This window comes from Rhinoderma darwinii, chromosome 7 (assembly GCF_050947455.1).
Source record: "Rhinoderma darwinii isolate aRhiDar2 chromosome 7, aRhiDar2.hap1, whole genome shotgun sequence".
Taxonomy (NCBI): domain Eukaryota; kingdom Metazoa; phylum Chordata; class Amphibia; order Anura; family Rhinodermatidae; genus Rhinoderma; species Rhinoderma darwinii.
In genome coordinates this window covers 78027750-78099838 of record NC_134693.1, presented here as the reverse complement: position 1 = coordinate 78099838, position 72089 = coordinate 78027750, and the positions used below count along the sequence as shown (strand labels likewise).

General features: G+C 41.6%; 1 protein-coding gene across 2 annotated transcripts; it reads left to right on the top strand.

Moving 5' to 3' along the window:
* The first annotated feature begins 28053 nt into the window (after nucleotides 1–28053).
* On the top strand, nucleotides 28054–64598 carry TOB2 (transducer of ERBB2, 2). 2 transcript variants are annotated; one of them, XM_075833587.1, is made up of 2 exons: nucleotides 28054–28192; nucleotides 54851–64598. In XM_075833587.1, exons 1-2 carry the CDS (start codon nucleotides 28144–28146, stop codon nucleotides 55750–55752), a joined length of 951 nt encoding a protein of 316 aa, XP_075689702.1. In that variant the 5' UTR covers nucleotides 28054–28143; the 3' UTR covers nucleotides 55753–64598. The 2 variants fall into 2 exon arrangements, with proteins under 2 accessions (XP_075689702.1, XP_075689703.1); XM_075833588.1 differs by lacking the exon at nucleotides 28054–28192 and adding an exon at nucleotides 42638–42844.
* Nucleotides 64599–72089: the final 7491 nt, after the last annotated feature.

Sequence of the window (72089 nt, the reverse complement as noted above, 5' to 3'; positions counted from 1 at the left end):
GAAGAGCACAGTTTTTTCAATGAAGATAACATTAAATTAATCAGAAATACACTCTATACATTGTTAATGTGCTAAATTACTATTCTAGCTGCAAACGTCTGGTTTTTAATGCAATATCTACATAGGTGTATAGAGGCCCATTTCCAGCAACCATCACTCCAGTGTTCTAATGGTACATTGTGTTTGCTAACTGTGTTAGAAGGCTAATGGATGATTAGAAAACACTTGAAAACCCTTGTGCAATTATGTTAGCACCGCTGTAAACAGTTTTGCTGTTTAGATGAGAGGTTAGGCGCTTCTGATTTGGTCGAGTTTATTTTAAAATGAGAGAATGTCTTGAAGCATTCAAATATATCAGACAGTATTGGGAAGGATTCGTCAGAGTTCGTGGTAATTATTAACAGATCATCCCAAAGGCAGCAGTTTGGAAGTCACAATTCCTGATGCTAACACCTCTGATCTGTGGGTGTTGTCTGTGTTTGTAACGTCTGTGGTCGCTGACCACGAACTCCTTCCATCCGGTCTACGCCCTTCTCTCCAGAGATGTCTGCACATGTGGCCGTCCTCTTCAACAGTGACCAAAAGTGTGCGCTCGCGAGCTCAGTCAGCCTTGGAGCGCACAATGGTGTGAGATTGAGCTGATTGCTTCCAGAGCACCCTGGACTATAACAATGTTTGGCTATTGAATCCTGAGGAGGTGGGTACAGAATTGAAAATATTAAGCATATGAGGAAGGAGGAGATCCCTAAAGGATTTGTAATAGACCGCTAGCAAGCCGCCCAGTCCCGGACTCTTCCCCATCGGTAAATCTAGTAACGCCTTCTCTAGCTCTAGTATGGAGAATGGTTGAGACAAAGACTCATTCTGACTGCTATTGAGAGAAGGCAAATGCTTTTAGTTGTCTTTTACACAACTTATTCTTTTATTTATAATTATTTAATGCCTCATCACTACCATCTTGCTTTAGTAGTTTGAACGCTTTGTTTTTATCATTTATTGCTCCCCTTACTGTTTTATTTAACCACATCAGTTTAACTCTATTTCTAGCTTGTTTATTCCCATAAGGTATTTATTTAAGAGGCTTTTAAACATGTCCCATTTGGTTTCTGTATTTTTAAGGAAATTGCCCTTAAGGTCATCCCTTAGCCCATGAAATTTGGCCTTTCTGAAGTTTGGTGTTTTTGCAGATACATCTTTTTAAAGGCTACAAGAAAGTGTATTATATTGTGGTCACTATTACCTAGGTGACCCCCAACCTGTACTTTTGATATCCTGTCCGGCCTATTGGTTAAAATTAGGTCTAGAAGTGGACCCCCCCCCCTCTTGTTGGATCTTGCACGAGTTGTGAAAGGTAATAGTCCTTAATTATTTTGAAAAAGCTGTTTCATTTGTCGGAACTGCATGTTTCTGCCGCCCAGTTTATATCAGGGTAGTTAAATTCCCCCATAATAATGACTTCATTATGAAGTGTATGCAAACCATACAACCTGTTATGAATGCAGTTCAGTCACACTATCTCTCAGCCTGGGGAGAGGAGCTTGTGAGAGCAAACCGACTGCATTCATAACAGGTTGTATGGTCTGCATGGTTTATGGTGCCAGGCAGTAGGCCTGCACTGTGTTAGTTAGGATACCTGACTGTATAGTTAGTGCCAGACAGACATAGAGTTTTCTTTTTGTTTGTTTTCTTTTTATTCATGTACAACCTTTTCATGGCGGCGCTTTGGCATAAGATAGCGCACCCGGGAGGCGCTTAAACTCCGTGGACTCACGGAGGTAGCTGAGTCCTCGGAGCACAGACCGAGGACCGTTTTGTCCGTTTTGTCCGGTCCCCAGTCACCTGATCGCCGTTATTTAACTAATAACGGCGATCACTGTAAAAACAGCGGCGGTTCGTTCTCTCTTCTCTCAAAGAATATATTCTGTGAGAGAAGAGAGAAATGGTCTAAGTAAGGGCCAGCAACCCCTATTACACCCCCGATTAACCCCCCCAGTCTGCCCCCCCTTACCTGATCCGGATCTTCAAGATGGCGCGTGACTGACTGTCCCGTACGTTCACTACCGGTCAAAATTTTAGGGTCACTTAGAAATTTCCTTATTTTTGAAAGAAGAGCACAGTTTTTTTCAATGAAGATAACATTAAATTAATCAGAAATACACTCTAACCATTGTTAATGTGCTAAATGACTATTCTAGCTGCAAACGTCTGGTTTTTAATGCAATATCTACATAGGTGTATACAGGCCCATTTCCAGCAACCATCACTCCAGTGTTCTAATGGTACATTGTGTTTGCTAACTGTGTTAGAAGGCTAATGGATGATTAGAAAACACTTGAAAACCCTTGTGCAATTATGTTAGCACCGCTGTAAACAGTTTTGCTGTTTAGAGGAGCTATAAAACTGACCTTCATTTGAGCTACTTGAGAATCTGGAGCATTACATTTGTGGGTTCGATTAAACTCGACAGTCTATTCCATGCAAGAAATTGCCAAGAAACTGAAGATTTTCTACAACGGTGTGTACTACTCCCTTCAGAGGACAGCACCAACAGGCTCTAACCAGAGTAGAAAGAGAAGTGGGAGGCCCCGCTGCACAACTGAGCAACAAGACAAGTACATTAGAGTCTCTAGTTTGAGAAATAGACGCCTCACAGGTCCTCAACTGGCAGCTTCATTAAATAGTACTCGCAAAACGCCTGTGTCAACGTCTACAGTGAAGAGGTGACTCCGTGATGCTGGCCTTCAGGGCAGAGTGACAAAGAAAAAGCCATATCTGAGACTGGCTAATAAAAGGAAAAGATTAATATGGGCAAAAGCACACAGACATTGGACAGAGGAAGATTGGAAAAAAGTGTTATGGACAGACGAATCGAGGTTTGAGGTGTTTGGATCACACAGAAGAACATTTGTGAGACGCAGAACAAATGAAAAGATGCTGGAAGAGTGCCTGACGCCATCTGTCAAGCATGGTGGAGGTAATGTGATGGTCTGGGGTTGCTTTGGTGCTGGTAAAGTGGGAGATTTGTACAAGGTAAAAGAGATTTTGAATAAGGAAGGCTATCACTCCATTTTGCAACGCCATGCCATACCCTGTGGACAGCGCTTGATTGGAGCCAATTTCATCCTACAACAGGACAATGACCCAAAGCACACCTCCAAATTATGCAAGAACTATTTAGGGAAGAAGCAGGCAGCTGGTATTCTATCTGTAATGGAGTGGCCAGCGCAGTCACCAGATCTCAACCCCATAGAGCTGTTGTGGGAGCAGCTTGACCGTATTGTACGCAAGAAGTGCCCATCAAGCCAATCCAACTTGTGGGAGGGGCTTCTGGAAGCATGGGCTGAAATTTCTCCCGATTACCTCAGCAAATTAACAGCTAGAATGCCAAAGGTCTGCAATGCTGTAATTGCTGCAAATGAAGCATTCTTTGACGAAAGCAAAGTTTGAAGGAGAAAATTATTATTTCAAATAAAAATCATTATTTCTAACCTTGTCAATGTCTTGACTATATTTTCTAGTCATTTTGCAACTCATTTGATAAATATAAGTGTGAGTTTTCATGGAACACAAAATTGTCTGGGTGACCCCAAACATTTGAACGGTAGTGTAGGTAGTGTTACGTGTTCTTGCAGCAATCAGAGCTGCAAGTCTAAATGTCCCCTAGTGGGACAAGTAAAAACAGTAAAAAAAAGATAATAAAAATGTTTTAAAAAAAAGTGTAAAAATAAAAGTTCTAAGTTACATAAACAAAAAATGCTTTTTTTCCTATAAGTCTTTTATTATAGGAAAAAAATGAACACGTTAAAAAAGTACACATATTTGGTATCACCGCGTTCATAACGAACCCAACTATAAAACTATAATATTATTTTTCCCGCAAGATGAACACCGCAAAAAAAAAGGAAGAAAACAATGCTAGAATCACTATTTTTTGGTCACCACCCCTCCCAAAATATACACTAAAAAGTGATCAAAAAGTCGCATGAACGCCAAAATAGTACCAATAAAACTACAACACAGCTGTTTTGACTAAAAAATAAAAAAGTTATGACTCTCAGAATATGGTGACACAAAAAAGAAAAAATTATTTTATAAATAAGTGATTTTATTATGCAAACGCTACAAAACATAAAAAAAAAACTATATACATATGGTATCGCCGTAATCGTACCGACCCACAGAATAAAGTAAAACGGTAATTTATAGCCTAGGGTGAACGCCGTAAAAAAAATAATAATAAAAACCATTGTCAGAATTTATGGTTTTTGGTCACCTTGCTTGTCAAAAAATGGAATAAAAAGTGATCAAAAAAAAAACGCATGTACCCCAAAATGGTACCAATGAAAAGTACCGATTGTCTCGCAACAAATAAGCCCTCACACAGCTCCGGTGGAGAAAAAATATAAAAGTTCTGGCTCTCAGAATATGGCGATGCAAAATGTGCAGTGTTCCAAAAGCAGATAAGATTGGGCACCATTTATCAGTGCGACACTGGCCACATATCTGCGGATTATTATTTATTTACCCCATTATTATACCCTCTTATTTTGCCCTGATGTTCTCCACACAGATTACATATGCCCCCACATTATAAACTGAAATAGCAGCAAAACGCCAAACAGAACTACCACCAAGCGAAATCTGCGCTCCAAAAGCCAAATGCCATTCCCTCCCTTCTGAGCCCTACAGCGTGCCCAAAAAGGAGTTTACGTCCACAGATATGGCATCGCCATACCCGGGAGAACCCGGTTAATATTTTATGAGGTATTTGTCTTCAGTGGCACAAACTGGGCATAACATATATTGTACTAAATGGCATATCGGCGGAAAATTTTAATTTTTACTCCTCCCCATCCGTTGCGCATTAACATCTTCACACACCACGACTTAATAGCATGTCGTGGTGTGTGGGTGATGTATGGAGCAGGCTCACGCGATGAGCCCGCGCCATACGCTGCAGGTGTCAGCTGTGTATTATAGCTGACACACGGGACTAACGGACAGGAACAGCGATCGCGCTGTTACAGGAGCCTGTAAAAATTACAACATACTGCAATACATTAGTATTGCAGTGTATTGTACCAATGATCTAATGATCGCTGGTTCAAGTCCCCTAGGGGGACTAATAAAATGTGTAAAAACAAAAGTAAATTATTATTAGTGAAAAAAATGAAATAAATAAAGTCCAAAAAAAAACCTTTTCACATTTTTTCTCTAAAGTAATGTAAAAAAATAAAAAAAATACACAAAATTGGTATTGATGCGTCCGTAAAAGTCCAAACTATTACAATATACCATTCTTTAACTCGCATGGTGAACGCCGTGAAAAATAAAGAATTTTAAACTGCAAAATCGCTGTTTTTTTGGTCACCTTGTCTCTACCCAATAATGTAATAAAAAGTGCTCAAAAAGTTGTATGTGCCAAAAAATTGTACCAATAAAAACTACAGCTCCTTCCGCAAAAAATAAGCCCTCACACCACTCTATTGATGGAAAAATAAAAAAGTTATGGCTCTTGGAAAGCGCGGAGGGAAAAATGAAAAAGAAAAATGGATCAGTCTGGAAAGGGTTAATTACTTTCTAATGAAAAAACATTTATGACCACATGTGGGCTATTGCCGTACTCGGGAGAAATTGCTTTACAAATGTTGGGTGGCTTTTTCCTCCTTTATGCTTTGTGAAATTGAAAAAATTCAACATTTTAGTGGAAATAATGTTGATATTCATTTTCACGGCCTAATTCTAATAAATTCTGCAAAAGACCTGTGGGGTCAAACTGCTCACTATACCCCTAGATAGATTCTTTATGTGGTGTAGTTTCCCAAATAGTGTCACTTTTGTGTGGTTTCCACTGTTTTGGTCTCTCAGGGACTTTGCAAATTCTACATGGCACCCGAAAACCATTTCAGCTAAATTTGAGCTCCAAAAGCCAAATAGCACTCCTTCCCTTCTAAGCCCTGCTGTGGGTCCAAACAGCAGTTTATTACCACATATGACATATTTCCGGAATCGGGAGAAATTGTTTTACAAATGTTGGGGTGCTTCTTCTCCTTTATTCCTTGTAAAAATTTAAAATGTCTACATTTTTTCAGAAAAAAAAGTAGATTTTTACCTTTACAGACTAATTCCAATGAATTCAACAAAACAACAAAACAACTGTGGGGTCAAAATGCAAACTACGTCCCTCCAGCAAAATCAGAAATCCAAATGGTACTCCTTCTCTTTTGAGCTCTACTGTGGGTCCAAACAGCAGTTTATTACCAAATATGGGGTATTACTATAATCGGGAGAAATTGCTTTACATATGTTGGGGTGTTTTTTTTCTCCTTTATTCCTTATTTTTCAGAAAAAAAGTAGACTTTCATCTTCACATACTAATTCAAATAAATTTAGCAATAAAACTTTGGGGTCAAAATGCTAACTACACCCCTAGATAAATTCGTTGAGGCGTGTAGTTTGCAAAATGGCGGCACTTTTGGGGGGTTTCCACTGTTTTGGCACCACAAGACCTCTACAAACCTGACATGGTGCCTAAAATATATTCTAAAAAAAAAGAGGCCCTAAAATCCACTAGGTGCTCCTTTGCTTCCGAGGCCTGTGTTTCAGTCCATTACCACTCTAGGGCCACATGTGAGATATTTCTAAAAACGACAGAATCTGGGCAATAAATATTGAGTTACATTTCTCAGGGTAAAACCTTCTGTGGTACAGCGAAAAATGTATTACAAATGAATTTTGTATCTACATTGCTGTAATTCCTATGAAACGCCTAAAGGGTTAAAACACTTTCTGAATGCTGTTTTGAATACTTTGAGGGATGCAGCTTTCAAAATAGGGTCACTTATGGAGACTTTCTAATATATAAGGCCCTCAAAGCCACTTCAGAACTGAAAACTGGTCCCTAAAAAAATAGCCTTTTGAAATTTTGAAACGTCCTAGAAAATAAAAGAATGTTCAAAAAATGATGGAAACATAAAGTAGACATATGGGAAATGTAAACTAGTAACTATTTGTGTGGCATTACAATCTGTTTTACAAGCAGATACATTTAAATTTAGAAAAATGCTAACTTTTGCAAATTTTCTCCAAATCTTGGTGTTTTTTACATATAAATATTAAATTTATCGACCAAATTTTTTCACTAACATAAAGTACAATATGTCACGAGAAAACAATCCCAGAATCGCTTGGATACGTAAAAGCATTCTGAAGTTATTACCACATAAAGTGACACGTCAGATTTGAAAAATCTGCTTAGTCATTAAGGCCAAAACAGGCTCAGTCTTGAAGGGGTTAAATATCAGTATAATTTTTTGACACAGGATCCTAATGTTATCTTGTCCTCCTTTCAAAGGAACTACCAATCCTTGTATAATTTACCAGGTCAATTGGCAGACGTGCCACCAGAAGCTTTACAGGCTAAAGAGCTTGATTACATCCAAAGCCCTACGTGGACTGTCCAGCGAATCAATGGACTCCTTAGAAGCTGAATTCACAGAACAAGAATTAGTATGTTATTAAATTGTTCCCTGAAGGTAAGAGCCCAGGCCCTGACAGGTATTTCCCTAGGTTTTGTTTTTTTTAAACATTACACGATCAACTCCCCCCGATTTTGACCAAGGTCTTCAACTAATTTCTGTCACCTCCCACTTTACTAAACAAGCATTAGACGCCCACATAACAGTCACCCCCAAGCTGGGAAAAGATGCATCCCTTTGTTCTAGCTACCATCCTATTTCTCTCATGAATGTGATGTGATTATACTCTAAACTCCTAGCTAACAGGCCTCTTCTTCCTAATGTTATTCACAATGACCAGGTCGGTTTTGTGCCTGGGACAATACCAATAAAACTACTTTTCTTATCAGGCCAAAAAATTGGCCCACAAAATATAGATGCAGAGAAGGCCTTTGATAGGGTCCACTAGACCTTCATGCGGGCCTACGTTTCTTTAGAAAATGTTGCCCTTATATAATAGGCCTTCTGCACGGGTAAGAGTAAATGGATTCGACCACTTTCAATATCCACAATAGCACTCATCAGGGGTACCCACTCTCACCCCTTTTGTTTGTGGTAGTGATGAGGCACTTGGTGATTGCCATACGACCTAATATAAACATCTCTGGAATTCAGGCTGGTAATAAACACTGTAAAACAGCACTTTACACTGGTGATTTGCTTTTATACGTGGCCCAGTCCCAGATCTCCTTTCCTTCTATCACCTCAGAGTTTGAATTATTTGGTCACCTTAGTAATTTCAAGGTCAATTATTCAAAGACTGAAGCCGTAAACGTTTCCTTACCATCCTATATGCAAGTCAATCTTAGTAGTTCCTACCCATTTATTTGGCAGTGATCATCTCCTGGATTTAAATAGATACCGCCAGGCAAAAATACTGCTGCATATTTTTGACTCTAAATATTATGTTGCCTCTAATTAATGGATGCAGTTTGAAGAAAATATTGTAGGTCAGATTCTTGGTTCTGCTCTGGATTCCTGTACTGCCCGTGACGAGACCATAGGACTATTCATGTAGACCATCAGGCAAAAGATACTTTAACCTCTAAAGGTCACTTGTCCAAGTCTATGTGCCTCTTGACACCTTTATTCTCTAACCTGTCCTTCCCTTCAAGTGTGATGGCTGATATTTTCTTACACTGGCAAGCCTACAATCACACCAGGATTCATCATATCCTTCAGAACTCTGAGATTCCGTCATTCCAGACGTTACTGGCGCATGATCCAAACCTCCCCATCTCCTGACTAGCATATACTCAAGAGCGATTTTATTGTTGCTCATATACCTAGAAACCAATGGAACTCCTATTTTTCCCCTTTAGAAGATCTTTACCTTTCCTCCACGCTGCCCATGAGGATCTTATCCTTACTACATAAGATTCTTGAGGATACCATGTACAAGATTGCTCCCGCCATTTATTTCTTCTTGGGAAAAAGAACTTGGTATTTCAATTAGTGCCGCTGATTGGTCCAAAATATTTGTCTAGCTGTAATGACAGGGTAGGGAGACAGACAGGTGAGCCCTAATCTACCCGCCACTCAGTCCCTGCCTACTTGCAACGACCCGTCCTAAGCGATGGGGTACAACTGGGCGACGGTCCCTACGCTCAGTAAGTGCAAGACAGACAAAACAGACAGGGGTACACAGAAGCAGGGAAACGGGGCAGCTGCCCACGGAGACACCGTGAGCAACAAGAGTGGTGAACGAGCCGAGTCAAACCAGGAGAGAGCGAGGTACAAAACGCTGAGCAGGAGAGTGGTCAGAAAGCCAAGGTCAATAACAAGCAGAGGATCCATAGTACAAGCAGCAGCAGCAAGCCAGGAAACAAGCATAGAAGAATCACAGGCAAAGGAGGAACAGGAAAGGCAGGTATAAATAGACAGTGGGCGAGAACTAGCTCCGTCTGGCCAGGCTGTTATAGGCTCTCCCACTCCTAAGCCTGCCATCCTGAGTGGTGGAAGATGGAGTCAGTCTCACAGACATAGGAGCAGGTGCAGACTGATTGCCCACGGGCGTCGACACAGAACCTGTGTCTGGCAAATCCTTTACAGTACCCCCCCCTTTTATGAGGGGCCACCGGACCCTTTCTAGGTGGACCTGGTTTATTGGGGAAACGAAGGTGGAACCTCCTGAGCAATACCCCAGCGTGAACATCCCGGGCGGGTACCCAAGTCCTCTCCTCAGGCCCGTTTCCTCTCCAATGGACCAGGTACTGGAGGGAGCCTTGGACCATCCTGCTGTCCATAATCTTGGCCACCTCGAATTCTACCCCTCAGGGGTAAGAACAGGGACCGGAGGTTTCCTCGAGGGAGTCAAGGACGGGGAGCAGCGTTTAAGGAGGGAGGCATGAAAGACGTCGTGCACTCGAAAAGACGGGGGCAACTCCAGTCGGAAGGAGACAGGGTTAAGGACTTCAATGACCTTGTACGGCCCTATAAACCGGGGAGCAAATTTCTTAGACGGGACTTTAAGGTGCAAATTTTTAGAAGATAGCCACACCAGATCCCCGACCACAAACAAGGGGTTAGCAGAACGTCTTCTATCTGCCTGAGTCTTTTGTATGCTCTGGGACGCCTCTAGGTTCTTCTGAACCTGGGCCCAGACTGTGCACAGTTCCTGATGAACGACATCTACCTCGGGATTGTTGGAACTACCAGGTGAAACGGAGGAGAACCGTGGATTAAACCCAAAATTACAGAAAAAGGGGGAGACCCCTGACGAGTTACTGACCCGGTTATTAAGGGAAAATTCGGCGAGGGGAATGAATGAGACCCAATCATGTTGACAGTCGGAGATAAAACACCTTAAATATTGTTCTAGAGACTGATTAGTCCTCTCCGTTTGGCCATTAGTTTCAGGATGGAAAGCCGAGGAGAAGGACAGATCAATATCCAACTTTTTACAGAAGGCTCTCCAAAACAATGAAACAAATTGTACCCCTCTGTCAGAAACAATATTGACAGGAACCCCATGGAGACGCAGGATGTGTTTGATAAACAAGGTAGCTAACGTCTTAGCATTGGGTAGTTTCTTGAGGGGCACAAAGTGGCACATCTTACTGAAGCGGTCTACTACAACCCACACCACCGACTTGCCTTGAGATGGAGGCAAATCGGTGATAAAATCCATGGAGATATGGGTCCAAGGTCTCTGGGGAATGGGCAAAGAACATAGTAAGCCCGCTGGTCGGGACCTGGGAGTCTTGGACCTAGCACAAACCTCACAAGCGGCGACGTAGGCCTTAACGTCTTTAAGCAACCCAGGCCACCAGTAGTTTCTGGCAATGAGGTGCTTGGTACCCAGGATGCCTGGATGGCCAGATAGTGCAGAGTCATGATTTTCTCTAAGTACCCTTAGCCGGAGTTGCAGGGGAACAAACAGCTTGTTCTCAGGAAGGTTCCCGGGAGCTGAACCTTGATCAGCCGCAGTTTCGGAGACTAAATCAGAATCAATAGAGGAAATGATTATACTTGGAGGCAAAACACAAGCAGTATCCTCCTCCGAAGGAGGGCTGGCCATGAAGCTACGCGACAGTGCGTCAGCCTTAATATTTTTAGACCCAGCCCTATAGGTGACCAAAAAGTTGAGTCTGGTAAAAAATAACGCCCATCGACCTTGTCTCGGGTTTAGCCTCCGGGCAGATTCTAAGAAAACCAGATTCTTGTGGTCGGTAAGGACCGTTACCTGGTGCCTAGCCCCCTCCAGGAAGTGGCGCCACTCTTCAAATGCCCATTTAATGGCTAAGAGTTTGCGGTTGCCAATATCATAGTTACTCTCAGTGGGCGAAAACTTCCTGGAGAAGTAGGCACAGGGACGGAGATGGGTGAGGGACCTGGTACCCTGGGACAAGACAGCACCCACTCCCACCTCGGAGGCGTCAACCTCCACGATGAATGGCTCCATTTGGTTGGGCTGAACCAGCACTGGGGCCGAGATAAAGCACTTCTTAAGGACCTCAAAAGCCTGGACAGCCTCAGGAGGCCAGTGGAGATCAGCACCTTTGCGAGTGAGATCCGTAAGAGGCTTAGCGATGACCGAGAAGTTAGCAATAAATCTCCTGTAATAATTAGCGAATCCCAGGAAGCACTGTAACGCCTTCAGGGAGGCAGGTTGGACCCATTCCGCCACAGCCTGGACCTTGGCGGGGTCCATGCGGAATTCATGAGGAGTGAGGATTTGACCCAAAAATGGCATCTCTTGCACCCCAAACACACATTTTTCGGTCTTAGCAAACAGTTTGTTTTCCCGAAGGACCTGGAGCACCTTCCTGACATGCTCAATGTGGGAGGACCAGTCCTTGGAAAACACAAGTATGTCATCAAGGTACACTACAAGAAATACCCCCAGATAGTCTCTTAAAATCTCATTTATGAAATTCTGGAAGACCGCGGGAGCATTACACAACCCAAAGGGCATGACGAGGTATTCGAAATGACCTTCGGGCGTGTTAAACGCAGTCTTCCACTCATCCCCCTCTTTAACAAACCGAACAATACCCCAATTGATACTAGTGGTCCTAGTGACTAATTTAAACAAAACCAGAAAAAGAAACAAGTCACGACCAGGTATTTGGAAAAATACAAACAATCTTTATTAACTGGTTCCCGACCGCTGGCTGTATTTTTACGGCCTGCGGTCAGGGTCCTTAAAACCCGAGCCATAGACTTTTTACGGCTCGGGTTTTAACTTGCTGCCCGCGCGATCGGGCAGCTGAATGTCGGGTCTCCGGCTGTCAGTGACTGCCGGGGACCCTGAGGAGAAGATAGAAGCAGCTTTAGCTGCTTCTGTCTTCTCCGATGTCTTTTTACACAGCGCTCAATGAACGCTGTGTATAGGAATAGAGGCAGCGGCCGCGCCGCTGTCTCTATTCCTCCCGGTGATCACGTGACTGGTCACATGATCGCCGGGTGCCGTTACTTACAGACTGCTGCTGGGTCTAACAAGACCCAGCACAGCCCTATTAGTGACAATCGTCACTATGAGAGGGCTGATTTCCCCTGTAACTGGGGCTGCTGTGCAGCTCCAGTTACAGTGGAAAAACATGGTGTAAAAGAAAGAAAAAAAAATATAAAGTTCCCCAAAGGTCTTTTTTGACCTTTGGGGGACAGACCACAGTAATAAAAAAAATAATAAAGTGCAAAAAAAAAATTCAACAATAAATACACATAAAATACCCACCCCAAAAAAAACAGTTCCCCCCCGCCAATCATTGTTGTAACGCTAGCGCTGACCCAATTACTCTAATATAGACATGTAATATATTAACATTTACGGTAGACAATGACGATCACAAATAAAAGGTCTATTTTAGGGTAAAACTATGTTATTACCAAAAAAAATAGCTGAATAGTAAAAAAGCTTATTTTTTTACTATTATTTTCAAACTTTATGAATAAAAATTCTAAAATAGCAAAAAAGGTGTGTAGAAAAATGATAAAAAATGAAACCTGCATTGTCTACGGAAAAAACGTCGCAAAAATCACGTCGTTAGCCCAACAAATAAAAAAGTTATAGCCATTTAACTAACGCGTGCTAAAAAGGGCTAAACGATGTCTGGTCCTGAAGGCGCAAAATAGCCCGGTCCTGAACTGGTTAAAGTCAATTAAACACATAGAGACAACATATAACAATTAAACATAATAAAATGCCATGGACCCTCGAACACAAACGGAATCCGAACGTGAAAGCAGAGTGGCCCCCCCAGATGTAAAAATGGTCTAACAAATCCTATATACGGCTAAAGTGCATAAATACATATTAATGAGCAGGTACTAGGCATGTACGCTTTGCACAGATGAACACATAAATAAGTATAGAGAGTATATATAAAGTGCAATCTTAAAGGGGTTGTCCCAAGTTGATAAATGGAGCTATAAAGCTCCCCCATGTAAAATTAAGAAGAATTCTAATTACCTGTCCGTCGTCCAGCGATGTCGTTTTCTTGATATCGTTGATTGAAGTTGCGGTCGGTCCCTCTTTGTATCCTGCTCGTTGCCTAGGTTCCCGGCCACCGCTATTTACCTTTAGCGGTGGCCGCGCATGCGTAATGACATCCTCTACGCCCTGAGCAGAGGATGTCATTTGCTCGTGAACGCGCATCTCGGCGCTTCTCGGCGCATGCGCAGAAGATGCAGTGGAAGTCACCCGTCGCAAGGAGAAGTCTGCGCTCCGCTAAAGGTAAGTGTGTATATGTTTGTGTGTGTGTGTGTGTGTGTGTGTGTGTGGGTTTGTGTATATGTGTTTGTGTATTTGTGTCTGTGTGTGCGTGTGTGTGTGTGTTTATGTGTGAGTGTATATATGGGTGTATTTGTGTGTATGTGTATATGTTTGTGTATATTTTTGTGTATATGTGTGTGTGTTTGTGTGGGTGTGTTTGTGTATATATGTTTGTGTGTGTGTGTGTGTGTGTTTTTGTATGTGTGGGTTTGTGTATATATGGGTGTGTTTGTGTACATATGTTTGTGTGTATATGTTTGTGTGTATATGTGTGTTTTTGTGTATATATGGGTGTGTTTGTGCATATGTGTATAGGTTTGTGTGTTTTTGTATACGTGTGTGTTTGTGTATATATGGGTGTATTTGTGTATATATGGGCGTGTTTGTGTATATTTGGGTGTGTGTGTATATATGGGTGTGTTTGTGTATATGTTTGTGTGTGTGTTTTTGTATATGTGTGGGTTTGTGTTTGTGTATATATGGGTGTGTTTGTGTACATATGTTTGTGTGTATATGTGTATATGTTTGTGTATATATGGGTGTGTTTGTGCATATGTGTATAGGTTTGTGTGTATGTTTGTGTGTGTTTTTGTATACGTGTTTGTGTATATATGGGCGTGTTTGTGTATATATGGGCGTGTTTGTGTATATATGGGCGTGTTTGTGTATATGTTTGTGTGTGTGTGTGTTTTGTATATGTGTGGGTTTGTGTTTGTGTATATATGGGTGTGTTTGTGTACATATGTTTGTGTGTATATGTGTGTGTTTGTGTATATATGGGTGTGTTTGTGCATATGTGTATAGGTTTGTGTGTATGTTTGTGTGTGTTTTTGTATACGTGTTTGTGTATATATGTGTGTGTTTGTGTATATATGGGCGTGTTTGTGTATATATGGGCGTGTTTGTGTATATGTTTGTGTGTGTGTGTGTTTTTGTATATGTGTGGGTTTGTGTTTGTGTATATATGGGTGTGTTTGTGTACATATGTTTGTGTGTATATGTGTATATGTTTGTGTGTATATGTGTGTGTTTGTGTATATATGGGTGTGTTTGTGCATATGTGTATAGGTTTGTGTGTATGTTTGTGTGTGTTTTTGTATATGTGTGTGTTTGTGTATATGTGTGTGTTTGTGTATATATGTGTGTGTTTGTGTATATATGGGCGTGTTTGTGTATATATGGGCGTGTTTGTGTATATATGGGTGTGTTTGTGTATATGTTTGTGTGTGTGTGTTTGTGTATGTGTGTTTGTGTATATTTGGGTGTGTTTGTGTATGTATGTTTGTGTGTATATGTGTGTGTGTATATGTGTGTGTGTGTGTGTGTGTGTGTGTATATGTGTGTGTATATATGGGTGTGTTTGTGCATATGTGTATATGTTTGTGTGTATGTTTGTGTATTTTTGTATATGTATATTTGTGTTTGTGTACATGTGTTTGTGTATAGGTTTGTGTGTATATGTGTGTTTTTTGGAGTTTATGTGTGTGTGTTTGTGTATATATGGGTGTGTTTGTGCATGTGTATATGTTTGTGTGTTTTTGTATATGTGTGTGTTTGTGTATATGTGTGTGTTTGTGTATATGTGTGTGTTTGTGTATATGTGTTTGTGTATATGTGTGTGTGTTTGTGTATATGTGTGTTTGTGTATATGTTTGTGTGTATGTTTGTGTGTTTGTGTATATATGGGTGTTTGTGTACATGTGTTTGTGTGTATATGTGTGTTTGTGTGTGTTTGTGTATATGTTTGTGTGTATGTGTTTATGTAATATATGGGTGTGTGTTTATATGTGTTTGTGTATATGTTTGTGTGTGGTTGTTTGTGTGTGTGTAGGTGAGTATAAGTATCGGTATTGTTCACATTGATAACTTTTTTTTATGTTGTTGTAGATTTTGATGTACCAATTGGACTACGTCTTCGATTCGTTGGACTACTGCGTAGATCGACGTTTTTTGAAAATTTTAATAAAATGGTTAACGAGGGTTTTGTTGGTGATTTCTTATTTCAAACTTTATTAGTGCCTAGATAATGGCAGTTGGCTGATTGACAGCGTCCATTATAAAGGCGGTACTTAGTGTTAGCCGGTGCAGAGGCTAGCACTAACCACCCATTATTACCCCGGTACCCACCACCACCATGGGTGCCGGGAAGAGCTTGGTACGATCCAGTACCCGACCATCTGTTGTGATGGTCGGGTACTGGGGCGGCCGTAGGCTGGTATTATGAGGCTGGGAAGGGCCAAAAACAGTGGACCTTCCCACCCTTGTAATGCTAGGCTGCTGCTGCTGTGTTGTATCGGGCTGGTTATAAAAATGTGGGGGACACCCACGTCGTTTATTTTTTAAGTTTAACAATAGACGTTGGGTCACCCACATTTTTAATAACCAGCCATATACAAGGCCGCAGCAGCCTGGCATTACACGGGTGGGAGGGGCCACTGGTTTAGTACATTCCCAGGCTAATAACACTGTGTTTGTGGCTGGTTATGATAAATTGGGTGGAACCCCATGTCTTTTTAATAAAAATACTAAATAAATAATTTAAAAAAATTACGTGGGGTCCCCCCCATTTTTATAACCAGCCAGATACAACATAGCAGCAGCAGCAGCCTAGCATTACAAGGGTGGGAAGGTCCACTGTTTTTGGCCCTTCCCAGCCTCATAATACCAGCCTGCGGCCGCCCCAGGGCCCGACCATCACAACAGATGGTCGGGTACTGGATCGTACCAAGCTCCTCCCGGCACCCCTGGTGGTGGTGGGTACCGGGGTAATAATGGTGTTTAGTGTTAGCCTCTGTACCGGCTAACACTAAGCCTCCCCTTAGTAATGGACCTTGTCACTCCGACAGCGGCCATTACTAAAGTGATAGTAATAAAACTTGAAAATAAAACACAAAGATATAGATAAAATATTTTATTGAAATAAAGCACCCCCAACACAACCCTCATTAACCATTTTATTGATGAAAAAAAAAAGCGTCATCTAAGTAGTCCTCGAAACCGACGTAGTCCAAACACCAAACCTGTAAAAAATCAAAAATATATAAAAAAAAATGAAATAAAACATGTCGTAGCCTTAGTTTCACTTTCATGTGTGATACTGACTGTTATACCATGTATAGAAGCCTGCGGCAAAGTTGGCTTAGATACAGGGCGCCAGCAGACAGTATCATACATGGCCATGCAGACATTTATACAAACAAACATACATACATACATGCAAACATACATGCACATAGACATACATACAAGCAAACATACATACAAGCAAACATACATACAAGCAAACATACATACAAGCAAACATACATACATACAAGCAAACATACATACAAGCAAACATACATGCAAGCAAACATACATACATGCAAGCAAACATACATACATGCAAACATACATACATGCAAACATACATGCAAACATACATGCACATATACACATACAAACATGACAACATACATACAAGAAAACATACATACAAGCAAACATACATACATGCAAACATACATAAATGCAAACATACATGCATACATACATGCAAACATACATACATGAAAACATACATACATGCAAACATACATGCACATATACACATACATGCACATATACACATACAAACATGACAACATACATACAAGCAAACATACATACATACAAGCAAACATACATACATACAAGCAAACATACATACATACAAGCAAACATACATACATACAAGCAAACATACATACATACAAGAAAACATACATACATACATACAAGAAAACATACATACATACAAGCAAACATACATACATACAAGAAAACACATACATACAAGCAAACATACATACATGCAAACATACATGCACATATACACACATGCACATATACACATACAAACATGACAACATATATACAAGAAAACATACATACAAACATACATGCAAGCAAACATACATACATGAAAACATACATACATGAAAACATAAATACATGCAAACATACATGCACATATACACATACAAACATGACAACATACATACATGAAAACATACATACATACATACATACAAACATACATGCAAACATACATACATGCAAACATACATACATACATACATACATGCAAACATACATGCAAACATACATGCACATATACACACATATACACATACAAACATGACAACATACATACAAGCAAACATACATACAAGCAAACATACATACATACAAGCAAACATACATACAAGCAAACATACATACACATACAAGAAAACATACATATACATACATGCATACATGCAAATATACACATACATGACAACATACATACAAAAATAAACTCACCTAAGACGTTCCCACGAAGAGCTGAAAGGTCCCGTCACTTTTCTTCTTACTGCTCCCATTCACAATAACATAGCGGTGGGCGCAGATGACGTAATCACGTGGGCCTGATATGATTACGTCATCTGCGCCACAACACACTGTTACTATGAATGCGAGCGGCGCCAAGAAGAAGGAAGATGGCAAGTGACGGGGCCGTTCAGAGCGCCGTTAGAACGTCTTAGGTGAGTTTATTTTTTTTATATATTTTTAGTTGTTCGCCGGGTGCTGATGCAGCACCGATGCGGCGGGTACACAAATTACATGTAGTGACAGGGGGGGAGAGAGAAGTTGTTTGCCGAAACGGGGTGAATGTAGTGTAGTGTAGTGTAGTGTAATGTAGTGTAGTGTAGTGTATTGTAGGGTTGATGACATTCACGGTAAGTTCGTCTCAATCGGGCTTACCATGCCCGCTTGAGACGAACATTCTCCCGATGTTGCTAGAACTACAGTATCTAGCAACATCGGGAGCGCGCACACTGCAGAGCAGAGCGGCTTGATTGACATCGAGCCGCTCATGCCCCTTTTTAGAAAAGATAACCAGCACTTGCTGAGTTATCAAGTGTAAAAAAAAGGCACTTAGGAAATGAATTTTTTAAATTTTTTAACAGCAAATGTTTTAAAATTCATTTCCTGCTTAGAATGTTTAAAAAAAAAAATTTGAGTCAACTTGGGACAACCCCTTTAAGTATAAACAACATGCAAAGTAGTATACCTACACCTACGTATAAGAAGATGAATAGGAGATCAGGATCGGGAGGACAGTGGGCGGGAACTAGCTCCGTCTGGCCAGGCTGTGATAGGCTCTCCCACTCCTAAGCCTGCCATCCTGAGTGGTGGAAGATGGAGTCAGTCTCACAGACATAGGAGCAGGTGCAGACTGATTGCCCACGGGCGTCGACACAGAACCTGTGTCTGGCAAATCCTTTACACTAGCCTCATAAGCTACACACTGCATGCACTGCACAAGAGGAAAATCACAAAATACTCACAGATATCCATCCGATCTTAATGTCATCTTCCTATGGTATATGCTCCATGTTGAAGGGAATGTGGGGAGGTTGGTTGAGGTACTATGCTTCACATCTTGTTCAGCTGTTCCAAACTTAAACCATTTTGAGACAAAATCTTTCAAATCTATCACACAGTCAGTGGAGTATACATCTCTTTTATCTTTAGTCCTTGGATCCATATCTCTTGCTAAACAGGGGATACTTAAAGGGAATGTGTCGCTAGAAAATATTTTTTATTTTTTTTAGTTAAACAGTTAGTGTATAAATGATTAAACATTGTTCTAATTTTTTCACGAGTCAGGAAATATTATAAATTAGATTCTAATTTATAACATTTCCCAGTGCTGGTCACTAGATGGAGCAATTCCCAAAATTGCAGCATTGGCATGTGGTAAAGCAACGACATTGCTTTATGCTGCAAAATTTGGGAAAACACACTCGCTCTAATGAGCTCACACAATCCCCCCTCCCTTATCCTGGCTAGTGCCAGGAGAAAGGAGGGGATTGAACGGTCAAACCTCCTACACTGTGTCGACATTTTTTGAGCGAACACACAGTGTAGTAGGTTTTCATACAGTAGTAATCACACTAAAACACGTACATACACAGACATAACTTACCTGCTCCTGCTGCCGCCGCTCCCTCCGGTCCGTCCGCTCCCTCCACTCCAAGTGCTTGCATTAGAACACAAGTCCGGAAGCCACGACCGGAAGTAGTAATCTTACTGTCCGGCCGCGGCTTCCGGTCCACAAGAAAATGGCGCCGGACGTCGCTCGGCCGAAGACCTTCCATTTGGACTGTGTGGGAGAGGCGCATGCGCCGTTCCCACACAGACGGCGTACAGCATAGTGAATGGAACGGGTCCCGTTCGCATTCACTATGGGGCTGTATGTGCCGTATTCCATGTCTGTATGTGTCGTTAATCGACACATACAGAGATGAAAAATAAAAAGTGAGCCCCCATAGACAAGAAAAAGTTCAAAAATAAGAAAAAGTAAAACACAAACACACAAGTAAATAAAACATTTTTTAATAAAACACTAAAAGCAAATTGATATAAAAAATAAAATTTTCGCGACACCCGTCCTTTAAACACTTCTTAACAGCTGCTCATATGGTCGAAACTAGGCGGCAAATCTGCATGTGTTATATGTGGATTTTGCTTTGGATTTGTTAAGAGTGAAATCAGTGGAAAATCCACTACATGATAGGCATGCTGAAGATTGGAAAATTTGCAGTATGATTTCAGATCTGTAGTGGAAACATCCATGTGAAAGTGGTTTTGAAAATCCCATTCACATGTATTGTACTGAAATAACATGGATGTAAGGGAGCTATGTGCACAGAGCCTGTACAGCAGTGTACAAAGGTCACACAGCTCTACAGTACGGAGCCGCAGTGCCGTTCTGGCTCTGCCATGTGTCACATGTACGGTGGAAACATCCACTAAATGTGAATGTGATTTTAAAAACCCCTTTCACGTGTATTGTATTGAAATAACATGGACCTAAGATAGCCATGTGCAGAGGCCACAAAGCCCCCTAGTAGGGAGCTGTATATGTGGAGATATTCTCCCCTAGAAGCATTGCAATACATCCGTGCCGCGTAGCATGCAACCATTCATTTTCTATGCCGGATTTGTAATGATTTAGACAGCAGGATCCTCAGTATGAAACATGGGTACCTCATTTGACTGTCGTTATGGGCAAGTGGGATTTAAAGAGGCTCTGTCACCACATTATAAGTGCCCTATCTCCTACATAAGGAGATCAGCGCTATAATGTAGGTGACAGCAGTGCTTTTTATTTAGAAAAACTATCTATTTTAAACCACTTTATTAGCGATTTTTAGCTTTATGCTAATGAGTTTCTTAATGCCCAAGTGGGCGTGTTTTTACTTTCGACCAAGTGGGTGTTGTACAATCAGCGTCTTGCACTTCTCTCCATTCATTTACACAGCAGCATCGCGTTCTTACTAGAACACGATGTGCAGCCACATACACAGACATTAACGTTAATCAAGTGTCCTGATAATGAGATTTCCAGCAAGGGAAACGAAATCTCGTTTGCATCGTAATCTCGTTAGAGTGGCTTGCTGGAATCTCACAGAAAAGATTCAGAAGTGTCAGGATTCTGAATACACATGACGTCCAGGCTGGAGGTCATGTATATTCATTATCAGGACACTTGATTAACGTTATAGTCTGTGTATGTGGCTGTACATCGTGTTCTAGTAAGAACGCGATGCTGCTGTGTAAATGAATGGAGAGAAGTGCATGATGCTGATTGGTCAGTGTCATACACTCCTCTGTACAACGCCCACTTGGTCGAAAGTAAAAACACGCCCACTTGGGCATTAAGAAACTCATTAGCATACAGCTAAAAATCGCTCATAAAGTGGTTTAAATTAGATCGTTTTTCTAAATAAAAAGCACTGCTGTCACCTACATTATAGCGGCCATCTCTTTATGTAGGAGATAGGGCACTTATAATGTGGTGACAGAGCTTCTTTAACCCCTTGAGTACCCAGCTCATTTTGGCCTTGAGGACCAGACCCATTTTTTCAAATCTGACATGTGTCACTTTATGTGGTAATAACTCTGGAATGCTTTTACCTATCCAATTGATTCTGAGATTGTTTTCTCGTGACATATTGTACTTTAGTTTAGTGCAAAAATTTGGTCGATAAATTCATTGCTTATTTGTGAAAAACACCAACATTTAGAGAAAATATGAAGAAATTATGATTTTTCCAATTTTAAATGTATCTGCTTGTAAAACAGATGGTAATACCACACAAAATAGTTACTAATTACCATTTCCCATATGTCTACTTTATGTTTGCATCGTTTTTTGAACATCCTTTTATTTTTCTATGACCTCACAAGGCTTAGAACTTTAGCAGCAATTTCTCATATTTTTAAGAAAATTTCAAAAAGCTATTTTTTCAGGGACGAGTTCAGTTCTGAAGTGGTTTTGAGTGCCCTATATATTAGAAACCCCCATAAAACACCCCATTTTGAAAACTGCACCCTCAAAGTATCCAAAACAGCATTCAGAAATTGTTTCAACCCTTTAGGCGTTTTACAGGAATTGAAGGAAAGTAGAGCTGAAATTTTCAAACTTCATTTTTTTTTACAAAATTCATATGTAATACATTTTCTTCTGTACCACAGAAGGTTTTACCTGAGAAACGCAACTCAATATTTATTGCCCAGATTCTGAAGTTTTTAGAAATATCCCACATGTGGCCCTAGTGCGCTAATAGACTGAAACACAGGCCTCAGAAGCAAAGGAGCACCTCTTGGATTTTGGGGCCTCCTTTTTTCAGAATATATTTTAGGCACCATGTCAGGTTTGAAGAGGTCTTGTGGTGCCAAAACAGTGGAAACCCCCAAAAGTGACCCCCATTTTTTAAACTACACCCCTCAGGGAATTTATCTAGGGGTATAGTTAGCATTTTGACCCCACAGGTATTTTGCTATATTTTCTGGAGTTAGTCTGTGAAAATGAAAATCTACTTTTTTTCTGGAAAAACGTAAAAATTTCTAATTTTTGCAAGAAATAAAGGAGAGAAAGCACCCCAACATTTGTAAAGCAATTTCTCGCGATTACGGAAATACCCCATATGTGGTAATAAACTGCTGTTTGGACCCACAGCAGGGCTCAGAAGGGAAGGACCCCCATTTGGATTTTGGAGCTCTAATTTTACTGGAATGGTTTTCAGTGCCGTGTCACGTTTGCAACGCCCTGGAGGGACCTAAACAGTGGAATCCCCCCAAAAGTGACCCCATTTTGGAAACTATACCCCACAAGGAAATTTTCTAGTGATATAGTTAGCATTTTGACCCCACAGGTTTTTTGCTGAATTTATTGGAATTAGTCTGTGAAGATGAAAAGAGACTTTTTTTTTGGAAAAAACACAGAATTTTCTAATTTTTATAAGGAATAAAGGAGAAAAAGCACCTCAACATTTGTAAAGCAATTTCTCCTGATTACGGTAATACCCCATTATGTGGTAATAAACTGCTGTTTGGACCCACGGCAGGGCTCAGAAGGGACAGAGCACCATTTGGATTTTGCAGCTCAGATTTTGCTGAATTGGTTTCTGGGGGCCATGTCGCATTTGCAGAGCCCCTGAAGTACCAGTACAGTAGAAATTCCCCAGATGTGATCCCAATTTGGAGACTATACCACTGAAAGAATTAAATTAGAGGTGTAGTGAGCATTTTGAGCCCTCAGGTGTTTTATAGATTTTATTAGAATTGGTCCGTGAAAATGAAAACATTTTTTTTTTCCAATAACCTGTAGATTTAGCTCAGAATTTTTCATTTCCACAAGGAATACAGGAGAAAAGACACCCCAAAATGTGTTACACAATTTCTCCTGATTATGGAAATACCCCATATGTGGTTGTAAACGGCTATTTGGACATACGGCAAGGGTCTAAACGGAAAAAGTGCAATTTCGTTTTTGGAGTGGAGATTTTACAAAATTAGTTTTTGACGCCATGTTGCATTGCGCTGAGGTACCAGTACAGTGAAAACTCCCGAGAAGTGACCCCATTTAGGAAACTACACCCCTCAAGGAATTTATCTAGAAGTGTAGTGAGCATTTTGACCCCCAAAGGTTTTGCAGAAATTAGTGCACAGTGGATGTTGCAGATTGAAAATTGACATTTTCCACATATATGCTATTTCAGTGCCCAATGCGTTGGGCCCAGCTTGTACCACTGGAGACATACGCCCCATAAATTGTTAAGCGGTTCTCCAAAGTACGGTAATACCCCATATGTAGTCATAAACTGCTGTTTGGGCACACTGCCAGGCCCAGAAGGAGCGCCATTTGGCTTTTGGAGCGCAGATTTTGCTTGGTAGTAGTTTTGTTTAGTGTTTTACTGGTGTTTCAGTTTATAATGTGGGGGCATATGTAAGCTGGGCGGAGTGTATCAGGGTATATGTAAGCTGTGCGGAGTACATCAGGGTATATGTAAACTGGGCGGAGTACATCAGGGTATATTGTAAGCTGGGCGGAGTACATCAGGGCATTTGTAAGCTGGGCGGAGTACATCAGGTTATATGTAAGCTGGGCGGAGTACATCAGGGTATATGTAAGCTGGGCGGAGTTCATCAGGGTATATGTTTGCTGGGCGGAGTGTATCAGGGTATATGTAAACTGTGCGGAGTACATCAGGTTATATGTAAGCTGGGCGGAGTACATCAGGGTATATGTAAGCTGGGCGGAGTTCATCAGGGTATATGTTTGCTGGGCGGAGTGTATCAGGGTATATGTAAACTGTGCGGAGTACATCAGGGTATATGTAAACTGTGCGGAGTACATCAGGGTATATGTAAGCTATGTGGAGTACATCAGGGTATATGTAAGCTGGGCGGAGTACATCAGGGTATATGTAAGCTGGGCGGAGTTCATCAGGGTATATGTAAGCTGGGCGGAGTACAATAGGTCATAATAGGATGATGTAATAATGGGGAGAATGAATAATAAAATTAATTATCCCTGGATAGTGACGTACGCTTTGAACCAATCCTTCATGCACAGGCCGGATTATTGGGTGCAGGAGTCGCACTTCTAAAGGGTGTCTGTGGTGTTGTACAAAATATCTGCACTCCAGCATTGCCTAATCTTTGACTTCTTCACTAGCCCCATATGTAGCACAGACCCCAAAATGTCATGGTTTTCGCTGCATTTACAGGGTCTACCAGCGGGGGCTGCAAATGATGACGTGGGGTTTTAGGTGAAGAACTGCTGCACATATAAATTAGTCTGGGCCGTCGTTTTGCATTATTGCGTTCCAAGAGTCATAACTTTTTATTTTTCTGTTGACGAGCTGTGTGAGTGCTTGATTTTCATGGGACGAGCTGTCGTTTTTATTAGTATCATTTTGGGGTACATGCGATAATTTGATCAGTTTTTATTCCATTTTTTCTGAGGTGAGGAGACCAAAAAACAGAAATTCTTTCACTGTTTTATTTATAATTTTTTACCGGCATTCTCTGTGCAGCATAAACAACATGTTTGCTTTATTCTGCGGTTCGATACGATTATGGTAATACCAAATTTATATAGTTTTTATACTACTTTTACAAAAAAAACAACACTTTTTTCTAAGTAAAATGTTTTAGTGTCACCATGTCCTGAGAGCCATAACTTTTTTATTTTTTTGTCGACGGAGCTTTGTGAGGGCTTGTTTTTTGCGTGACACACTGTCGTTTTTATTGGTACCATGTTTGGCTACGCGCGACTTTTTGATCACTTTTTATTCCATTTTTTGGAAACAACGTGACCAAAAAAGGAAATTCTGCCATTGTTTTTTATGGTATTTTTTTTACGGTGTTCACCGTGCGGGATAAATAATATGATATTTTTTTAGGTCAGGCCAATACGAACGCGGCGATACCTATTATGTCTAGTTTTTGTCTTTTTTTTCATTTTTTTTCTAATTATAAAGGGCTTTATCAGGGAAACAAGGCGATTATTGTTTTTATTACGTAAAACTTTTATTTATTTATCTAAAACTTTTTTTTTTACTTTTTTTCACTTTTTATTTTACACATACTAGGGGACTGGAAGATCTGATATTCTGATCCCCTGCACAATACACTGCACTACTTCTGTATGTACTGATGTAGTGCAGTGTATTGTAACTGTCACTGTACAACTGACAGTTGAGCCTATTACGTCCTGCCTTGGGCAGGACCTAATAGGCTCCCGTACCTGGCAACCAGGAAGCCGTTGCTAGGCTTCCTGGTTGCCATTGCAAGCATCAGAACCCCGCGATTTTTCGCGGAGGGGGGGGCAATGGGGTGCAGAGGGAGAGGACAGTGATCGCTGTAGTTGCAGTGGGATGTCGGCTGTATATTACAGCCGACATCCGATGAAGATGGAGCGAGCACAGCTCCTGTGCCCGCTTCATCCTCAGGGCGTTACTATACGCCCATTTTCGGGAAGGGGTTAATAAAAATAGTGGTTTGTTTTTTTACACCGCTTTCTCTGATCTCCTCACATATCTCACAGAAATGAGGAGATCAGAGAAAATGACAGGAGCTTTCTCCTGCAGACGACGTCACAGACGGCTGTGATTGGTCAGTCTTCAGAGACTGACCAATCACAGCAATCGCCGGCATTGGGGACTGCTAATTGGTCCCCAGGCCGGTAGCAGAGACGGTTAGCTGTCAATGACAGCTGCCGCCGCTGTTATGTCACTATGTGATTTCACATAGTGACAGTTTATTCCTGCTCCGTAATAGTACGTCGAAGGTACGCTGGAATAAGCGGCCAGCGACGTACTATTACGGCGAAGGTACGCAAGGGGTTAAGTGTGTAGCTTATGTATAAAAAACACATTTCCACAGCACACAAGGTGTAACCCTTCTGAAGTTTCCCTGGAAACATCTTGAAATATGATCACAATGCAGCATAGGGTAAGCGAGCCTTATTTCACGAGTCACTGACTTTTGATTAAAAAAAAAGCACTGACACTTTTACCTAATGTTTATTTCATAGAGTTCAAGATTTATAGTATTAGCAACACAAAACAAAACAGACTGAAGCGTATTTATCAATGCAATGATAAACCAGTTTTGTGGTGCACATGCATAGAAAAGAATGACATTCTGGCTGAATTAGTTATTTACTAATCCCAAAAAGGTTTTCCCAAGTCTTTTCCAGAAAATTGTTGGGAAAAGGGGGGGCTAATGGAGACAGCCGTGGACTGCGCTCGGCTGTTTCCGTCATCCCCATAGACACTAAGGTCTCATTCACACCAGCATGACTCTCGTCTGTGTGCTGTGCATTGACACAACGCAGAGCACACGGCCCCATTGATATCAATGGGGCTATTCAGACAAGCGTGAGTTTTCCTGCAGCGAGTGTCCGTTGTGTGAAACTTACTGCATGTCCTATATTGGTGCGTTTTCACGCCATTGATGCGTGAAAACCACGGACAGCACACGGATGCACATCCGTGTGCTGTCCGTGTTTAACGCATCAACTGCATTGCAAAAAAAGGGCTTGCGAGCGCGTGAAAAACGCATGCCACTTGCAAAGCACAGTGATGCATAACGCAATGCACACGGACAGATTTACACGTGTTTTTTCCACGTGTAAATCTGTCCCGCTCCTGTGAATGTAGCCTAAATGTCGCAGCGGGGCACGACATTACTGCGATTGTGCACTGAGGAGGAATCGGGGGTTCAGGGCCCCTTTTCTAGTGACCAGTGGCGCCCCCAGCGATCACACATTTATTACCTATCCTATAGATCAGTGATAAATGTTAATCTTGGGACAACCCCTTTCTAAATACTGCCACTTTCCCCACTCCATAAACCCGTGGTGAGGTGTGATAGGGAAGATAGCGGCACCGTATTCATCAGCATGACATGGCGATGTATACAGCGGACCTGCATAGGAAATGAATACCGGTACACAGTTTGGTGGTGCACTAGTTAGTAATTACACTTCACTATTTCAAGAATTGGATCAAATGCAATAAAAATAATATATTAAAATAAAATCTTTACTTTTTAACCTGCTTATTATCCTAATGTTAATAATAATATTCGCAGGAGATGCAATTACGCGTAGTAGAACTTTACCTGGTTAATCATGTATTATGTAACAAGGGGACCACTAGCGGGGGGGGGGGGGACGTTACTCCCCCTCAAGGTTATAGCTCCGTAATGAGAATTTAATGCACGGGCCTCTTCTTACGCAAGCTAATACTACAAGTCCCGTCAGCCTCTACGTAGTCATTTACGTAGGGCTGACGCATTAGGCAACTCGCGCTACGATTGGATAATTCCCGACCAATACTCTATCAAGTTTGACAGTAGCTTGTCCAATTAGAAAGCTGTTGCTAGCAGCAATTTTATTTTTAGTACTTGCTCTTCTCACCAGAATGGTGTATAAGCGTTTACTACAACCAGCGGTATCAATGCGCTCATTCCATAAAAGGACAAGATAGTCCGTGTGACGTCGACAGTAACGCTTTCATTTCCATGGCCTACAATAATTAAATGCTATCCTGCTTATGTTCTGTGTTGTTCAGTCACATTCATGTTGCAGGTATTTATTAATTTACAATAATTTCTAAGTATTTTATGGAGGAAATAAGGAAGACTGATCCCCAGACGTGCTAAAACCTTTCCTTCTGGTGTAGGATGATCTTTCTGATGGCTCCTGCACACCGACACCTATTGTGGCTCTGTACAGCCTCCTGGTTGTACTGGGTTGTCATTAGTACTTCGCATATGCGCATGGTTGTCTTTAGCCATGTTCAGACGTAGCAGATTTGCCAGAATCTGCACCGCAAATCCATGGCAATGTACAGAACAATACATGTGAATGGTTTTTTCAAAACTCCATTCACACGTAGCAGAAAAAGACAGCACAGCAATATGGGCAAGCTGAGGATATTTAAATCTACAGTAAGATCATTATGTTGTGGAAGAGCAGTGGATGTCAATGCAGAGGTTGAAATCCACAGCAAAATCTGCAGCGTCTGAACATAGCCTTACGGTCTGCGCATGCTCTACCACCATGTGCCTCTGATTTTATACGGAGGCGCACCAAGACTTTGTTTTACAGATTCATACATAATCTGTGAGAGAGAGAAAAAGCTCCATGCACGCTGTATAACGGAGCATAGTTTTTACTATCGTGGCTAAACTGAAAAATAAAAAACATTCAGGAGTCCTGGGCTGGGATGTGAGAGTGCAGTAAGTGCACGACTGGGGCACTTGAGCAGAATTTGAGGTAAACTGTTGTGTCACACATCGCAAATATGGCACTCAGAGAATTTAGGGGGCTCTTACTATACCTCCAAGTGCCCCTGATTGTACACCGTTTGTTCTCTCAGGTCCGTTTAGTGAACCAGTAGAGACACCCGCGCAGCGCTGTAAGGATCTGGGAACACAAAATAGCCAAGGGCATAAGCTCTCTCTCAAGGAACTGAGGGCCGGTAAAAAGTGAAAAGGGCTGTGAAAACGTTGAGCACTGTGGGGCTATAGGCACTCGCTGTGCTGCCATAAGGTAGTTTGATATGGCACCCAACTACGGAGCAATGCTTCTAGCGGGGTGTACGTCTGGAAATCAGCATCAGATGGAGCATGCCATGATTTTTTATGGAATTCTACAAAAAAAAACCTGTATGAAATGGAAAGCAGGTACAGCAGGTCCTCCGACGTGTGCCGTAATACAGCTCCCCACAACTCCGAGGTTGTACCGAGTCATAATACAGTCTTTACGCTGTGACGTACTTTCTGTAAAAAAGCGTTAAACTGAAGCCATGTGTTGGATGTGCTATGAGTAATGTATCAGCGAATTGCAGGACCGGGATTGGCCTATAAACTGTTATTATCGCAGTTTACGTTTTTCGCTTATCCACAAAAATATTTGAGCAAGAGTTAGAATAGGAATTTATGAAATCCAATTGACACGTGACGTTAATGACTTGTGGGCTTCTATTCGGCCGCTTTCAGTCATTCGTAATACAGCTCTGTATGCCAACTGTATCTTTTGTGCCAAGAATTAGATCGGTACCCATCAGAAGAAAGCAGAAAAACTCAATCCCACATGGCACTGTATTATGGCAATCTGAAAGCAGTACTTGTTTTTTTTTTACAATTGTTTTATTTTATTTTTGTAAACCATATTAGCCATACTACAATGTTTTCTCAGTGTGGGGAAAAACAGCACCGTGCGTAAAAAACTGGGAACATTTATTTTAAAAAATAAATATCGTTTACACTATTGCACTAGAAACTGATCTAATATAAGGGTATGTTCACACGGCCTATTTACGGACGTAATTCGGGCGTTTTAACCCCCAAATTACGTCCAAAATTACGGCTTGAAAGCGTTGACAAACATCTGCCCATTGAAATCAATGGGCTGACGTTTGTCTGTTCACACGAGGCGTATATTTACGCGTCGCTGTCAAAAGACGGCGCGTAAATAGACGCCCGCGCCAAAGAAGTGTCATGTCACTTCTTCAGATGTAAATGGAGGCGTTTTTCATGGACTCCATGGAAAACCAGCTCCAGTTACGTCCATAATGGACGCGGCGTTCAAGCGCCTGCACATGCCGTTACGGCTGAAATAACGGGGCTGTTTTCTCCTGAAAACAGCGCCGTAATTTCAGCCGTTACGGACGCTGCCGTGTGAACATACCCTAAGAGTCTATTCACATGGTGTGGTTAAATGGCATTTTGGGGTTTTAATTTGCCACAGGTTTTTGCTTATTTACAGCAAAATGTAGTGTTTTTTGCAACATTCACTGCAATAAAACATCATCTGACCGCTTTGTGTGACTAGACCCTAAGGCTGGATTCACACGAACATGTTCGGTCCGTAAAGGACGGAACGTATTTCGGCCGCAAGTCCCGGACCGAACACACTGCAGGGAGCCGGGCTCCTAGCATTATAGTTATGTACGATGCTAGGAGTCCCTGCCTCTCCGTGCTGTCCCGTACTGAAAACATGATTACAGTACGGGACAGTTGTCCGGCAGCGAGGCAGGGACTCCTAGCATTGTACATAACTATGATGCTAGGAGCCCGGCTCCATGCACTGTGTTCGGTCCGGGACTTGCGGCCGAAATACGTTCCGTCCATTACGGACCAAACATGCTCGTGTGAATCCAGCCTCATGGTGTATTTACATGAGTAGTTTTTGTCATGTTTTTTTTGCACGATTATAAAAATTGCAGGAAGAGAATCGTGACAAACACTACTTGTATAAGTTCACCCAAAGGCCCCCACACTTCAGATTTTGCGCCTGCTGCTTTCAGATGTATAGAACTGATTTTCAGCTATAGAAATATCTGCAACAAAATTTGCAGTGTTTGCAGCAGGCCTAAGGTTACGCTCCGTGAAAGTCGGATACGCTCCGTAAAAGTACACATCGTATCCAACCTAGAACCCGCAGGGAATTCTGGCTGAAAGACCGCACCAAATTGTCATGCAGATTTTCATCTGGAATCGCCACTGCGGAAAGAAGAGCAGGGGAAACAAAGCCAATACTTAAGTTTTCTGGCGTTGTCATAGCGATGCGTCCCTCTAGTCTTCATGCAGTCCAGTCTTCTGTGATGACACTGCAGCCCATGTGATCGCTACAGTCTGTGATTGGCTGCAGCAGTCACATGGGATGAATCATCATCCCAAGAGGCCAGGCTGCACGGAAAACAGCCGGGAGGACAAGGAGCCATCACTATGTGGAAAAAGTGCAACGATTCCGCAGCATAAATTGACATGCTGCGGATTTAAAAAAACGTACCGCAGGTCAATTTATGCATGTTTTCTAACGGAAAATCCGCAGGTAATCGATTCAGTGTGAACAAACCCTTAGGCTGGATTCACACAGGTCGGAAACTTTGCAGATTGTTCGCAGCAAATTCTGCACGTGTTATGTGCGGATTTTACCCCTTCTACATTAAAAAGATTTTCAAATCTGATTTCCGTCCAGGAAATGATCAGCAGCATGTGGATGAGACATGGCTGGTACTGTAATCTGCTGATTTTCCGCACGGAAAACCCGCAGCATTTTTGTCTCGTGTGTGTCCAGCCTAAACATGGATTCACACGCGGCACATTTTGTTGCAGAAATTTGTAAAGACGACCCCATTAAAATGAATAGAATTGATTTTCAGTTGCAGAAATTTCTGCAACAAGATCTGCAGCGTTTAAATCAGGCCGGATTCACACATTGCGTATTTGTTGCCTATTTTGATGCTGGGTTCACACAGAGTTTTTTGCAGGCGGAAAATCTGCCTCAAAATTCTGATTGGAAGTTTGAGGCAGACTTTCCTCTGCCAGCATGCCGATTTTCGCTGCGTTTTTCGCCCGCGGCTATTGAGCGCTGTGAGCATAAAACGCAGCGAAATACGCTTTCTCTGCCTCCCATTGATGTCAATGGGATGTCAGAGGCGTAGTCTCGCGAAGATAGGACATGTCCCTTCTTTCTCCGGCTCGCGGGAGAAAACCGCCCCCGCCTCCCATTGAAATCAATGGGAGGTGTTTTTTGGCGAGTTTTGCGGAGCGATTCCGCACCCAAAAACTCGTCAAGAAACTCTGTGTGAACCCAGCCCAAAGGTTCCTTATATTTCCCATTCCTTTTTAAACCAATTCTAGCTTTGGCTAAAAAGTCTGCATCAAATTCTGCAACGAATATTCAATGTGTGAATCCAGTCTAGGGCTGTATTCACACCGGACAAAAATGGTGTCGATTTTGCTGTGGAATTCACCTTTTCTATATTGAAAAGGGTGAAATTTTCAATGACCATCTACAGTCCTGGCCAAAAGTTTTTCGACTGGCACAAATTTTGGCTTTCACAATGTTTGCTGCTTCCGTTTTTATAGTGGCAATTTGAATTAACTCTAGATTGTTATGGAGAGTGATCAGATGAATTGCAATTAATGTCAAGTTATTCCTTGCCATGACAATTTACTTAACCCCTTCCCTCTTTAGCCACTTTTGACCTTCCTGACAGGGCCTCATTTTTCAAATCTGACATGTTTCACTTTATGTGGTAATAACTCCGGAATGCTTTTACCTATCCAAGCGATTCTGAGATTGTTTTCTCGTGATACTTTGGACTTTATGTTACTGGCAAAATTTGCTCGATACATTCAGTATTTAAATGTGAAAAACACCAAAATTTAGCGAGAAATTGCAAAAATTAGCATTTTTCTCAATTTAAATGTATCTGCTTGTAAGACAGGCAGTTATACCACACAAAATTGTTGCTAATTAACATTCCCCATATGTCTACATTAGATTGGCATCGTTTTTTGAACGTCCTTTTATTTTTCTATGACCTCACAAGGCTTAGAACTTTAGCAGCAATTTCTCACATTTTAAAGAAAATTTCAAAAGGCTATTTTTACAGGGGTCAGTTGTGAAGTGGCTTTGAGGGCCTTATATATTCTAAACCTCCAAAAAGTCACCCCATTTTAAAAACTTCACCCCTCAAAGTATTGAAAACATCATTTAGAAAGTTTCTTAACCCTTTAGACGTTTCACAGGAATTAAACCAAAGTAGAGGTGAAATTTACAAATTTTATTTTTTGTTGTTGCAGAACTTCATTTTTAATCCATTTTTTTTGTAACACAAAGTTTTACCAGAGAAATGCAACTCAATATTTATTGCCCAGGTTCTGCAGTTTTAGGAAATATCCCACATGTGGCTTTAGTGTGCTACTGGACTGAAGCACCGGCCTCAGAAGCAAAGGAGCACCTAGTGGATTTTGGACACTCCTTTCTCTTAGGGTATGTTCACACACACTAATTATGTCCGTAATTCGGGCGTTTTTGCCCCGAATTACGTCCGAAAAATGCGGCTTGAAAGCGTTGACAAACATCTGCCCGCGTCAAATAGACGCCCGCGTCAAAGAAGTGACCTGACACTTCTTGGGGCGTAATTGGAGCCGTTATTCATTGACTCCAATGAAAAGCAGTGCCAATTACGTCCGTAATGGAAGCGGCGTTCAAGCGCCTGCACATGCCGTTACGGCTGAAATTACGGGGATGTTTTCTCCTGAAAACATCCCCGTAATTTCAGCCGTTACGGACGCTGTCGTGTGAACATACCCTTAGAATATATTTTAGGTACCATGTCAGCTTTGAAGAGCTCTTGTGGTACCAAAACAGTGGAAACCCCCAAAAGTGACCCCATTTGGGAAACTAAACTGCTCGAGGAATTTATTTAGGGTTATAGTGAGCATTTTGACCGGACAGTTTTTTTGCAGAAATTTTTGGAAGTAGGCCATGAAAATGAAAATCTACATTCTTTCAAATAAAATGAAGGTTTAGCTAATTTTTTTTAATTTCCAAAAGGACTAAAGGAGAAAAAGCACAGCCACTTTTGTAGAGCAATTTCTCCCGAGTAAAACAATACCCCACATGTGGTCATAAACGGCTGTTTGGACACAGGGCAGGGCTTAGAAGGGAAAGGACGCCATTTGGCTTTTGGAGCTCAAATTTAGCAGGAATGGTTTTCGGAGGCCATGTCGCATTTGCAAAGCCGCTGAGGGACCAAAACAGTAGAAACCCCCCACAAGTGGCCCCATTTTGGAAACTACACCCCTTGAGGAAATTATCTAGGGGTATAGTTAGCATTTTGACGCCGCAGGTTTTTTGCAGAAATTATTGGAAGTAGGCTGTGAAAATGAAAAGCTACATTCTTTCAAAGAAAATGTAGGTTTAGCTAATTTTTTCTCATTTCCACAAGGACTAAAGGAGAAAAAGCACTGTAAAATTTGTAAAGCAATTTCTCCCGAGTAAAACAATACCCCACATGTGGTAATAAACGGCTGTTTTGACACATGGCAGGGCTTAGAAGGGAAAGAGCGCTATTTGGCTTTTGGAGCTCATATTTAGCAGGAATGGTTTGTGGAGGCCATGTCACATTTTCAGAGCCACTGAGGGGACAAAACAATGAAAACACCCAAAAAGTGACCCCATTTAGGTAACTACACCCCTTGAAAAATTAATCTAGGGGTGTAGTGATCAGTTTGACCCCACAGGTGTTTCATAGAATTTATTAGAATTGGGCAGTGAAAATAAAAACAATCCTTTTTCTTCAATAAGACGTAGCTTTAGCTCAAAATTTTTCATTTTCTCATCAAATAAAGGAAAAAAAGAACCCCAACATTTGTAAAGCAACTTCTCTGGAGTACGGAAATACCCCATATGTGGTCATAAACTGCTGTTTGGGCACATGGCAGGGCTCAGAAGAGAAGGAGCGCCATTTGGCTTTTGGAGCACAGATTTTGCTGAGTTGGTTTCTTGACACCATGTCGCTTTTGCAAAGCCCCTAAGGTACCAGTACAGTGGAAACTACCCAAAAGGGACTCCATTTGTGATACTACACCCCTTGAAAAATTCATCTAGGGGTGTAGTGAGCATTTTGACCCCACAGCTGTTTCATAGATTTTATTTGAATTGGGCAGTGAAAATAAAAAATGTTTTTCCAATAAGACGTAGCTTTAGCGAAAATGTTTTCATTTTCTCAAAAAATAAAGCAGAAAAAGAACCCCAACATTTGTTAAGCAATTTCTCCCGAGTATGGCAATACCCAATATGTGGTTACAAACTCATTCTTGGGCACACAGTAAGGCTCAGAAGGGAAGGAGTGCCATTTAGCTTTCGGAGTACAGATTTTGCTGGATTGGTTTTAGCATTTGCAAAACCCCTGTGGGACCAAAAGAGTGGAAACCCCCCAAAAGTGACCCCATTTTGGAAACTACACCCCTCAAGGTATTCACCTAGGGGGTGTAGCGAGCATATTAACCCCGCAGGTGTTTTGCAGAAATTAGCGTGCACTCGATATTGCAGAGTGAAAATTGAATTTTTCAATAGATATGCCAATATGTGGTGCCCAGCTTGTGCCACCATAACAAGACAGTTCTCTAAATATTATGCTGTTTCCCAGTTTTAGAATCACCCTACATGGGGCACTAATCTTTTGCCTGGACATTTGACAGGGCTCAGGAGTGAGAGAATACCATGCGAAATTGAGGCCTAATTTGGCGATTTACACAGAATTGGTTCACAATTGCAGTGGCTCAGATGGGAAATAATAAAAGAACCCCCCCAGAAGTAACCCTATTTTAGAAACTACACCCCTCAAGGCATTTATTAAGGGGTGTAGTGAGCATTTTCACCCCACAGGCCTTTTCCATGAATGATTGCGCTGCGGAAGGTTCAAAGTAAAACTTTAAATTTTTCCCTAGATATGCCATTTTAGTGGGAAATATGTCGTGCCCAGCTTATGCCACTGGAGACACAAACCCCAAAAATTGTTAAAAGGGTTCTCCCGGGTATGGCGGTGCCATATATGTGGAAGTAAACTGCTGTTTGGGCACACTGTAGGGCTCAGATGGGTGGGAGCGCCATTTGGCTTTTGAAGCATAGATTTTGCTTGGTAGTAGTTTTGTTTGAGTATTACTGGTGTTTCCGTTTTTACGGTAGAATAATGGGGTAAACAATAATATAATCCATAGATGTGTGTTACGCTGTGAAGCAATCCTTTCTGCACAGGCCGGTGTCTCACTGATAAATCGCGTCTTTACTTATGCCCCTTTTAGTCCACACTTCGCACCTTTGCAGTTTGGGGAATTTTGCTAGGAAGTGTTGTCCTGGTATAATACGAGTACCCTCGCTTCTAGCAGATATGTTTGGCCCACCCCTTCCTGGTTCCCTGATTTTAGGGCCCCGATAAATCGCCTCTTGAAATAGACGAAATGTTCCCCTCTGATCTGCACAACCGCATATTTTTTATTTCCTGACTTATTGGAGCATTAACTAATTTTATTTTTTGATAGACGTAGTGGTATGAGGGTTGTTTTTATGCGGGATGAGCTGTAGTTATTATTGGTACCATTTTGGGGTACATGCAACTTTTTGATCACTTTTTATCCTATTTTTTGAGAGGCAAGCTGACCAAAAAACTGCAATTCTGCAGTTTTAGTTTTTTTTTATATACAGCGTTCACCATGCGTTATAAATTACATGTTAACTTTATTCTGTGGGTCACTACGATTCCGGCGATACCTAATTTATAGCACTTTTTTATGTTTTACAACTTTTTGCACAATAAAATTACTTTTAGGCCTGATTTACACGAGCGTGTGCGTTTTGCGCATGCAAAAAACGTGGCGTTTTGCGTGCGCAAAAGGCGTTTAACAGCTCCGTGTGTCATCAGCGTATGTTACGCCATCATTATGACACTCCGTTTAGATGTTTGTAAACAGAAAAGCACGTGGTGCTTTTCTGTTTACATTCAGAGTTTGACAGCTGTTGCGCGAATCACGCAGTTCATATTTTTTTTTTCAATAATAAAGGACTTGATAAGGGAAAAAGGGCGAATGTGTTTTGTTTTATCTTATTACTTAAAACTTTTATTATATTTTTTACAACTTTTTTTGACTTTTATTTTTTTCACTTTTTTTTACACTTTACTTTAGTCCCACTATGGGACTTGAAGGTCCAACTGTCAGATTTTTTTTCTAATACATTGCACTACCTACGTAGTGCAATGTATTAGATCTGTCAGTCAATCACTGACAGCAAGCCGATTAGGCTTCGCCTCCGAGCTGGGCCTAATCGGCTTCCGTAATGCCAGACAGGAGGCCATTGTTAGGTCTCCTCGTGTCATAGTAGCAGTCGGCAGTCGTGCGATTCAAGGGCACAGCTGGCAATCTGCTGGCAACCACAAAGATGTAGCGATCGCATCCAATCGCAGCATCTGAGGGGTTAATGGCAGGGATTGGAGCTAGCTCCGGTTCCTGTTGTTACAGGTGGATGTCAGCTGTAACATATAGCTGACATCCACCGCTGATGACGCCAGATCATCTCCTGAGCCGGTGCCATCTTGCTGGCGGCTACGGAAGCCTTTTAGACCTTAGGGGGCTGGAGGTTTTCCGTGCTAGGCACCCTGGGAGGCCAGTATTAGGCATCCGGTTGCCATTGCTGGTGTGTCGATGAGCTGCAAACACCTTAAATGTAGCTATCGCTTTTAAAGGCTGCATTTAAGGGGTTAATGGCGGGGTCTAAGCTAACTTCCGTCCCCGCCATTACAGCAGGATGTCAGCTGTCAGATACAGCTGACAACCGGGGATGATGGCACCGACTCAGCTTCTGAGCCGGTGCCAAGCATTTGGCATAAGTATACGATATTTTGCGGACTCCTAGCGTCGTACATCACTATGATGCTAGGAGCCCGGCCCCCTGCAGTGTGTTCGGTCCGGGTCTTCCGGCCGAAATACGTTCCGTACATTACGGACGTAACATGGTCGTGGGAACCCAGCCTTAGGCTATGTTCACACAGAGTTTTTTGCAGGCGGAATTTCTGCCTCAAAATTCCATTTGGAAGTTTGAGGCAGATCTTCCTCTCCCTGCACGCCAATTTTCGCTGCGTTTTTCACCCGCGGCCCATGAGCGCTGCGGGCATAAAACGCTGTTAAATACGTTTTCTATGCTACCCATTGATGTCAATGGGAGGTCAGAGGCGTAAACGCCCGAAGATAGGGCATGTCCCTTCTTTCTCCCGCGAGATGGTTTTACCGCTCGCGGGAAAAAGACTCCTCCGCCTCCCATTGAAATCAATGGGAGGCATTTTCGGGCCATTTTTAACGAGTTTTGCGGCGCGGTTTCCGCGTCAAAAAACTCACTGCGTTTTTTTACGAGTTTTTTTTATGTGGAATCCGCGTCGGAAAACGTGCCAAAAAACGCCCGAAAATGGCTCCCATTGATTTCAATGGGAGGCGGACACGTATTTCTCCCGCGAGCGGAAAAACCGGATTGCGGGAAAAAGAAGGGACATGCAATATCTTTGGGCGTTTACGCCTCTGACCTCCCATTGACATCAATGGGAAGCAGAAAAAGCATATTTCGCTGCGTTTTTTGCTCGTGGCGCTCAATGGCCGCGAGTGAAAAACGCTGCGAAAATCGGCATGCAGGCATAGCAAAATCTGCCTCAAAATTCAAAATGGAATTTTGAGTCAGATTTTCCTCCTGCAAAAAACTCTGAGTGAACCCGGCCTTAGGCCTTATTTATACGAGCGTATTTCACGTCCGTGAAAATCACGCACGTCGCACGAACCTATGCAAGTCAATGGGGCCATTCAGACATTCCGTATTTTTCACGCGGCGTGTGTCCGCTGCGTGAAACTCACTGCATGTCCTATACTTGAGCGTTTTTTGCGCATCACGCACCGATTGAAGTCAATGTGTGCGTGAAAATCACGGACAGCACACAGACGCACATCAGTGTGCTGTGCGTGATTCGCGCAACAGTTGCTCAAGAAATGATGGGGAAAAGGAAACCACCTCCTTCATTTCATTTTGTAAACGTCAAAACCGTGTGACATAAGGATGCCATACATGCGTAAAAAACGCAGACAGGCACCAAACACTGATGACACACGGAACTGCAACGCGTGCAAAACGGACACGTTCGTGTGAATTAGGCCTTATATTGTAATAGCTCAGACTTTTATGGATGTGGCGATACCAGTTTTAACTTTTATTTTTTCTAACATTACTTTAGCGAAAAAATTAAAAAAGGTGTTTGTTTTTTTAACTTTAAATATATATATATATATATATATATATATATATATATTTATTTATTTTTCACTACTGAAAACCGTTAAACTTTTTATTAGTCCTCCTAGGGGACTTAACCAGCGATCGTCGGATCACTGGTAAAATACACTGCAATACTAATGTATAATGGTATGATCAAATGCCCTATTTACGGACGTAATTCGGGCGTTTTACGCCTCGAATTACGGCCGAAAATTCGGCTCCAAACCGCCGGCAAACATCTGCCCATTGAAATCAATGGGGTTACGATGTTCTGTGCACACAGGTTTTTTTTTACGCGCCGCTGTCAAAAGACAGCGCGTAAAAAGACGGCCGCCACAAAGAAGTGCATGTCACTTCTTGGGACGTAATTGGAGCCTTTTTTCATTGACTCCATTGAAAAACAGCTCCAATTACGTCTGTAATGGACGCCGCGAAAAACGCGAGTACGAGAAATTACGTCTAAAATTCAGGAGCTGTTTTCGCCTGAAAACAGCTCCGTAATTTCAGACGTATATTACGTTTGCGTGTGAACATACCCTAACGGTATGTTCACACAAAGTGTTTTCAGACATTTTTCGAGTCGGAAACGTCCTGAAAAACGGCTGAAAAATCGGAAGCAGAACGCCTTCAAACATTTGCCCATTGATTTCAATGGTGAAAACGGCGGTCTGTTCCGACGGGGCGTTTTTTACACCGCCGTTTTTCAAAACAGCCGCGTAAAATAACGGCTGCGAAAAAGAAGTGCATGTCACTTCTTGGGACCTTTTTGGAGACGTTTTTCATTGACCCTATAGAAAAACAGCGCCAAAAACGGCCATAAAAAAAAGCTGCGAAAATCGCGAGTGGCTTAAAAAACGTCTGAAAATCAGGAGCTGTTTTCTCTTGAAAACAGCTCCGTATTTTGAGACGGTTTTTATTTTGTGTGTGCGCATACCCTAAGGCATCATTTACACGAGCGTAATATACGCGCGTGCGACGCACGTGCTTTTCACGCGTGTCGTACGCACCTATATTAGGCTATGGGGCAGTGCAGACAGTCCGTGAGTTTTGCGCAGCGTGAGTCCGCTGCGTAAAACTCACGACATGTTCTATATTTTGCAGTTTTTCGCGCAGCATGCACCCATTGAAGTCAATGGGTGCGTGAAAACCATGCATGCCGCACGGAAGCACTTCCGTGCGAACTGCGTGGTTCGCCGCAACAGCTGTCAAACTCTGAATGTAAACAGAAAAGCACCATGTGCTTTTCTGTTTACAAACATTCAAACGGAGTGTCATATTGATGGCGGCTGCGCGAAAATCACGCAGCCGCGCATCATACACTGATGACACACGGAGCTGTTAAGTGCCTTTTGCGCACGCAAAACACCGCGTTTTTTGCGTGCGCAAAACGCACACGCTCGTGTAAATCAGGCCTAACAGTATATTGTCAGTTTTAGGGACTTTTGTTAGGCGCCGGGGTGCTATGACAACCATCGGCATCCCGTGGTCGTGGCGAGGCCGATGAGCAGTCGCCTTTTTAACGCCTCAGATGCTGCGGTTGCGATTGACTGCAGCATTTAAGGGGTTAAAAGGTCAGGAACAGTACAATCGCTAAAAAATAACCTATCACAAAAACTGCATGTGTGATTTTTTTAAATAGCGCCATAACCGTGCCATTTTTGTAAAAGTCGTTTTTTTTTCAAGGCTTTCATACCTTTTTTTCCATGTGTTTTATCTAATCCATGGAATTTGGTGCACCATATCGAGTACCTACGACTCCATAATCCAGAATGGTCGGACTCTGCGCCGCCATACAGGCTATGTACACACCGCTTTGTGTGAGGCCTAAGGGGGGATTCAGACGAGCGCGATTTGCGCGCGTGCAGGCCGCGTATTTTCTGCGCATCACGCACAGCACTATAGAAGTCAATGAGGCAGTTCAAACAGTGCGTGATTCTTGCGCAGCGTTTGTTCGCTGCGTACTATACGCGACCGGTTCAAAAACTCTGCGTATTTCACGCATCACGCACCCATTGAAGTCAATGGGTGCGTGAAAATCACGCGCACCACACGGAAGCACTTCCATGGGACGAGCGTGATTCGCGCAACAGCAGTGAAAAGGATGAATGAAAACCGAAAAGCACCACGTGCTTTTCTGTTTCCGAACATCCAAACGGAGTGTCTTTGCGATGAGCGAAGCCGGACAAGCGTACCGAACTTCACCGGGTTCGGCCAAACTCGTTTTGTCCGATCCCGGCAAAAAAATTATCGGTACGCGACGTCAGGAGATAGTCACTGTCCATGGTGCTGAAAGAGTTAAACTGTTTCAGCACCATGGACAGTGACTTGCGATCCCAAAATACATTAACCTGTAAAAAAAAACCGAAGTTCTAACTTACCGATTACTCCTGTCTCCTTCCTGCAGTCCGACCTCCCGGGATGACACTTCAGTTCAAGTGACAGCTCCAGCCAATCACAGGCCAAGCACAGGCTGCAGCCAATCACAGGCTGCAGCGGTCACTTGGACTGCTGCGTCATCCAGGGAGGTGGGGCCCGATGTCAAGAGAGGCGCGTCACCAAGGACGCGTCACCAAGGACGCGTCACCAAGGCAACGGCCGGGAAGTTCTCGGTAAGTAGGAACTTTATCTTTTTTTTTAACAGGTTTTTCGCTGTTGTGTTCGGCATTCACTGTCTAGGGTGCTGAAAGATTTAGCTCTTTCAGCACCTTGGACAGTGACGGGCGTTGACAAGCCTCATCTCTATGATGCCGGCTGCGCGAAAATCACGCAGCCGCGCATCAGACACGCATGACACACGCAGCTGTCAAATGGTTTTTGCGCTCGCAAAACGCTGCGTTGTTTGCGCGCGCAAAAACGCAACGTTCGTGTGAATCTCCCCTTAAACACAGATACTTGTGGTAAATATTACAAAGCTGTTCATAACCTCGACTGACCTAAACATGGAGATGTATTCATGTATCCGGCAGCTGTTGTGAAGGCTTTCCACCACAAACAGTCAGAATTCAGAAAGACGACATGGAACAAGTTCGCGCACAACCTGCGCCATATTCCCCAATAAGCTTGTGTCTAGGGGCATACACTTATAATTCGGGCTAAACCGCTAGTCTTATCGCACTTCCCCCAATGTATTTTGTTTTTTATATTCCCTCAGTAGACAGGGCTATGTTACTGTTCACACAGGGATGATTTATGTCAGAATTTTATGTGTTGAAGAAAAGTCTACAAAAGACAATAATTTAACCTCATCCTGTCTCTGTACTATGAGTACTACTACATTTATTTGAAAAGATATGTAAAATATATTCTCTTGTTAACAAGCAGTAACCGAAACAGTTAAACTTGCAGGGGGAAGCTCCATGATATAGATCCGTCATCTTCTCTTTGCCAAGCCACAGCACGCTGGGTGTGTGAATGTGAGATTCATGCGCCGGGTTGCTAAGGGTGAAACTTTTCCCTGACTCCCTTCACTTTGGGCCAGGAGGAGGGAGGCTGTGGGATCCCGGCGGACTCGGCGAACCCCCTCCCCCTGAAATAACACCCAACATATTACACTAGGGGACCCCGGAAGGCACTTTTTATACCACCACCACCTCCTCCTGCGGATTCTGACATACAACTACCGACCAAGTAAGAATTGTTTATTAAACGAGAGGCATTACAGGGGCTGCATACAAAAAGAGTGGAATGTTACTGCTCAACGTGAGCTCGGTGACACAGCAGGTGCAGCAATGGGTTATTTTCCTGCAACATTCGTGTATGGATTTTTGATATATTTTTTAAACCTATATATATGCATTGGAGTAGAGTCCTGGAGACCCCCCGCACACACTGTCCCTTTAAATGCTGTGTGTTGGTGTCCTGTTGACAGAACCCTGTGGGAGGGCGAGGTGTGGGGCTCGGGCTCTGCATATGAATGCGTTGTAGGAATTCGCATATTCGCTTCATCACTTGTTCAGGTTTCCTTTCTTGTGATCTGATGAATTTCTAGTGGATGATAAAAAAAAAAAAACCTTCGCAATGTTTGTGATAAGAAGACGGAGTGGCAGGGACTGCGTTACTTGTACATATGGTTGTTTTTGAGTAATTCGTGCGTAATCCGTTTTGGCCCTACAAGAAAGTGTTTTGTTTTTTTATACATAGTGACCTCCATACATACCGGACTAGTGATGACATGTACCAGGTCACTTTTTTTTTTTTTTTGTCCTTCCCTTCTAAACAAGTACTTGTGATGATAATTATAGATTATTTATGGAAACACATTACTGTTGTAAGTAATAATCACTAATGTGTACAATTTTGGTTTTCTCCGTTGATCTAATATGGCTGCTAGTCAGGGGGCATCTGGTTAATACTTTGTGAGTAAAGGCCTGGGCTGCTGGCACAATACATTAATACAGGCTTACACTTAGTTTTTTTTCTTCTACATTGGTTAGTGGAATGTAGATCATACTAGTTCTAATAAATATATAATAGTCCTATCCCCTTCCACGTGTATAGCATTTTGAAGAGGAATAATCCATTCTAATCTATCGTTTGCTCCACGAATTAAGTGAGAACATAAACCTCCTTTTAACGCTGCAATGTAGTATTTTTTTTTGAGGCATTCGATTTGTTTTTGAATAGTCCCGTAATCCTTTTAGATGGTTTTTCTCCTTGGTGTCAAGAATTTTGTGTGATGACAGGAAGAGGCAGACATCTTAACAACCCTGAGCAGACATTGCTAAACTCAGTCAGAAGCATTTTTATCTCTCCAGGAATTGTCAGCCTAGAAGATTTGTGTTTTCACTATGGCCAATTTTAACATGACCTGAGCTCGCATTTACAGTCATTCTAGATGTGTTTGTTTTTTATTATCAGCAGACAAAAGGTCTAATCTGAGGTGTGTGCGGTATATACTGAAAAAGATGTGTATGGCATGATCTTTGCTGGTCTCTACACACGTAGCCCAACGAAAGGGGTCTCCAGACCCCGTCCGAGGAATAGGGATCAGAGTACAAGGTTATTGGCCTCCTCCCTCTCACCTTGTGTAATGTGTAAACAGCCCTTTAATGTCAGCTGCGCCAGCCCTTTAACCATGCAGTACAGGGCACCTGTGATTGGCTTCTCACCGCCACACCCAGCCTGCCTGACATGTCCATCTAGAATGTTTTTCTTGTTTTTTTAACTCTTACTGACCAAAGCCTCTTCGTCCGCTTCAAAAAGAGGTCAATGCAGCCATTAAACCAGCTGGAACCTCAAAATGTAGTTGACACCTGACCTTTTAAGTGCAATGTTGGCTTTATACTCTAGCAATTCTCCTGTTCATTGTATTGGATTCACACGCAGCGTTTTTGTTCATGTTTCGGGCCATTTTTTAGTACCGTCAGATGTTAACTTGTAATGTACGTTTTTGAAGTCCTATAAAGAAGCATATGGGAAAAATGCTTGATGAAACGCCATACCAGGAGCATGCTGCGTTTGGAAAACTGACCACAAAATTGCCCCAAAAAACACCCGGAACTAAATCGCGGTGTATATGTAGTGCTTTTTATATTTTGCTATAGGTTAAAGGGTTATTCCTGACAGACCTTTATTACATATCCACATGACATGCCATAAATATCCGATAGATGCGAGTCCTAGCTCTCGAGCCCGCACCTTTATCGAGATAAGATGTCACCCTGGTGCCACAGCTGCAGATCGCAGATTCCAGGCGTGGACTAGTGGAGAGAGAGCGCCATGCGTGGCTCTCTCCATTCTGTTGTATGGGAGTTATGGAAACAACCAAGCGGTGCATGCGCGGCCCTCTCTACGCTAGGCCCCTGCTGCAATTTTATGCCTGGTCTGACCTGAAATACTTCAAAATTTACATTAAACTGCACCTCCACATATCAAAAAAGCCCAACCTAAAGAAACCAAGCAAAAATAGGGGCCACTTACCTTATCTAGCTACATATCTACGCTAAAACGAAAAAATTAAGAGTACATCCAATTTAAAGTTACACACAAGGGGGAACATAAATTATATCAACACCCATACAGAATACAGCAGTTTGGGTACTGTGATCATGTCGCCAGGTAAATGGAAAAACACAAGTCACTTGTATATATTTAAATAAAAAATAAATATATATATATATATATATATATATATATATATAATTTTTTTTAACACACCATGCAGGACTAGGACTCTGTCCACATAACGACAGCCCTACGTTTGGTATATTTATGTAGTTCCCTCCTGGTATGTGTCTACTGTATTGTTTTTGCTGTATGTAATAGTTTAGAACACTGCTATTCCATACAGTGGGCCACTTCAGGAAATCCTCCCAAAGTATACCTCTGACATGATGTGAACAGAGCCTTACAAAGTTGAATGTCTGTTACCTTCCTGCCTAATATGCATTTTATCCTTTGAGGGTATGGTCACACGCTTAACAAAAAACTGCTGTAAAACACGGAGCTGTTCAAGGGAAAACGGCCTCTGATTTACAGCTGTTTTCTTATGCGTCAAGCGGTTTTTGGGGCTGTTTTTCTATTGACCCAATGAAAAAACGGCTCAAGAAGTGACATGCACTTGTTTTATACAGGGCGTTTTTTTTACGCACAGTTTTTAAAAACGTGTCCTAAACGCGTTGTGGGAACAGCACACCGTTTTCCCCATTGAAATCAATGGGCAGATGTTTGGAGGCGGTTAGCCCCCGTATTTTCAGCCGTTTTTCAGGACGTTTGCAGCCCGAAAAACAGCTGAAAATAGACTGTGTGAACATACCCTAAGCCCTACACGTGCTTTCTCCTTTTTCTCCCTTACTGACATGTCATAGTCAATAGGGCGTGGATAGAGTGTGGCGCGGACTCAGCAGATGTCGGCTGTGAGTTCCCGCCAACACTCTATTGTAATGGCTGCGGTCAATAGCGAAGCCAGTGGGAAGAGGGAGGCACCCATCAGTTGTGATGGGATTGCAGGGCCTTGATGGTTGTCATGGCAGCCTGGGGACCTAATAGGGCTTCACAGGAGCAGTAAAAGTTTACAATACACTGCAGTACATAGCTTTTGCAGTGTATTGTACCAACGATCAAACGATGGCTTCAAGTCCCCTAAGGGTAAGTTCACACGTAGCGTAACTACTTCTGGTTTTCCGCAACGGATTTCATTGTGGAAAATCTGCAGCATAAGACCCCATGCACACGAACAGATTTTTGCGTGGTTTCCACGGTCCGTGCATGGCCCAGGACCCTACACTGCAAAAAGAACGGACATGTCTTATTATGGCCGTGTCTTGCGTTTCAGGCTCATAGAAATTAATGCACGCACCCATGAGCACGGCCTGGGATTTGCGGGTGACACACCGCGGACGTCCGACCCGAAAATCACAGCTGTGCACATGGCTACGGTCGTGTGCATGAGGCCTAATTCAGTAGCAGCATGAGATTTGTACAAATCTCATTCACATGCTGCATAAATGATCGGGGGAAAAAAACACTCAAATTGACCTGCGTTTTTTTATTTATTTTTTATTTTTTTTTAAATGCGCATCATGTCAATTGTCTTTGCGGAATCGCTGCTTTTGTGTTGTGGGTTTTCCGCATTTAACACCTGGCCTTTAGGACAGGACAATTTTTTTTTTTTTTTATTTTTTTTTTTATATTTCTGTCTTTGCATCCCGACTGTCACGAAGGGTCTGTGGACCCACTGTGCCGTGTACCGCCTTGGCGGTAAGGCAGCTGGCCAACATGGAGCAGGTAACTGTCTATAGTTCTATAGGTACCTGTGGCAGCTCAGACAGCAGCAGGGCAGGCTCGGCTGGCACTTAGGTAGCAGGCGGACGTCAGGCGAGGAAGTAGGTCAGACGTGGATGCAGCACGGCACAACTTTGGCACAGCTCCGTGCTAGACCAGGAAGGTATGGATTGCTAGGAACAGGACCTGGAAACAAGTATAGGGACTGGAGCAGGAAACACACTAGGAGGCCATCACATAGACAAACTATAGGGAACACAACAACGCTCAGGCATAGAACTAGGGGGCTGGACCCCTCTTATAGTCTAGGGTACTCACGGGCCAAGGTTCGTCCATGAGGTCCGGTGCGCGCTGCCCTTTTAAGAGCGGGGACGAGCATGCGCGCACACCCTACGGGATCCGGCAGAGGTGAGTAGACGCGAGCGCTGGCGTCGACTGAGGAGGAGGCTGGGGTCAGCGCTTGCCGTTGTGGCTGCGGCTGTCAGGGGGAGGTTGGAGCTTACAGCCCGCAGCCACGGACATTACACCGACGCTCATAACTTTTTAAAATTTTTTTGTACGACGTAGTTGTATGAGACTTTGTGTTTTGCGGGACGCGTCACACTATATGTAGGTACCATTTTTTAATTTTTATTTTTTTGGTACAAATACATTATAGTTTAATTTTCTATAAATTTTTATTTTGGCAAAAAAAAAAAAAAAGCCGTTCCGCTACAGTTTTAATATATATATATTTTATTTTTACAACATCCACCAATCCTCATTAATGTTATACATTTGTTGTACAGGTTGTGGTGATACCAAATATGTCTATTAATTCATGTTTTGGGACTTATCTTTTATAATACATAAACTTTTTAAAATATGTGTTTCTGTGTAATTTTTATTTTACCCAATTTTTTTTTTTTTATTTTATTTTTTTTAATCCTAAAGGGATCTTGCTCTACTATAGGGTCCAACTCTATCCTTTACCTGAGGATGCAGATATAGTTGAAACCGGAAAATAACCCTAAAAAACTGAAATGCGCAAGATGACCTTGGTTATCTGCGCTGGATTTTAGTTTTTTTCCAATTCATTGCCCTGCCCTAGTAGAGAAACACACAGCGTATACACTGCGGTTTTTCCGCAACATATTTAATACTGGAAAATCTGCAGCGTAATACAGTAGCAAAAGTGTGGATGAGATTTGAAAAAAATCTGCAGAGAAACCAGTCCTAAATTGACTGGCAGTGTAGTTTTTCAATCTGCAGCTTGTGAATTTCTGCTGTAGAATTGCTGCTCTCCAGGTTTTTCCTCCTGGAGTGACGTCTCATCCCATGTGACTGCTGCAGCCGTCACATGGACTACAGCGTCATCCCAGGAGCCCGGTTTTTGTACAGAGCAGAGGGGTGTCACCATGATAATGCCTGGGTGGTAAGTATACACTTTTTTTTTTTTTTTTCCCACAGTGGACATCCCACCTGAAAAACTGCACTACAATTTGGTGTGTTTTTTTTTCTGGCGGAATTCCCTGCAGTTTCCAGGACTGATACGCAGCGTATCCACCCAGTGTGTCCCTACCCTATTTGTTGCCCTAACTGCAACCTGTGTCATAGTGACACGGATTAAATGCATTAGCATACTCCTGTATGCTAAGTAAGAAATAGTTATCCATTTATGGGATTGAAAAAAAGGTAACCAAAAATAAATATATTAAAAATAGTCGTTATTTAACATAACGTTTTATTTCACATTACATAAAAACAAACCTACACATATTAGGCATCTACATGATTGTAATTTGAAGATTTTATTTTTTTAACGGGAAACGTGAAAACAATGCTGAAAATTGCTTTCTTTCTATAATCACGTTGCTAAAATAAATTATATAACTTGCAAAGTAAATAAAAAAATTCTACTCCCCTCATCCCACCAAACCACGCAGAATTTTTTTTATATATATTTCTCCTGCATAAAACAAGGCCTCCTATAGCCAGGTCAATGAAAAAATTACAAAGTTATGGCTGCTGAAATGCAGAGGCCGAAATGTAAAATTTTTAGCCGGCCATTCAGCCTGGTTATTAAAGGGTTAAATGGTGCCACTAAGTGTAGGAGCACTGTGGATTTTCCGAAATGGATCGAATTGTGGAAAATCCGCAGAGTAGTACAGTAACAGCAGAGCTCATCCACACACAGCGGGAAAAATCTTCCTGAATAAATTTTCATAAATTGACCTGCAATGCAGTTTTTTATTTATTTTTTTTAAAATCCGCAGCATGTCAGTTGTTTTTTTTTTTTTTTTTTTCAGAGTAAAAAAAAAAAAAAAAAAAAATCTAATGCTTACCGCTGGCCGTAGTAGTAGCAGCAACCCGATCCTCTGTTTTGAACACAGCCCGGACTCCTGGGATGACGTTTCATCCCATGTGACTGCTGCAGCCAATCAAAAGCTTAAGCAGTCACATGGATTACAGTGTCATCCCAGGATGAAGGGCTGTGCTCAGAAAAGATAAATTGGCATGACTAAGGCCCGGGGTAAGTATAAACTTCTTTATCTTTTATTCCTAAAGGATTTCCGCAGCGGACGTATCGCCCGAAAAACTGCCATTTGAAAAACTGCACAACAATTTGGTGCATTTTTTCCGGCGGGAATTCCCTGCGGCTTCCAGGACAGATACGCTGTGTACTTTTATGCAGCGTATCCATCCTGTGTGTTCCTACCCTAGAGGGTTTTTCCCCATAATAATCAATTATCACCTATGCACAGCACTTGGCTATTTCTGTCATTCGCATTAAGACCGGCTCCAGGTTTGTGGGCCCTTGGGTGGCACTGACTTAGTGGGCCCCTCTGTGGAGGACCTCACGGTGGCAGTGAAATGGCAGTTTGTGCCTCCATATAGAAGTTAAGCCCCCATATTGTGCCTTCTGTAGATTATGCCATTGAGCTTCCTCTAGGAGTGGAATCCCCAGCGAGAGCATTTCTCACTCTCTCTGGCCTGGGTATTCCTCTCCTGGAGGAGCCCCTGACGTCACTGTCCATATATGGATAGTGACGTCCGGAGCGGAATCCCCGGCCAGAGCGTCGACCACACTCTGGCTGGGGATTTCACTCCAGGAGGGGCTACTTACTTCACTTCCCGTATATAGACAGTAACGTCAGGGGCTCCTTCTAGATGAGTACTCTCCGTCCAGAGTGTCGGAAACGCTCTGGCCAGGGATTCAGCGGAATCCCCGGTCAGAGCATTGCTGACATTCTGGGGGGATTCCGCTCCTGGACGGCAGGCACAAAGTGGCTGAGTGGGGTGCCCCAAGTGCAGTGGGCGCCGGGTGCGGACGCCAGCCCTGACTCTCATAGACATCAAATGGAGCGGTGGGTGTAGGCTTAAATGCCATTCAATTCAAACTTCTCACTTTGGAGGGGGTGCAGGGAGGAGGATCTAGGGGTTTGAGCCCCCAGTTATCACGAACGGTGGGGGGCTCAGCAGTGGGGCCCTCAGCAATCAGAAGTTATCACATATCCTGTGGATAGGTGATCATGTGATTCTGGGAAGACCCCTTTAAAAACGAAACTGTCCCACACCCCAAAAAAGCCCTCCTACAGCGATTGATGGAAATATAAAAAAAGTTTTGGCTACTGGAAGGAGGGGAGGAAAAAAGATGACCGAAAAATGTCTGTGGCAGCAAGGGGTTAAACTGTCAGAAAGATCTAGCTTTACTCTCTGCACATCCATGTGGATTTATTCTACAAAAGTAACTGACTACAGCCATTTATGCAGCCTTTCCCTCCTGATGGTGCAGTTTGTGGAAAGTCATCGACTCCCTTAAAGCCTGTCAGTATTGATGTTCAAGAGATTGTCCTGTGTAAGTAGGGGTTTAGTTTGTGTGATCAGTACTACCGTTATTAACCATGAGTCTGCTATAGCTATTCATTTTTTTTATTTTTTTTTGTATATAGTGCGAACACATCTGAATTCTATATGCCTTTGCATATTCTGACACTATCTATATAGATTCATGGTTAGGAGTATCTGAACAAAGTGACCCTCCAGCCCAAAAAAATAAATAGACTTACATTGCAAATGCAGTCCACTTACCAGCTGTCCCGCTCCTGAATAATCCGGCCTTCGTTCTTGTGTGCCGGTCTCCGAGATGGCCACTGCTGTCTCAGACTTTCCTATGGAGATCTTCTTTGAAAGTCTGAGACATTCACTCACCATCTCCACTGTCCTCCGGTGGCCCAGCACTGACGTCAGCCACATACTGGCGTCATCAGCGTGGTCTATCGAAGGACAGTGGAGGGGGTGGGGGTGTCTCTTTTCAAATCTTCAAAGAAGATCTCCATAGGAAAGTCTGAGGCAGCGGTGCCATTTTGGATACTGAAAAGTGTGGGAGCGGAGGCCGGATTATTCAGTAGGTAAATTGACTATACATTTGCAAGTGCATAAAATCACACCTATGACCTAATGCACACGACCATAGTGGTTTTGCGAGCTGCAAAAGCACGGAAACGTTACGTTCCATTTGTTGTGAAAAAACTTCCGTAGTGCGTCATCAGCATTGGGAGAAAAAATTTTTTAACACCAGTTTGTCAGGCCGCAAACTGACTGTAAATTGACTTGTCCGCAATTTTTGCGGCCCGGATTTGCAGCCCCCACACGGATCCATGAACATTCCGGTCATATGCATTGCTCCATAAAAATGAATGGGTCCGTGTGCTATCTGCAAAACTGCGGATAGTACCTAGGCAAAAAACTACCGTCATGTGCATGAGGCCTACAGACGAGCAATATCTATAATACAATGGGGAAAACGATGCCGCCTTTCCAACAAATGGCTCGGCTAAAAACCAATAGGCCTTTAATAAGAATGGGTGCCGAGACCTGTAGCAAGTAATCCTCTGTCCTAAATCTCAACAGTCGCTATGGAGTTAGAAACTGCCTCTTAATGCAACATCCTAAGGCTATGTGCACACACAAAATAAAATACGGAGCTGTTTTCAAGGGAAAAATGCTCCTGATTTTCAGAAGTTTTTTTTAATCCGTCGCGTTTTTCGCAGCGTTAACGGCCATTTTTGGAGCTGTTTTTCTATAGAGTATGAAAAACGGCTGAAGAAGTGACATGCACTTTTTCGCAGGCGTTTTTTACACGGCCGTTTAGAAAAACGGGCGCGTAAAAAACGCTCCGTTGGATCAGAATGCCTTTTTTCCCATTGGAATGAATGGGCAGATGTTTGGAGGTGTTCTGCTTCAGATTTTTTTTTCGGGATGTTTACCGCCCAAAAAACGTCTGAAAACACTCCGTGTGAACATACCCTAATCATTCGGATCTTCTGGATTTGGGTTTATAATCCTGAGATCACTATGTGCAATGCCAAGTATCTGTTGGAGTACTGTAAAGTACACCATTTAGGCGCTGGTCCTGTGTGTCTTGGGAGTGATAAGTCACATTTTACCATCTGGCAATCTGAGGGACACATCTGGGTTTGGTCGATGCATGAAAAACACTTCTTGCTTGAATACATATAATAAATATAACGTCTGGTGTATGAGCAATATAATGGTCTGTGGCTGTTTTTGTCATGGTTTGGCCTGCACCCTGTAGTTCAATTAAAGGGAAATGCCCCAGCATACAACTTTTTGGCAGTAATTCGGGCAACCCCTATCTTGCGGCAGCACAGCAATGCCCCCGTGCACAAAGCCCTGACCTCAAAGACTCTATCCTTTCAGGTAAAATGGAACTGTATTTGCAAGCCGATCCTCATCATGGTTACCTAATGTTCTTGCGGTATTTTTGTGAATGGCCACTACCTTGTTCCATAATGGTATGGTTCACGGACGTCTCGTAGGCTTGTTATATTATGTACATCTTCTAATTTACTTGCTCAGCTCCTGCTTCGAAGCAAAATTATTTAACAAATGCTGCCATGGGGGTTGGGGGTTTGGAAGTTTTGATGTGTGCCCTTCTTATACAGCAAGTACACAGTGACTGACCTGATTTTTCCATGCGTTGTGAGGAAACGCCAATCTATTGATTAATGAAATATAACCATACTAATGAAGTTATATCAAATGTATCCATCCCAATGGCAACTCTCTTATTTACAATCAAAGCAAGCTACAAACTAGATTTCAGTAAATAAGTTAAAATAACTGTAAAATTATTATAAATTTTAAAATTACAAACCAAATTTTTACCATTTCACAGGGAAGAAAAAGATTAATCCTTTTTGGTGTTTGGAAAAGGATGAAAAAATGTAGGACACTGTTGAATTTATCCCATGCTGTGCGATTTAAATGACATTTATACTCAAGCACCCAATGTAAAGTAAGGGCGCCCATACACTGTCCATGGCAAATCCGCACATGCTTTTAATAAGAATTTATCATGCAGTTTTTGGCCGCACGTCTTGTAAAGGTAAATCACTATGAAACTATGTCCTTCACCTGTACAAGCTACGCAGCAAAAACCAAGGCTCAACTGCCTGGCCCACTGCTGCTACGTGAATGGACCGCCTCAAAGTTTGTGTCCATAATAAAAAAAAAATTTTTTTTATATATGTACAGAATTAAAATAAGACAATTTTTTTTTTTATTAACCTATAAGGGTGCAGTCACAATGGACCGGTTATGTTGCAGAAATGTCTGCGACTAATAAGGCGTTCGATTACCAGGTAAACACTGCAGAATTTTTGACTAGATCTTCTTTGCGGACCTTCTTCAGCAGATTACAGTACCAGCAAAGTAGATGAGATTTGAACAAATCTCATTCACACTGCGGAAAAAAGAAGCACAAAATTGTGGAAATTGATTTGCGGTGCACATTCTTAATCTGCAGCATGTTTATCTCTTGCAAAAATGCTGCAGAATTTCCACACACACAAAAAGCTAGGAAATTTTGCGGTGTTAACGTTACGCGTGAACTTATCCTTCATCTGAATCGAACTTGCAGAAATCCATGCACCTGCTGCAGAAACAACCCTATTCAGATGAATGGAACAAGTTTTTATTCAGAAATTTCTGCAATAAAATCTGCCGTGTCTGAATGCACCCTAAGGCTATGTTCACACGGAGTATTTTGGGGGAGGAATATCTGCCTCAAAATTCCGTTTGGAACTTTGAGGCAGATATTCCTCTCCCCGCATGCCGATTTTCGCGGCGATTATCGCGCCGTTTTTCGCCCGTGGCCATTGAGCGCCGCGGGCATAAAACAGCGAGAAATACCCTTTCTCCTGCCTACCATTGAAGTCAATGGGAGGTCAGAGGCGGAAGCGCCCGAAGATAGGGCATGTCGCTTCTCGCCTTCTTGCCTCGCGGGAAAAAGACGCCGACGCCTCCCATTGAAATCAATGGGAGGCGTTCTCGGGCCGTTTTTGCGACGCGGTTTCCGCGTCAAACTCGGCAAAATACCCCGTCTGAACATAGCCTAAGACTTGCACTCTATTTCCACAGCATTTTGCGTTTCGGAATATTTTTCCAGTAGGCATACATTTTAGAGGGTTTTTTTAACTTATGTTCACGCGCTGTGTTTTCGCCTGAAAAAAAACAGTAGCTGAAAGACTGCAAATCTCTGCCCATTGAATTCAATGGGAAAAACGGCGTTTCTTTCAGACGGGGCGGTTTTATTTTACGCAATGGTTTAAAAATTTTAAAAAAACGCCCCGTAAAAAGGAACATGTCATTTGAGACTTTTTTGGAGGTGTTTTTCATCGGATCGATGGAGAAACTGCTAGAAGAAAAAAACGTTTTCAGCTTCAAAAACGGCTGAAAATCAGAGGCTGTTTTCTCTGAAAACAGCTCCGTGAGTTTCAGCCAATTTTGACCCTTACGCTGTGTGTGTGTGTATGTATATGTATGTATGTGTATATATATATATATATATATATATATATATATAAAATATACATTTATTTAATTTATTTTTCTTCTCATTTACAGAGAATATGCATCTGGAGATTAAGGTCGCCCTGAATTTTATTATATCATACCTGTACAATAAGCTTCCAAGACGAAGAGCAGATCTGTTTGGTGAGGAGCTAGAGAGGCTTTTGAAAGGCAAATATGAAGGGCACTGGTACCCTGAAAAACCACTAAAGGGTTCTGGCTATCGCTGTGTTCACGTTGGTGAAACAGTGGATCCAGTAGTGGAGCAAGCTGCACGCAGAAGTGGTCTTGATATAGAAGATGTAAGAGCAAACGTACCAGAAGAGCTAAGTGTTTGGATTGATCCATTTGAAGTGTCTTACCAAATTGGGGAGAAGGGAACAGTAAAAGTGTTGTATTTGGAAGATGTGGAGAGCAGCACCGAGCTGGACAAAGAGATAAAAAGTAGCTTCAATCCTGAGGCACAAGCATTCATCCCAATTACGAACCAAGAAACTTCACTGTCGAACTCTCCATCTCCATCCTTTGATCAGTCTCCAAGTCCAACTTTCATCCCTCGTGCCACTCAGCCAATTATCTTTACTACTGCCACATTTGCAGCCACCAAATTTGGCTCTACGAAGATGAAGAAAGGAGGTCAACGCATGGCACGATCACCCACCAATAACCTCGCAAAGCACAAGGGTCTATCTCTTTCCATGCATTCACTGAACTTCAGTCCAGCCCAGGGACCCCCATCCCAGCTTTCTCCAAATGCCAAGGAGTTTGTTTTCAGCGGTCCACCAGGGCTATTTTATGAGGAGGATAACCAGAACCTTCCAAGTCCTGGTCAGTTTGCTACACCATTCAGCACTGGAAGCAGCCTGTTTAATGAGAAATCGCCTTTTGTGGATGGATTGAACTTCAGCCTCCCCTATCCAAGCCAGCCATTCCAGCCTGTTATCCTAGCCAATTGAGGTTGTTAAAGAAAATAATTTATTTTTCTGGAATTTTCTTCTGAAATAAAAAATAGTAACACAAACAAGTAGATATTGCTGGGATACAAAGTACTTGGGTTGCATTGCTACTGGACACTTGTGACGTTCTGACCTTTTTACAAAAAGATGAATATATAATTTTATAGATAACTTACTTTTTTATTTTATTCCTCCTTTTACAATTGGCTGCATCAGAATAAACCTGAGACAGTTTTGAATTATTATGCCCAAAACAGGAAGAGGAAATAACTATTGGTCTGCATGGACAGATCAGAGGAACTTGTGCCTATGGCAGGGTTGCTATTCCTGGAGTCTTGTAATTTGATCTTTTTACAATCTCGCCCTCTGCCAGCCTGGAAGAACATCTCTCCTCTCATCTTGTGTTATTGGCATTGGCTTTCTTGTTCCTTTTTCTATTCCTACAATTTTTTTTGAGTTTGTTCATGGCATTCTTCTTCGCTTGTCTAATGTTTTCCATATTTTTATTTTCTCTCCCTGTAGCCATGCCTCAGGATGTCAATCTGGAGAAGGCATTACACTTCTAATTAAACTGACTTGTAGCTGCAGGAGTAGCTCGCCTCAAAATGATAAAAATACCATAACAATTTAAGTTCAGTATAATGCCTAAGCGTACATGCAGTTGGTGCCTCATGCAAAAATACTATTCTTTACAAAAAAAAAGTCTGTTGCCCATAGCAACCAATCAGATCAAAATGGCAAAAAGGAAAAGAAAATTGCAGGACATAACCAACACACACGGAGATGGAAAAATATATACATTTATTATGCATTCTATATAAATACCATTTCCCTGGTTAATACCATAAACAAGTTATACAAAAAACTGTGCATAGTTAAAAGAAACCACCTAAAGGGGGTTTTACACTGGGTGATGCTAGTGCAGACGAGAGTTCATATAACTCATTGCCCTGTGTAAACGGGAAAAATCGGCAGATGAATGAGCGAACGCTCACTCATCTGCTGGTTGTGTTGTTTTAAAGTAAAACATCGTTGTCTGCAGCACATCTCCCTGTGTAAACAGGCAGATGCACTGCCGACATGATGATAATGTATGGGGACAAGTAATCGGTGTAACGACCGCTCGTCCCAATCCATAGCTCCGTGTGACAGGAGCAAGCGAGTGCCGATCAATGATGGCTCGTTGATCGGCGCTCTCTTCAGGGGCCGAATCTCAGCAGGTGTAAAAGGGCCTTAAGTCACCTGGCCAGGTAACTAGCTAATATCACTGATACACATATGAGTAAGAACAAATGGGATTAAATCCTTCATTATAGAAAACGTTGTATTCTAAAACCGCTAAGGCACGAAAGACCAACCAAATTTAGGTAGATATCTACCATAATCCCAGGGGACAAAGATCCAAAGCGTCGCACCAATAGATGATTCAACAAAACTTTTCCATAAAGAAGTACAGTTTGCACATAGATTGCGGACACAGTATACTTGTCTATTGGAGGACATATTTATGAGGCCCCATTGTCCTCCTTGAATGCATCCAGCAAGAGGGGCTCTATTTCTCCTGTGTCATTCTGTTTGGTCCACCAGACCGGGTAGTAAGAGCACCATCACACTAGCTTTGGTTATATTAGAAATCTTGCTGGACACGTGGCATGTATTCCGGGTTTAATAAGTGCTTGGGCCTGGATTGTCCCCAGTCATACCTTGGAACATAGCAAATGTTCCTATTTATCAAGGACTAAAAAGAAAAGTGCTGTGTAACATTTGTTACACTTACTAAGATTGGTTAATAATCAGAAGACTATCCAATTAAATCAGATCACGTCATTCTTCTTTTTTTATTTTATTTTTTTGCTATGAGCAACAGTTGCACTTGTTTTTTTTTATTTTTTTTTTATGCATACTGCCTACTGCGTCTATGCTATGACAGACGTGTTCAAGTTTTGGCCTTCTAACTGCTGCTGTTCAACTGGAAGTCCCAGCATAAGGTTGGATTCTCACTGTGTGTTAGCAAGATTTTTGAGCCAGGAGGGGTTTCGAAAGGAATGGAAAGTATAAAAGAAAAACTTCTCCTTCCTCTTGGATCCACGGCTTTGGTGTATATAATATAAAAAAAAAAAAAATCTCTGCAACAATTAGGGTATGTTCACATGGCCTATTTACGGACGTAAATCGGGCGTTTTTGCCCCGAATTACGCCCGAAAATAGCGCCTCAATAGCGCTGACAAACATCTGCCCATTGAAAGCAATGGGCAGACGTTTGTCTGTTCACACGAGGCGTATATTTACGCGCCGCTGTCAAATGACGGCGCGTAAATTGACGCCCGCGTAGAAGAAGTGACCTGTCACTTCTTTGGCCGTAATTGGAGCCGCTATTCATTGACTCCAATGAATAGCAGCGCTAATTACGGCCGTAAGTGACGCGGCGTTCAAGCGCCTGCACATGCCGGTACGGCTGAAATTACGGGGATGTTTTCAGGCTGAAACATCCCCGTAATTTCAGCCGTTACGGACCCCCGCCGTGTGAACATACCCTTACACGATGTGTGAATCCAGTTTTGCTAACTAATGAGATTTGTCATTTATACGGCCGTAATATTCTATGAATGTATGTGACATTATAGCAGTATTACAGCCTGGATTAGATTCTTGGTAGTAGAAGTGCTGCTGAATAATGTGTTCCTTGAAAATGCAATTGATTATATACGAGCTTACAGAGCACTTGCACTACTAAAAAGAAAATGCCAGTCAAGCCTTGACTCTGCCTTATAAAGGTACAGTGAAACCTCTCCAAAAGACCATATTTTTAAAGACTGCCCCAAATCTAGATGGATTTCCAATTCCCCCATGTTGTATATATTAGCCCTCTTCGTTGAGAGGAACACCCCGAAAGAGTTTTTTTTTTTTTTTTTTTTAACTTCTACTTCAATTGTGGGTGGTCTTAAAGAGGACTCCTGTAGTGCAAATTTACTTTTGTGTGTGTCTTTTTTTTAATCTTGTTTATGTAACTTTTATTTGAAGCTGAATGTTTGTTATGAAGAACCGTATTAAAATGATCTACGGCCCTTTTATACACCATTCTCTTTAGGAATGGGTTTTGTTCTAGTCGCCCCCCCCCCCCCCCCCTTTACAAACTATTTGTATAGAAAGCATATTTAGATATATACAAAACATACATATGAAATTCCTAGTGCAAAATAGGCCAGCTGAGCCAAATAATGGCATTGGGGAGGGGATAATATATAAACAAATTTTATATTCTATCTATTTTTAAAAGCATTTATACATTCATTCCTATTTTATTTTCTAAGATCTTTTGGAATAAAACTAGCACGGATCAGTAATATATATTTAGAAAAAAAAAAAAGAGAAAAAGAAAATATTTATAGCCCGGTTTGTAATAAACGGACTCCACTCTAAATGTGTCCTTAAAAAGGCTCGGTCACAAGATTATAAGTGCCATCATCTTTGAGCAAGTTATGAACAATTTTAGATTTATGCTAATTAGTTTCTTAATGCCGAACTGGGCGTTTCTAACTTTTGACCAAGTGGGTGTTGTAAAGAGAAGTGTAGGACGATGACCAATCGGCATCATACACTTCTCTCCATTCCTGTCCATCTGTACTCACAGCGTGATCTCGCGAGATCACGCTGTGTGAGTAAATCCCACAGAAACTTTACCGAAGTGTCGGAGTGCGAATAGACATCGCGTCCTGGCTGGAGGTGATGTCTATTCACTCTCAAGACACCGGTAAAGTTACTGTGGTTGTATGTGACTGCACAGCGTGATCTCGCGAGATCACGCTGTGCTGCGTACAAACGGACATGAATGGAGAGAAGTGTATGACCCTGATTGGTCAGCGCCATACACTTCTCTTTACAATGCCCACTTGGGCAAAAGTTTAAAAATGCCCAGTTGGGCATTAAACTCATTAGCATAAATCTAAAATTGTTAACTTAAAAATGATCGTCTTTCAAAATAAAATCCACTGTTATCTACATTACAGCGCCGATCAGATTAGGTAGGGGATAGGGCGCTTATAATCTGGTGACAGAGCCTCTTTAACAGTGTAGATTAACTGTTTTCAGGTTTTGTTTTTCACCTTAAGGCAAACCTCTTTATTGAAAATTTGAAATAAAGATCTTACATTAGAAACTGGAAGGAACTTCCTTTTAGTCTTGTTTTAAGGCAAATTAGACCATTCATTTTCCAGATTCTAGGGAAATGACTTGGAGTTGCTCAGACCTGCATCATACCCCATATAGCCAGGAATGCTCAACTTTAGTGTGTCAGGGCAGTCTTTATCCATATATATTTGAACATCCCTATCATCTTGACTGTCTTAGTGTTGTATCTTGTATCTGACAGCAAATTAGGCCTGGTTTTGAACAATTCTGCTTTTAAATTAGCATGCATATTATTCAGATATGAGTCTACAGCTTACTTTCAGTAAAACTATACAGAACTTTTTACAAAACTGATAGTTGCAAAAACAGCCCCACAAAGGTTTGTAAAGATATCGGCCAATTGATAGCTGCAACCATTATTTTGCTGTGTCACCGGGAGATTTACTATCTATCTCTATTTGTCTACAAAACATTTCTTCTGCCTAATTATATCTGTGAAATGCAAACCCAATAAGGGTATGTTCACACTGCTTAGCAAAATACGGCTTAAAATACGGAGCTGTTTTCAGGCGAAAACAGCTCCTGATTTTCAGACGTTTTTGTTTGTCCACAACTGATCCTAAATCATGCAGCAAAATAATGACACGTTTGGATGCATTTGTATATAGCTTAAAAGTTCTCCCTTTGATGTGTGCATGGGGCCTGCACGGAGCCACCCAGAGTCCCTGCAACAGAATCTCACTGTCTGAGAGATTTGCCCATAGAGAAAATTTTTCTTGGGGACAAAAAAATCTACAATTTGCCATTAAATGGAAAATTACTTAACTGTTTTAGATCCGTGTGGAATTTGATATAAAAAAAAATCCTGTCTGTAAAAGTGAAGGCCCACAAAGGTCGCCTTAGACTTCTATAGGTGGAGTTTTATGGCTCTTTAAAACTAGGAGGTTGTTTGGATCTGAAATAAAGCCATGTCAATGAGCCCCTAATGACTAGTGTGAGCTTGATGTATCTGCATTTAAATGCGATTTTTAAGATTTCAGCTAATGCAAATGTTACAAGCTACCCATTTTCACAATTTTATGTATCATTTTTCTGGAAGGCCATGTTCAGTTTCAGAACCTTGGAATAAAAAAAACAAAACAGTATTTGTAATATTTTAATATAGTTTTAACAAGTTTTTTTTTTTTTTTTTTCTCTTTTCCTCCTTTTTTCTCTTGCATGATGATTCAAATTGGAGTTAGGTTGTTGTTTACCTCCAATTGTCAACCATACCATTTCAACTTCTAAATCCCATGTTTAAAAATGAAAATCCTAGAAAAAGTAACTACATGTGATCGACTTAATCTAGAGAACTGTACAATGGCATCACTTCAGGCCCTTTTTACACAGGCAAACGAGTGTCCATACGAACGCTCATTCACAATCATCATTGTCCTGTGTAAACGGGGCAACGATAAGCCGATTAACGATAAAACGTTGATTCATCGGCTGCTTGTTTATGCGGCCAATAAAATGCCTGTATAAACTGAGATGTGCTGCCAACATAATATATGGGGGGGGAAACGATCGTGGTAACAATCGCTTGCCCCGATACACAACAGATCATATCTCCTTGTGAAAAGAGTAAACGAGTGCTGATCGCGCTGTCTCATCGTACGGTGCTCCTTTTCACAGCCCATATCGGGTTGTGTAAAATGACCCTTAAGCCTTATTTAAACATTGCAGATTTGGTCAGTGTTTTACATCACTGTTTTGAAGCCAAAATCAGGAGTGGATGCAAAGAGAAGTATAAATCTTTCCATTATATTTCTCTTGTGTTTAGGATCTGGTCCTGGTTTTGCCTTCAAAATACTGGTCCAATCTGCAAAGTGTGAATGAGGCCTTAAGAGTAAGTATTTGATTACATTTAGTTGCTGCATGATTAAACACTTTATTTAGTGTATGCGATCAGTAAGTGCGAACGTGTCAAGTATAGACCTCTCCAATACAGAAAAGCCTTTATAATTTCTCAGTGCTAAATAAACATTAACTATTTGCAGTCAACCTGTTCATTGAACATTGATGGCTTTAAATAAAAAAAGAGCCTCCCGTCGCCATTTTCTTTTCACTGCACGACCACTGTACATGGCTGTCTCTCTCAGCCCCAAAAACATTAATAAAGTGGCAGGGAGCAAGCATGACCACCAAATTCCTTCTGACTGCAGTTGTGCATTTTGAAGGAACAGGGGTCTCTGCATCCCCATTCTAGTGATCGATGGGGGTCCCAGTGATCAAACGTTTATGATCTATCCTGTGGATAGGTAATGTCCTTTTGTGGGACAACCCCTTTAAGATTTAACCCATGAACACTGTTTTCATTAGCAGAAGGGCTCTTCAGCTACTAAAACTCAAATTGCTCTCAAACATACTTTGGAGTATATAATGCTTCACAAGTTTGAAACTACTACTCTTTTAGGTGGCTACACTGCATTGTCATCCTCTGGCACAAACGCACACACACACACAATATGTGTTTGTTTGTTTTTTAATAAAACACGTATGTGTATATACAGTGAAGGAAATAAGTATTTGATCCCTTGCTGATTTTTGTAAGTTTGCCCATTGTCAAAGACATGAACAGTCTAGAATTTTTAGGCTAGGTTAATTTTACCAGTGAGAGATAGATTTATATATATAAAAAAAAAAGAAAATCACATTGTCAAAATTATATATATTTATTTGCATTGTGCACAGAGAAATAAGTATTTGATCCCTTTGGCAAACAAGACTTAATACTTGGTGGCAAAACCCTTGTTGTCAAGCACAGCAGTCAGATGTTTTTTGGAGTTGATGATGAGGTTTGCACACATGTTAGATGGAATTTTGGCCCACTCCTCTTTGAAGATCATCTGTAAATCATTACGATTTCGAGGCTGTCGCTTGGCAACTCGGATCTTCAGCTCCCTCCATAACTTTTCGATGGGATTAAGGTCTGGAGACTGGCTAGGCCACTCCATGACCTTAATGTGCTTCTTTTTGAGCCACTCCTTTGTTGCCTTGGCTGTATGTTTCGGGTCATTGTCGTGCTGGAAGACCAAGCCACGAGCCATTTTTAATGTCCTGGTGGAGGGAAGGAGGTTGTCACTCAGGATTTGATGGTACATGGCTCCATCCATTCTCCCATTGATGCGGTGAAGTAGTCCTGTGCCCTTAGCAGAGAAACACCCCCAAAACATAATGTTTCCACCTCCATGCTTGACAGTGGGGACGGTGTTCTTTGGGTCATAGGCAGCATTTCTCTTCCTCCAAACACGGCGAGTTGAGTTAATGCCAAAGAGCTCAATTTTAGTCTCATCTGAAAACAGCACCTTCTCCCAATCACTCTCAGAATCATCCAGATGTTCATTTGCAAACTTCAGACGGGCCTGTACATGTGCCTTCTTGAGCAGGGGGACCTTGCGGGCACTGCAGGATTTTAATCCATTACGGCGTAATGTGTTACCAATGGTTTTCTTGGTGACGGTGGTCCCAGCTGCCTTGAGATCATTAACAAGTTCCCCCCGTGTAGTTTTTGGCTGAGCTCTCACCTTCCTCAGGATCAAGGATACCCCACGAGGTGAGATTTTGCATGGAGCCCCAGATCGTTGTCGATTGACAGTCATTTTGTATGTCTTCCATTTTCTTACAATTGCACCAACAGTTGTCTCCTTCTCACCCAGCGTCTTACTTATGGTTTTGTAGCCCATTCCAGCCTTGTGCAGGTCTATGATCTTGTCCCTGACATCCTTAGAAAGCTCTTTGGTCTTGCCCATGTTGTAGAGGTTAGAGTCAGACTGATTAATTGAGTCTGTGGACAGGAGTCTTTTATACAGGTGACCATTTAAGACGGCTGTCTTTAATGCAGGCACCAAGTTGATTTGGAGCGTGTAACTGGTCTGGAGGAGGCTGAACTCTTAATGGTTGGTAGGGGATCAAATACTTATTTCTCTGTGCACAAGGCAAATAAATATATATAATTTTGACTATGTGATTTTCAGTTTGTTTTTTTTTATTTAATCTCTCACTTGTAAAATTAACCTAGCCAAAAAATTCTAGACTGTTCATGACTTTGACAGTGGGCAAACTTACAAAATCAGCAAGGGATCAAATACTTATTTCCTTCGCTGTGTGTGTGTGTAATATATATATATATAATCTCTCAAAATGAAAGTTTGCTATATTTGTAAAACGTGAGGAATATATTCTAAATCTATATATATTTCTAGCGTAAATTTAAGCTACACTTCTGTTCAGGTTTCTTAAGGAAAATAAAAAAAAAAAAAAAATCTATATAATACCAAGGATTAAAATATTTTTTCAAAAAAGTTAAAATGCTAAAAAAAAAAATTGCAGAAAACTGCCTCTTAAAGCGGATACAGTGTAATCTTGTACAGAAATGAAAATTTAAAGATATAAACTTTTATATTAAAAATCAAAATATTGACTTTAAAGGTTTAAACTATAACCGGTTTTGTTTAAACCTTTTGTTTAACGCAGGTCGATGGGTGGGATGGGAAATTTTTTTATAGTTTATTTACTGATACAAAATTCAAAAATTTTTTTTTTTCTTGGTTTAAATTTGTTTTGGAACATTGTGCAATATTTGATGGCCTAATGGAGTGTTAAGTTTCAGATGTACAGTTTAATATTGTTCCAAAGTTTTTTAAGTTTGTATTAAAAGCATGATATTAAGCTTTGTACTTGTGTGGCATTATTTCATTGCTTTATGTGAAATTAAGATAAAGGTGTCTCATGTGAGTGTGACTTATTTTTTGTCCCTGTAACCTTGGGACAAAATTGCTTTTTACTAAACTCACTCTTTAACCCATTGGCACATAATCACGTACATGCACGACACAGAATGAAGCCATAAGCTGTGTGCCCGCACGATTGCCGCAGGAGCTAGGCTGTGACTAAGAAACCTCCAATCTTGGCCGTTTAACACCTTAAATGCCCCGGTCAATAGCGACCGTGACATTTAAGTGGTTTACAGAGGGAGGGAGCTCCCTCTGTCACCGATCGGCGGCCCGCGAATGAAACCGCCGACTGGTTGCCAAGGCCCCAGGCCTGCCCTGGCTGTATGCCCATTAGAATGGGCCAGAGGCATGACCTAATAGAGTGCGTATCAGTTTTACACTGACGGGCAGTAATGCTTTGGTATACCAAAGCATTATATAAGTGATCAGCTGATCACATGGTAAAGTCCCCTAGTGGGACTAACAAAAAAAAAAATAATTTAAAGTATTAAACCAAAAATATTAGTTAAAATTTAAATAAAACCAATTTTTTTGTCCCCCATAAAGTGGTTTTATTTACTAGAAGTGCAAAAAAAAACAAAGACAAAACGCACACATATATGGTATCGTCTTGATCATAACGACCCGAGTGATGAAGATAACTCATTAATTAAACTGCTAGGTGAAAGCGGTACAAAAAAAACCACACTAAAACAATGGCGAAATAGCTTTTTTTTTTTTCCACCCCCCCCCCCCCCCCATCAAAAAATGTAATAAAAGTTAATAAGTCCCATGTCCCCCAAATGATACCAATGAAAACTAGATCTCATCCTGCAAAAAACAATTCGGATGGCGACATCGACATACAAAATAAAGTTACTGCTATTGAAACGAGGTGATTCAACAACAAATGTTTTAATTGTGCAAAAGTCCCAATTGCTTTCCTAAAAAAATAAATAAAAAAAAATGTATAAAAGATAAGCAATATAATATATACACCGAAAATTTGAACAAAAGTATGATTTTTCTAACTTTGAATGTATCTGCTTGTAAAACTAACTATTTTGTGTGGTATTACTATTTCACATATTACATATGTCTACTTTATGTTGGCATCATTTTTTGAACGTCCTTTTATTTTTCTAGGACGTTACAAGGCTTAGAACTTTAGCAGCAATTACTCCCATTTTTAAGAAAAGTTAAAAAGGCCATTTTTTCAGGGACGAGTTCAGTTCTGAAGTGGCTTTTTAGGGGCCCATATGTTAGAAACCCCCATAAAACACCATTTTGAAAACTGCACCCCTCAAAGTATTCAAAACTGCATTCAGAAAGTGGTTTAACCCTTTAGGCGTTTCACAGGAATTGAAGCAAAGTAGAGGTGAAATTTACAAATTTAATTTTTTTGCCCAAATTCATTTGTAATACATTTATTTCTGTAACACAGGTTTTAGCCGAGAAAGGCATCTCAAATAGCCCAGATTCTACAGTTTTTAGAAATATCCCACATGTGGCCCTAGTGTGCTAATGGGCTGAAACACAGGCCTCCGAAGCAAAGGAGTACCTAGTGGATTTTGGGGCCTCCTTTTTTTTATTAGAATATATTTTAGGTACCATGTCCGGTTTGAAGAGGTCTTGTGGTGCCAAAACAATGGAAAACCCCCAAAAGTGACCCTATTTTTTTTTTTTTAAACTACACCCCTCAGGGAATTTATATAGGGGTAAAGTTAACATTTTGACCCCACAGGGTTTTTTGCTGAATTTATTGAAATTCGTCTGTGAAGATTTAAAATATACTTTTTTTTTTTTTACTGAAAAAACATAGAATTTTTCTAAAGGATAAAAAGCAACTCAACATTTGTAAAGCAATTTCTCCTGATTACGGCAATACCCCATAAGTGGTTCGAAACTGCTGTTTGGACCCACGGCAGGGCTCAGAAGGGAAGGGATTGCCGTTTGGATTTTGCAGCTCAGATTTAGCTGAATTGGTTTCCGGGGGCCATGGTGCATTTGCAAAGATTGTGAAGTTCCAGTACAGTAGAAATTCCCCAGGTGTGATCCCATTTTGGAGACTATACCCCTCAAAATTTAATTAAAGATGGAGTGAGCATTTTGATCCCACAGGTGTTTTATAGATTTTATTAGAATTGGGCTGTGAAAATGATAAAAAAAAATGTTTTTTCCCAATAAAATGTAGATTTAGCTCATAATTTTTCATTTCCACAAGGAATACAGGAGAAAAGACCCCCCCCCCCCCCAAAATGTGTTACACAATTTCACCTGAGTAGGGAAATACCCCATAAGTGGTTGTAAACTGCTATTTGGGCACGCGGCAAGGGTCTAAAGGGAAAAAGCGCTATTTCGTTTTTGGCGTGGAGATTTTACCAAATAGTTTTTTGGTGCCATGTTGCATTGCGCTGAGGTACCAGTACAGTGAAAATCCCAAAGAAGTGACCCCGTTTAGGAAACTTCACCCTCAATCAATTCATCTACAAGTGTAGTGAGCATTTTGACCCCAAAGGTTTTGCAGAAATTAGTGCACAGTAGATGTTGCATATGGAAAATTGCCATTTTCCACAGATATGCTATTTCAGTACCCAATGTGTTGTGCTCAGATTGTGCCACTTTAGGCACACACAATAAATTGTTAACCGGGTTCCACAGAGTACAGTAATACCCCATATGTGGTCATAAACTGCTGTTTGGGCACACTGCCAGGCCCAGAAGGAGCGCCATTTGGCCTTTGGAGCGCAGGTTTTGCGTGTTAGTAGTTTTGTTTAGTGTTTTACCGGTGTTTCAGTTAATAATGTGGGGGTATATGAAAGCTGGGCGGAGTGCATCAGTGTATATGTAAGCTGGGCGGAGTGCATCAGGTCATAATAGGATGATGTAATAATGGGGTAAATTAATAATAAAATTAATTATCCATGGATTGGTGTGGTACGCTTTGAACCAATCCTTTCTGCACAGGCCCATTTTTTGGGCGCAGGAGTCGCACTTCTAAAGGGTGTCTGTGGAATTGTACAAAATATCTGCACTCCAGCATTGCCTAATCTTTTGACTTCCTCACTAGCCCCATATGTGGCACAAGACCCCAAAAAGTCTCCGCTGCATTTACAGAGTCTGCCAGTGGGGGCTAGCAAATGATGACGACATGTTTTAGGTGAAGAACTGCTGCACATATAAATTAGTCTGGGACATCGTTTTGCATTATTGAGTTCCGAGAGTCATAACTTTGTATTTTTTGTTGACGAGCTGTGTGAGTGCTTGATTTTTATGGGACGAGCTTTAGTTTTTATTAGTATCATTTTGGGGTACATGCGATTTTTGTTTTGTTTTTTGATTCGTTTTTATAAAAAAAAATTGGGAGGTGAGGAGACCAAAAAACAGAAATTCTCTAACTTTTTTTTTTTATACATTTTTAACGCCATTCTCTGTGCAGTATAAACAGCATGTTTACTTTATTCCATGGTTCGATACGATTATGGCAATACCAAATTTATCATTTTTATGTTTTACTACTTTTACACACTAAAAACACTTTTTTCTAATTAAAAAATGTTTTAGTGTCACCATATCCTGAGATCCATAACTTTTCACATAAATTTTTTTTTGTTGACGGAGCCCTGTGAGGGCTTGGTTTTTTGCGTGACAAACTGTCGTTTTTATTGGTACCATTTTTAGGTACTTGCAACTTCTTCATCACTTTTTATTCAATTTGTTTGGAAACGTGAACAAAAAAGTTAAATCTGCCATTGTGGTTTTTTTTTTTGGTTTTTTTACGGTGTTCACTGTGCGGCATAAATAATATGATATACAAATGCGGAGATACCTATTATGTATTTTTAATTTATTTATTTTCTAATTATAAAGGACCTGATCAGGGAAACAGGGCGATTTATTGTTTTTATTATGTAAAACTTTTATTTATTTAACCCCTTCCCGACATCCGCCGTATATATACGGCGCTGTCGGGAGGTGCTTCCCGCAAAGCGCCGTATATGTACGGCGCAGTGATGGTGCGGGCTCAGGAGCAGAGCCGGCACCATCACCGCGGGGTGACAGCTGTATTATACAGCTGGCACCCTCCTGTAACTGCCAGGACCGGAGCTATTCTCCGATCCGGCAGATTAACCCCTTAGATGCTGCGCTCAATAGAGCGACGCATCTGATAGGTTTTCACCCGATCGGCAACTGAGTGATGCAATCGCTGGGTTGCTGTGGCAATCGGACGCCAAAAAATGGCGTCCGAGTCTGCCTTGTACGGGAGCCGATGAGGACCCGCCTGCGGCGTGTCCTCATAGGCTTGCTGTCAGTGAATAACTGACAGCGCTAATACACTGCACTACATATGTAGTGCAGTGTATTAGAGTAGCGATCGGGGCATCAGGCCCTCATGTCCCCTAGTGGGACAAGTAAAAAAAAGTTAATAAAAATGTGGTAAAACAATAAAAACACACAAGTTTCAAATAAAAATAAAGCTAAACTGACTTTTTCCCATAGTAAGTCTTTTATTATGGGAAAAAACGTAAAAATCAAAAAAAACTATACATAATTGGTATCGCCGTGTCCGTAACGACCCAAACTACAAAACTATTATGTAATTTATCCCGCACGGTGAACGCGGTAAAAAAAAACCATGAAAAACAGCGCCAGAATCTTTGTTTTTAGGTCACATCTCCTTCCAAAAAATGCTATAAAAAGTGATCAAAAAGTCACATTTACTCCAAAATTGTACTAATAAAAACGACAATCCGTCCCGCAAAAAATAATCCCTGACACCGCTTTGTGCATGCAAAAATAAAAAAGTTATGGGTCTTAGAATGTCGACACAGAAAACAAATGATTTTATAAAAAAAGTGATTTTATTGTGAAAAAGCTGCAATACATAAAAAAAACTATATAAATTTGGTATCGCCGTAATCGTATCGACCCGCAGAATAAAGCTAACATGTAATTTAGGGCACACTGTGGATGCCGATAAAAAAAACAATAAAAAAAACTATTCCAGAATTGCTTGTTTTTGGTAATTTCCTTTACCAAAAAATGAAATAAAAAGTGATCAAAAAGTCGTATGTGTTCTAAAATGGTACCAATAAAATCTACAGCCCGTCTCGCAAAAAACAAGCCCGCACACCACTCAATCAACTGAAAAACAAAAAAGTTACGGCACTAGTAATGCGGTGATGAAAAAACATCTCAATGCGCAGGCCGGAGGGGAACATTCCTTCAGTTTCAGGGCCCTAGTATTGAGGAACTAGGAAAGGGAAGGGACATGGCACATCCGCTGGAAGCGAGGGTGCCCGTATTATACCAGCGCAAAACTTTCCCAGTAATATTTCCCAAACTACGAAGGAGAAAAAGTCCCCAAAAGGTGCAGAGCGTTACAGAAGGGGGATAAGAAAGAAAACCGTTTATCAGTGTGACACCGGCCTGCGCATAACGGATCGCTTTACAGCGTAACACACATCTATGGATAATTGTATTATTTACCCCATTATTATACCCTCTTATTATGCCCTGATGTTCTCCGCACAGATTACATATACCCCTGATGTTCTCCGCACAGATTACATATACCCTGATGTACTCCGCACAGATTACATATACCCTGATACACTCCGCCCAGCTTACATATACCCTGATGTACCCCGCACAGATTACATATACCCCTGATATACTCCGCACAGATTACATATACCCTGATGTACTCCGCACAGATTACATATGCCCTGATGTACCCCGCACAGATTACATATACCCCTGATATACTCCGCACAGATTACATATACCCTGATGTACTCCTCACAGATTACATATACCCTGATGTACTCCGCACAGATTACATATACCCCTGATATACTCCGCACAGATTACATATACCCTGATGTACTCCGCACAGATTACATATGCCACCACATTATAAACTGAAATACCAGTAATACCCAAACAGAACTATTACCAAGCAAAATCCATGCTCAAAATGGCGGTCTTTTTCCTTCTTAGCCCTACAGTGTGCCCAAACAGCAATTTATGGCCACAAGTAAGGCATTACCATACCCGGGAGAACCCGCTTAACAATTTATGGGGTAAGATTCTCTAGGGGCACAACATCTTGTGCGGTGAATGGGCAGATCAGTGGAGAAATTGCAATTTTCACTTTGCACAATCCACTGCGTATTCATTTCTGAAAAACACCTGTGGAGTCTAAATTCTCACTACATCCCTTGATAAATGCCTTTAGGGGTGTAGTTTCTAAAACGGGGTCACTTTTGTTTGGTACATATGTGGTTTTGCAAATGCAACATGGCGTCCGCAAACCATTCCAGCAAAATCTACGCTCCAAAAGATAAATACCGCTCCTTTTCTTCTGAATGCTCCCATATACGTAAACAGCCGATTATAACCACATATGGGGCGTTACTGTACTCGGGAGAAATTACTTTACAAATGTTGGGGTGCTTTTTCTTCTCTATTCCTTGCAAAAATGAAAAATGTGTATCTAAATCTACATCTTGTTGGAAAAAAAAATTATTTTTCATTTTCATGGCTTAAGTCTAATTCAGCAAAAAACCTTTGGGATCAAAATTTTCACTATACCCCTAGATGATTCCTCAGGGGGTGCAGTTTCCAAAATGGAGTCACTTTTGGGGTGTTTCCACTGTACTAGTACTACAGGGGCTCAGCAAATATGACATGACACCCAGAAACCATTCCAAAATCCAAATGGTGCTCCTTCCATTCTGAGCCCTACCGTGTGTCCAAACAGATGTTTGTGACCACATGTGGGGTATTGTTTTACTCGGGAGAAGTTGCTTTACAAATGTTGCGGTGCTTTTTCTCCTTCAGTCCTTGTGGAAATGAAAAAAAAAATACCTAAACCTACATTTTCTTTGAAAAAATGTAGATTTTCATTTTTACGGCCTACTTACAATAAGTTCTGTAAAAAAACTGTCTGGTCAAAATGCTAGATAATTTCCTCATGGGGTGTAGTTTCCAAAATGGGGTCACTTGTTGGGGGTTTCCACTGTTTTGTCCCCTCAGGAGCTTTGCAAATGTGACATGGCCTCCGCAAACCATTCCTGCTAAATTTGAGTTCCAAAAGCCAAATGGCGCTCTTTCCCTTCTCAGCCTCGCTGTGTGTCCAAACAGCCATTTATTACCACATGTGGGGTATTGTTTTACTCGGGAGAAATTTCTTTACAAATTTTATGGTGCTTTTTCTCCTTTAGTCCTTGTGGAAATGAAAAAAAATTAGCTAAACCTACATTTTATTTGAAAAAATGTAGATTTTCATTTTCATGACCTAGTTCCAAAAAATTTTGCAAAAAAACTGGCCGGTCAAAATGCTTGCTACACCCCTAGATAAATTCCGCGAGGGGTATAGTTTCCAAAATGGGGTCACTTGTTGGGGGTTTCCACTGTTTTGTCACCTCAGGGGCTTTGCAAATGTGACAT

Coding starts and splice junctions, on each gene's coding strand:
- TOB2 (XM_075833587.1), top strand. CDS start 28,144: ATGCTATCCTGCTTATGTTCTGTGTTGTTCAGTCACATTCATGTTGCA. Junction 28,193..54,850: donor CAGTCACATTCATGTTGCAG/GTATTTATTAAT, acceptor TCTCATTTACAG/AGAATATGCATCTGGAGATT.